Consider the following 59,511-nt stretch of genomic DNA (forward strand, 5'->3'; position numbering starts at 1 on the left):
ATGACTGAGGAAGAGTCAGATAATTCAGGTTAGTTTGTCATTTGCCTATGACAGAATGGAAGGGTTTAATTTTTCATAGTGGGCTTCCATATAATAGAATCAAAAGAGTCACTCTGATTTTAGGGAGTCACTCTGATTTTAGGACAGCCATGGAAATATGTGATGGCTAAAGGCTTTTTCAAATGTACATTTATTCTATTATATTGTTGACAGGACTTCATCTTGAGCAGTTGGTGTATGATATCTGGGCATTGTGTTAGTTGTATTAATATTCATTTGTGTTTTATGAAAAAAGACTAGTAAGACTTAACTCTTAAAATATAAAAATCCCATTCTGTGCAAATTAGATTTTAAAACAATAAAATATTATATTCAAATAAATATAACATAATACATCTGCATGTATTTTCATGGATTTGACATACTTCATTAACATGATTAACTCATTTTCCTGGAAATTTTGTCAACATCAGGTGAAAAATATCATTTCAAACAATATAAAATAATAGCATACTTTTTCCTAACATATTGTTAGTACTTATTTTTGATTAAATAATTCCATCACAAAATTTACAAATTTTTAGATAAGTTACTTTTTGGGTTATATTCTGATTTGGGTAATGTGGTGTTAATAAATTTTATCCAGATCCTTCTTATTTCTTTAGATGATTTAAATTCTAACTCAGCAACTTATCTAAAGGTTTGTAAATTTTGTGGTAAGTAAACTGATAATAATGCTAACTGTTATATTGGAAAAAGCTGTACTGTGTTATATTGTTTGAAATGATGACCTGCCTGACAGTTAATCGTGATGTCAAATCGCTCAGACATGCAGATGTCTATCAGTATGTTGTTATAATATTTCGGCCATTTAAATCTAATTTACTGAAATAAGGGCCTATATTTGGTGGAATCTTCTAATCTTTGAATGAACAATTGACCTGACTTGGACAATGGCCAACTGCTCAGGGCGGTCTGGTGGAGATGGGCACGTTTGAGCGGCAATCACGCGTCTGAAATCAGGTGGGCATCGGGTGGAATGTGTGGGCCCTGTGAGATGGGCCAGCCTCAATCATGGGTGGTAATTTGGAACCTTTCTGAGACCATCTGACCTCAGTCGTCACTGCCAAATGATCTGCTGGCGGTGCCTGCGATATCCAGTCGCTTTCTTCAGTTTTTCGATCTTTCAAACATTTGTTCAGCTGTTCACTGGCAGACCAGCCAGGTTAATCTTTCGTTTCATTCTGGTCTTCATCGTGGTCTTCGGCGGTCTCGGCTGGCAAACTGCTGATTTTAAATCAGCACGAGCATCAGCAGGTCCTGTTTGTCCACGGTTGTTTCAAAAGTGAACGATTTCAGCGTTCGTGCTGTCTGCGCGATTATAATTTTTGATCGAGATGCGTATGTATTTCAGCGGTCGGCGTGTTTTCATCATTGCTGCTCGCAGACATCTGGTGTCGTCGCCCGTTCGAAAATTCGATCGGACAATTAAACTTTGGATCTATAGCGGAGATGAAGACCTGGTGTGCGGAGGAGGTCTTCCGGTTGCAATCATCTGTGGCAGGCGACCAGATCGGATGGCTGTGCCTCGTTGCTGGTACAGACCTGTTTGATGACAGTGAGGTGTGGAGTGGAGAGTGTGAAAACAGGTGAGGCCAAATGCTGGAACTCAGTGCAGATTGTCGGGCGATCCTCAGTGTCGGGCGTCATGGTCATGCTGCACTGCGTTTTCAACAAAATCATGGTTTCTGGAAGGGTCAGTGTTTCGTCGGATGGTAGACCATTCAATCGGTTCTTTTCGCACAGTGTGCGACATGTCGTGTTTCAAATCAGGAATCTAATCGAAGCCAGAATCTGTTTCTTCGTGCACGGGGCTGGTCGTCTTCATTGATTGATAGTGGTGCTCGTCTCAGGCTGTGAGACCTGTTGACACAGGACCCAACAAGTGGTTGAGGCAAAACGGTCACGGTTTATCCACCGATGACGACCGTCGGTGTCTGGGTGACATCGGCTGCGTTGAATATAAGCAAACTCTGGCTCTTTAAAGATAACTATGGGCGTCAGGCAGGACGTGATGTGGTTATGGCTGAAATCTTGTCTCTGATGCGTGTCATTCAGGGCTGAGGTGAGATCAGGCTTCATTTTATTTATAATCCAATTATAAATGTTTATCATTCATGTTTGCGTGCTGTTGCGGTGGACGCATCTGGCTACATGTGGGCAGGATAACTGCGGGTCATGCAGAATGGGAATGGGGTGGGAATAAGTGAACAGGAATGAAATGGGCAAATGGGTGCTGATGACCAGAATGATGGTTTGCAATTGTGTGGTGGGCTGCTCGTGCCCGTAGAAAGACGTTCGTCAGGAAGTCGAGATCGCCAGGCCACATGCAGCAATAATGGTCATGGGACTGATAAACAGTCCGTCATGCAGAAACGGTCGGTATAGTCGTGAGACCTGAACGTTGGTGATGACCTGGTGGAGGGTGACAAATGAAGATGACAACTCAGTGCGCACTGTAATTGGTTGTTTGGTGTTCTTCGAAAAAGCTGTTCTTGTATCCTGATTCTGGTGTACGGTGCTGTTGTTCTCGCTCGGTGCTTTCGCTCTGATTCTGGGTTAACTCACTCATCGTGATTGATCGTGGCTCAATGATCATGCTGGGCTGTTGGTGCATGAACGTGATGAAACTGTCTTCTGAACAGACAGAGCATGAAACTAAATGGCTGGCTGAAAGTGTGAAATGAACCATATGTGCTAGATGGATGTGAGAAGGTTTTCTTAATCATGTTGGCACTGCTCTGAGACAGATGGAGGCTCTCTGGGTTCATTGCCACAATGTTCAATCACGGCAGACGAACGGTCAGTGTCTGGTGCGCTCATCAAATGCGGTTCGTGGGTGGCTGTCTGAAATGATCTGGGCTGGCAAATATTTTGCAACTGTTTTTCCGTGGCTGGGGCTGCTGTCGCTGCTGTTCACTCGGTGAGACCGTCGCTCTGTTCATACCGCGGTGAAGACCGTATACTGACCCGCTCTGCCAAGATGAGATGGACTGGGTTGTTATGGATGATGCTGCGTACTGTCTGCGTGTAATGTGCTGGGGCCTGTTTTACTTTCAGAAGTCAAAAAGTAACGACAGTGGACTGTCACAATCTGTATTGCTGCAATTTCAGCCAGACTGCCAACTGGCACAGACTAAGGTGGTTCTTTGAGAAGTGATACGTCAGTGAGTTGAACAGTCCTCTCAGGTGCTGAGGCTGAGACGATTTTACATGTTTTCAGTGAGGAAGATAATCATGAGGGAACAGTGAGATCGCTGGGTTATGACCATGGGTGAACGGTGATCGTAATCATGGTGAAATCAGGTCATCACTGGCTATCGTCAGACAGCTTTTTGTGACCGTGAGCAAATATCGCAGTCGTTAGTGCCAGGGGTCCAATGTTGGCGTTGTTCTCTGATATTTATGAGAAACCAGTGTGGTTGCAATGTGATTGGTGGGCCATATTTCTGAACCTGAGCCACAAATCAGACAGTCATGCTGATGTAGATAATTCGTGAGATGTGGATGTGGACAGTCTGGATCACAAATCACAGGATCCGTCATGTTTGGGGTGGTGCTGGTGATCTGATGAGGCAGTGGGGGAGGTCAGCGGTTTGGACTCTGTTCAGGCCGGATATTCATTGTGGACTGGAACAGTTAGTCGGCTTTCAGCTGCTCCTGGAACCGTCCGTTCGTTGCCTGGCCTCCTCGTTAACCGGCTATAAGCAACTGCAGATTGACAACCGCTGTCGCTGTTTAAGGCAGGGATTCGAGATCGCTGTTCAATAAGATCTTGTTGCATCCGCGTTGTTTCTGCTGGCGGCAGGCAATCAAACAGCTGGTCATGGGTGCGGGCCGCGGCGCCATCGAGCGCTGGGCGGCCAGGCATCAGTGGCCGGGCGGCCGCCGGCATGTTCCTGGGCGGCGGTCAAACGGGCGTGGGTTGGTCATGCAGACCTGGCCGGAATATCGTTGAGCAGTGGCGTATCGGGCGTTGTACGCCGACTCCCGGGGCGGCGGTCAGCGTGCCGGGTGCGGCCTGGCCACGATTGACTTGGGGCAGTGGTCTCAGAGGCTGAGAACAGAAACACGAGAAATGGGCGTTGTCCAAATACGACGGCCTCGTCGTCATGAACTCAATGACATCCATTCAAGCCGGATGAAATTGAAATAACGTATCTGATCTTGGTCATTCTTCGGTCGTTGTGCAACCGGCACTTCATTCCGCGTGGTCGCTGAACCCGTCTGTGGATCACGGAGGTGCTGTCCGGATGGGCAATTCAGCGTCAGGCAATTGTGACCTGTGGGGACCGGGAACTGTGTCCTCAGATGTCACCTCAAGGGCGATCGGCAGGTTGACGCGGGCCTGACGGTCGACTGGGTGGACTGAGCAAACCTGCATCACTCGGAGGATTGATCGGCGAGGATCGGCGCGGTGGGCAATCCGCCGCTCGTGTAACGGCCACGGGTGGGGAACCAGACGGGGCTGACGGTGCAGCTGCCTGGGTCTCACTGGGAGGCTGTTGCGGCATTGCCTGAGAACCACGCTCATCAGAATCTGCGGAGACGTGCCTGGGTTCTCTGCGGACTCAGGCAGTACTAAGTGTCACGCCTGTGCTGTGGGCCAGTGAATCACTGTGTGGGGGTGGGCTGCTGTGGGCGGTTGACACGAGATCGGCACGCTCTCAGCTCTTAGTCTGGCCAGCCGTGAGACCAGCTCAGTGACACCTGAGGGACTGTCAAGGTATCCAGTGGTCGCTGATTGTTGCAAAGGCTTTCAAGTGCCACCCTCTGGTGTTGGTTAGCGACGGCCTCCCAGCTCGGAGACTTGGGTGCTGACACAGAATGACTGAGGTCCGTGCTGTCTTGGCTCATGACTCACTGTTCGCGACTGTCGGGCGTATTCGGCGAGACCGTAACGACGCACCATCTCGTGCGGATGACGGTCGACTGAGCCGTTAAGCCAAACGACTGGACAAGTATTAAACGAGATCGTTGAGCGACGGGCGCCGCCAGAATAAGGAGATAGCAATGGCACTAAGGACGGCATCTGGTGTTGGTTTAACAATCGGCGCTTTCTGTTAGCGCCCTGGCGCCGCAGGCTCATTCAGCATTGCTGTTTCTGGCGGCGTTGCCAAGTGGACATGTCTGGCGTGGTTGTTGATAATCAAACAACCCGGTTAGCGATATGTTGAGGCTGCTGGCGTCTGTCTGCTTGTTTCGTTTCAATCATCAAGCGCTCGCCAGAGACCTCTAGACAACCCTGCTTCAACAGGCGACTGATGGGCCGGACAGTTAACCTCTTCCGGAAATCGAGCAGTGAACAGGTCAGGCATGACATAATTAAAGCAGAGATAGTTTCTGAACTGGGCTGTCACCCTGAGAATCAGATGAAACATCATGATTTACCATGTGCTAAACCGAGGAGCTACAGCCTTTGGGATTATTGAAGACTTTTATAGTCATTCCTGCCTCCTGAAGGCATCAGTGAGCCTTTACACAGGCTCTGGATCATCACCTTGGCACTGGGGACACAAGGAGAACATTTGCAGCGCAGTCGTCACTGCTCACATCAGGCGGTCCTTCGTGTTGAGCACACCTCCAGTAGTTTTAGCGGATACATCCTTTGGGATTGGGCCATTAAGCCATGAACTGGCGGCTCCCGAGGGCACTGTCGCTTTCTTTTGGGCAGCTCTCAGCAACAGGCGTGGCTTATAATCAATCGACAGGAGCTGTATGATGGCGAAATTTCATGAATTCATTTTGGCCTGACTATGACTGTCCGCAGGATCACAACTCTCCTGGGTCTTCTATCTGGAACGGCAGACTCTGATATTGTCTCAGAAATGACGGAGTGGACCTGTGTACCTAGCGGCTTACTAAGTAAAGCTCATCACCTTGCAGGAAAAGCGTTAAGCCTCGCCGGCAGCCCTCAACCCTTGCCTGTACCGGCCAGCTGAGGATCGGCCGGTCGCCTACCATCGCCGATGTCACGCAGGACTCGACTTCACCTGTCACGCCCTCAAACGCCATCACCGAATCCGGAGCGGACAAAACAATGGCCAGGTGGGCTGGACAGGCGAGAGGGGTGGCCGGACTCCTAACACAAGCTGAATTACCTTTAAGACCACGTCAGCGGAACATATTAGCTGTATAGAGGCTGCGCCTGTTGTGGAGGCACCGGTTGTCATTCGGCCTGGACAGCACAGTCATGGGCACCGAGGCCCCACCGGGCCTCGTCGGATGAAGAGGCGTTGGCTGAATTCGTCGGTGGCCTGCTGGGGCGTACTGGGGGGCGGCTCCGCCCTGTCGATGACCTCCCTCCCGGCCACAGTGGGCGCCAGCAGCCTTGGTCAGGCATACACGTGGACTGAAGCGGGACAAGCCAGCAGCAAAACCTACAGTGGTGAGCGAGATTATCCCTACGTGGATGCGATGTGGTATCCTTGACCATGTGCGAAACGGTTAAGGCCCTGACCTATTCCTTTGGGCTGCCACGAAGATACCATGGTTTGGATGTGCTTTGATTTGCTCAACAGGGGTTAGCCGTTTGCCGCCAATCTTGGCATCGACGCATCTTCATTGCTAATCCCTGCCAGCAACGGACTTGGCAGAGAAACCATTAGATCCACAAAGGAGCGTTGGTGAATTCAGCAAGAGATTGGCATCAGGGCTATCCGCTTGCTTTAAAGCCAACATCAGCCCACGCTGTGGTCGAACAAAGTACAGCATGAACTTTCGGATGGGTAAGATACTGAGAACTATATGTGGATGAACTCCACCTCATGTGCCCTGACCTCCTCAACTGAATGGAGAGGTCAGAATTTTGTATCTTGCAAGGAACATATCTTCTGCGGAGCACTTGAGACCGCTTTGGATTCCAGGGTGATATTATGCATCTGGTCGGTAAAGCCGAATCCAGCAGGGAAAGCGCGTCGACACCTGACCCCTAGCGGAGGCGGGTGCCTTGGCCGATGTGCGCGGATGATGGGCTCGGGTCCGGTCCGGGTGCCTCGCGCAAACTCTCTCCGAAGACCGTGCCAGGGGCTCACCCCACCGTCACCCAGGCCAAGGAGCCGGGCGGTAGGCAGGATGCCCCGATGGGTCCCTCACCTGGAACAAGCAGATGGGGCCTGCCAGCAGCCGCCATGCGCAGTACCAGCCCAGGACCCTCAGGCGGCGCACCCATCCGTCAACCAGGTTTCTCGAGACTCTAGAGACCTTGGTAACTCACTGAGATTCTGGCGCTTTCCGGGCGCCAGCACGACCCAGCCGCCTATTGAATGACTGTAACGTGTTCGCGTCCTGGGAAGGGTGTTATGTCCTGGAACGCAAGTCCCAGGTCCGTTCCTCTCGCGGGGCGTTTGCTGCCCCTCATTGGCTGGCCTCCTGGGCAGCGGCTGAAAACCAGCGCAAAGTTCGACCCGGCGTGGCCTAATGAACACTCCAGGCAGGCTAGCTGCAGTTCAGTCTTTATTGTTTCAATGGAAGTCTTGTTGCATCCATGCCCTGATCTAGCCTCTCATTGTCAACCACAACTTTGCCCTCCAGGAATCTCACACAGCCCATTTGGATGGTGGTCGGGGTTTGCGGCTCTGGGAGGACAAAAAATGGGCCTTCAGGAAGTCTGGAAGCAGACCTGTTTCAGCTTCAGAGGGGCTCAGGAGTTTCACTCTCCCAGAGGCCTTGTTGAAAGGCTGCTTAAAATGCCTTTCTTCTGAGGATTCATTTTCTTGCTGGGAGAGCTCTGGTGCAAGGATACAGACAACTGCTTGAAAGCTGGTTCTTTTTATTTTTAGGAAGGCGAGAGATAGCAAGAAGTCTGCGTTCCTGGGGCTAGCCAGCTTTGTATAATAAACCCCTGATTTTTATACTTTTTCTCCTTTTGTGTGTGAGTGCTTGTGTTTGTATTTCTTAATGTTTTAAATCCTGTCAGGGTTGTCTTCATTTCCACCGGAGGGTAAGCTCTTTCAGGTGGTGGATGTCCTCTCTACGAGTTCTGAGGTTTCGTCCAGATTGAAGCAACACACATCCCTTGGAATGTTTCACAGCCATAATTATGCTTCAAGAGAAGGAAGTCTATTGCTGCCCTATTCTCCAAGGTGGCTTCTCTGACCTCCCTCAGTTCTCTGTTAAGGGCATCCAGGGCATGGGAGGTGGAATTCAAGCTTTTTGCCAGAGTACATGCTAGTCTATTCAAATTTTTAGAATTTAGTACCCCTACCAAGGATATTGCCAATGAGATGTATTCTGTTTTTGTGGGAAGGGAGACTTTGGAATCACATTCTGAGTTTAGGGTTTGGAAGGCTCTCCTGTGTTGTCTCTGTAAGGATGGCATAAGCATGGTTAACCTTCCCAAGGTGCAGGGGCCATTTGTGGCATTTGCAGGAAGGTATGAGTAAGCTTTTAAGCCACAAAGGAAAAACCATCCTGGTGGGAGCTTCAGGTAACTATATGAAAATGATATGGCCTCTGTATAGTTGCATTTTAGTTCTGTGTTGCTAAGACTGGTGCATTCTGTGACCCTCGGTGAGCTGCACCCAGTGACATTATGATTTCCCTCTTGCTAAGCAAAAGTTAGTGATGTTGAGTATTTCTCTTGCTAAATATTCCCATATGTTTCCTTTCTCTGGGATAAGCTTTGGATCCAGGAAGGCAGTTGTTTGTGTTGCAAATGTTACAATTGTTACAGATAATAATACATAGTATATATATTGCATTTCATGTTCCCCATTGCTAGATTCCTTTTCTTCCCTTCCTCCCACCTCCTTTTTTAAAATAGCAATATAAAAAAATGTAAAAGGTCAAGTATCAAAAAATTATGAGTGAGGTATGGTTAAAGTCCTTCTGTTAAAAAAAAAATACAATGAAAAAAGGTTTAAAAAATGGAGAAGGTGAGACAAAAAATTAAAAAAAATAGTTTATAACTCAGCACCTGGGAGTCCAGTTTTGTGTAATGCAAGTTTGCACTTGGTTCCTCACAGTGGTGTGGTTCAACAGTGTTGAAGAATGCTGCAAGCATACATTGATCTGTGTCCCGATCTTTCTTGAGTTTGATGGGTGGGATTGATTGTGGTAGAGTTTGGCTATGGTCTATGACTTCTGGCTTTGCATGTTTCCAATGTAGCCAAGAGTCTCGTTCTGCAACCTTTATGGTGGTGTGTGTAGTCAGTAAAACGTGATAGGATCCCTTCCACCTGGGTTGTAGAGGGGAGGTTCTGGTGAAGAACTTGATCCACACCCAATCTCCTGGCTCATATATGGATGCAGGGCTTCTTCCAGGGATAAGGTCTGTGTCAGCGCGCTCTGGGTCCAGAGGGTCTGTAGTCTCTTTTGCAGGGCTGTACGATAAGAAGAGAGAACCCTATCCCCCCCCATCTAACCAAAGGAAATGAGGATCTAGGTCTTGTAGGGTATGGGTGTGTGCGTGACCAAAAAAGATCTCAAAGGGGGAAATACCTATATCTTGTCTTGGTCTGGTTCTGATATAAAAGAGGGCAATTGGGAGCACTTGTGGCCAGGAGAGGTGTGTCCCCTTTAAGTAGTCACACTTCTGATGTATCCCAGCCCCATAAGGAGGGTGGCAGGCTTTTTAAATCTTCTGAAGCCCTCTGATGCTGGTTATCAGCATGATTGTCTTGTGTGTGCCTTTTCCTGGGATTTCCAATTGCAGTCCCTGTATGTCACATGCTATGGTAGCTCCCATTTTACATAGGAGATCCCTTCCTAATAGGGATAGTGGGGACTGGGGGCAAATAGTAAATGCATGGTCTACTGTGAAAGGTCCTAGTTCGACTGGTATGTTGTGGGTAAATTTCACAGGGATTATTCCCCCCCCCCCCCATTATGCTATCCCAAGCCCCTTCAGCCACTGAAGCTTTATATGGAAGTTCAGTAATGAGGAGGTGGCTCCAGTATCAACTAAGCAATTGTATTTCTTTCCTCCTATAAGAATGGTGACAATGGGTTCCCCTTCTGGGCCATTTCCTTGGGGGATAGCCAGCACATTAAAGGTAGCCATGAATTCAGTGCTTTCATTGTCATGTTCTAATCAGGAAAGGGGTAAATCATGTTCTCTTCTTTGCTCCCATTGATGTCTATTGTTATTATTTATTGGAGGAAAGGGAGCGCTGGGTGGTGCCTGGTGACTGAAACTTTGTTGCTCAGTGTAATGGACTGGATTATTGGCTGGCCTCATGTTCCTAGGTGGTGGGTGATACCGGTTGCAGGAGGGGTGTTGCCTACATTGCCTGCTGAAATGACCTTCCTGTCTGCACCTATAACAATGCTGACATTTGCCTTGCGACCATCCTTCTTTATCGCAATGCCAGCATTTCTAGGGGTTTTTACCTGGCATTTGTCTGGCATCATGTTTCATTACAGCAAACATTTTTAAGTCTTCCTGTCTTTCTATTCGTCTCCTTCTATCTTTCTCTTCCTCTTTCAGCTTGTCTCTTTGATCATAGACCAAGTTAGCAATGCTGCGCAACTCTGCTATGTCTAAGGTTGGCCAGTTAGAGATGAAGCGGTGGAAATGTTCTTAATATCTAAGGTGGACTGATCCACGATGGCTGAAGCTAAAATCCTTTGGTCCTTCAGGCAGCTAAGGTCTAGGTGGGCATATGCAGTAGCTGCTTCTGACAGGCGGACCCAAAAGGCATCAGGGTTTTCCTTTTCCCTTTGTGTTGGTTTTTTTTGTTTTTGAAATTCAGACTAGTTTAAAGGGATTTTTTTTCTTATTTCCTCTAGAGCTTCTAGTAAATTATCTTTTGCTCTAGTGTTCGTCCGATTGATTGGTATCATTATAGTCCCAGTCAGGGCGATGTACTGGCCATGCGATGCGGGCTGGGGCTGCCTGACCAGGGATAGTTGGTGGTTTGGCTATTTGGTCTGTTTTTTTTTTTTTTCAAACAGTTTTAATAGTTCGTATTTAGTTAGAAAGACTTGTAACAGCTGAGTCATGTCACCCCAGGATGGATTATAGCTGTCTATGATAGATTTCAGGGTTTTAATAACTGTTTGAGGATCAGCCCTGAAAGCTGGGGTATCTTTTTTCCAGATGACTAGGTCAGAGGCAGAGAAGGGTGTGTGGGTAAAAACATATTCTAGTTGTCCCCTATTTCTGCCTGGCACTGGCTTGCTTAAAAGGGGAGCCAGAATCCGTGCCTCAGTATTCCCTTCCCTGAAATGGATTTCAGGCTTTTCCTTATTTATTTTTTTATTTTTCTCAGTCAGGTCTTTGGTCCTAACAATTTCAGCCCAGCAGTACCAATAGGGTATTTGGCTGGGCTTAATGCATGTTCTAAGTGCTTTCGGGGTTTTATAATCTAAAGTACCTCTATCAGGCCAAATTTGTCTACCCGTGTCATCTCACAATAAAGCCCACTTTTTGCAAATTCTTTTCGCTTCCTTTTTATTCATTCCAGTTAGGATAGGCACTTGCCTTTCATCCCAAGCCTCAAGTAATTTATCCAAGGGGGTCTCTTCCATTGCCCTCGAGCTACAACGTCCCATATTCCCTACCTGATGTGGGGATTACTTTGGTTTAACTGGGCTACTGCCATCAGTTTTCAGACAAAAAAGGTCTGGAAAGGACTCCGGTTTTCCTACACACGGAGTATGGGCCCCTTTCTCGTAGGAAAACTCTGCCATCAGTTTTAAGACCTCCACTAAAAATCGGGGATCTTGGAGGACCGTCTGCCCCCTAGCAGCCCGGTATGGGCCCCTTCCTACGCTCCACCATCATTTTTCAGATCTCCCTTAAAGGTGGGGATCTGGAAGGACCTGCTCTGCTTTGTAAGGCAAACTATTTCCAATTTTGTTTGCCAGCAGCCGGTATGGGCCCCTTCTAAATGCACAGGGCTTTACTTGCGGGGTGCACAGGGACTATTTATTCTGCTGTCTATTTATTTCCCAACACCAGTTCCTTTCGCAGGCCACTCAGTTTTTCTTACGTCCTTCAGAAGGACTCACACTCCATGATCAACCCTTGCGTTCCCAAATCCAGCTGGTCACGGCTTGTTGGAGCTAGCAGCTGGCTGGGGTGCGGCTGGCAATCACGGAGGAGGTGAGGTCCCAGTGTTTCCACAGAGAAAACCCACAATCACACACCTGGTACACTCATGCTTCCATTCCTCTCCCTAGTAAGATTATAAATTTGAAGTGGTACTCACCTGCTTTCAAGCAGCAGTTGAGCAGAAAAGCCCAAGGACTCCCTTTACTACCCTTTTGCCTTCCAGGCTGGGTCCGTGGATGTTTTCCCTGGACAAAGAAGGTCCATGCCGGCTGGATTTGGATCCACAGGCCCGGTCCGGTGGCAGGGTTGGCTGGAAAACCTTCATGGTCACCAATTGTTGAAAGGCTGCTTAAAATGCCTTCCTTCTGAGGATTCATTTTCCTGCTGGGAGAGCTCCGGTGCAAGCATACAGACAACTGCTTGAAAGCTGGTTCTTTTTATTTTTCAGGAAGGCGAGAGATAGCAAGAAGTCTGCGTTCCTGGGGCTAGCCAGCTTTGTATAATAAGCCCCTGATTTTTTTATACCTTTTCTCCTTTTGTGTGTGAGTGCTTGTGTTTGTATTTCTTAATGTTTTAAATCCTGTCAGGGGTTGTCTTCATTTCCGCTGGAGGGTAAACTCCGCGGGCTGGTTTGATTGGATTATCAGTTTCGTCCTAATGTTTTCTTATATTTGTTTTGCGGCAATCTCCTGTCTGCTATGGAATTTATTTCGTGTCTTTTGTCTATTTGTTTTGTTGATTTGGCATGACCTGTTGTTTGTAAGGGATTTCTTTTTTTTGTTTCCCTAGCTTTCTTAATTACTTGGCTTTTGTCTAGGGGGCTTTTTTCAATACCTTTTATTAAATCTCTTTTCCTATGCAAGTTTGTTTTATGGCTGGCCTGATGTTCCGTTTGGGCTTTTCCTGCTTGGGTGTCACCCCTGTCCTCATGAAGTTCCCTTTACGCAGTAACAAATGTGGTGTTAGGATTAGATATTTCTTTGTTTTTGGACTGTTAGAAAGAGGCCCTGCTCAAGGGTATAAGGTCTCACTGGAACAACTTGGTAAGGATTACTCCAGGCTGGTAACTAACATGGCAATTCCAGTGGGTCCCAAGAGAAAAGAGGGTTAGGTAGGGTGTGAGAATCTGAGACTTGTGTGGGAGTGTATGGAGACGACCCTAGCAGTTCTTTTGCTGTATTGAAGATCGAGTCTATAGATCTTGATCTTTAAAATAAGCCAGCGTTTGCTGGGAGATTCAGGATTTGTAGGTAAGAGTTTGGATCTTTAAAAAGCTAGCATCTGCTGGGAGATTCAGGCTCTCCAGGCAGAGACAGATCTTTAGTGGCAGTAAGGGGTGTATTTTGCTCTGGCCAGATGCCAACTGTGTATGTGTATGAAGGCCTCACTGGAACATGTTAGTAAGGATTGCTCCAGTCTGGTAACCAACCATGGGCAATTCCCATGGATCACAAGGGAAATGTGTGAAGAAGATTGTTTAAAATCCAAAATTAAAAATTGATTCTTCAAGTCCCCTAGGGCAATTGCTTGAAGAATGGGAAAAACCACCCTATAGAAAATTAATTACTAAATTGGGTATAAATAGAGAAGATATGGTAAATTTGTGTTGTTTTGTTTGGTGGGAGGATGCAGATTTAAGTTGGCCCCGATTAGGAACAAAGGATTATTTTGTTTGTAATAATTTGTATGAATATGTAAAGGATAAAGAGTGTAAGACACTAGAAATGAAACAGATTATGCCCTGATTTGGAACCCAGACAAATGAGCTTGAGAAGAGGGATCTTATAAAGCCAAATTATTTATGGTGAATGAGAAGGAGGAAGACACAGGAAGTAGGAGGCATTTACCGCTTCCTTATAACCCAAACACTGTCCCACTAATGCCTTCTCCTTCCCATTTACCAAGTCCTAAACAAAGTTTTAAAACTTCCCCTACTTTAAGCAGTGGTAAGTATAAAGCACTGAAAAGAGAATTGGAGCAATGTTAAAAAGATATTAGGAGATACTCTGGCATGGATCCGGACAAATCTACAAATACACAACTAGTTCAAGTTCAGTTTGTAACAAAGGCATGGGCCAATCTTCTCAAAGAAGCCCAAAATATTGATGTCCATTGAGATAATGAGAAAAATAGAAAGGGAACGTGCCCAGGGCAAAGACACATAGTAACAATTTATTTATTTAAAATTTTTATTTTTAATCCTTTTTAATTATTTAGTGCTTAAGAGGATGAAATTAAGTGGACAAAGTATTAGAGTATCTGGAGTAAAAGGGAAGGATTTGAAGTACCCAAATTAACCCTGTCGTGATTTGAAGTCTTCTGTCAGGTCCGAGGAACAAGCGGGAAGCAGCGCGACAGCTGATTAGCTATCGCGTCTGGCAGCTTGCTATATAAAGAGCGCTGTCAGATGCGATCAGCTGTCGCCCGTCAGCCACTGTTAGCATGCGGTTTAGACATTTTAACCCTGTTAATTTTTAAATAAAAGGGTTTGTCTTGGTTAATTCCCACTAATTTAACACTGGCAATGAAGGTAGGATAAGAGAAGGGAGACAATCAGCTGAAAGAGTCAGAGGCTGTGAGCTGAAATCATTTTGGCTAGCTTAAGTGTTCAGAGCTGAAGTCACTCAGAGTGACAAAGAAGTCACTCTCCTTTGCCCCATATCAGTTGGGAACTGATACATGGGAGTCCTATCTTGATAGATTCGAGTGTTTTATATCAAGGCAAATGATTTGAGAGACATCTCCACTGAGAGGAAAAAAGGATTCTTTTTGAGTTTGTGTGGTGCTGAAGTGTTTGACATGGAGGCAGCGCTTTTGTCTCCTCAGACAGTGCATGGGGTAACTTGGAAAACCATTTTGACAGTCCTGGGAAGCCATTATACCCCCAAGTTTTCCAGAGTAGCTAGAAGACATGCTTTGCATAGGCGTTATCAGGCTGAGGGCGAAAATATAAGCAGGTACATGGCTGTTCTGAGGAAAGCTGCTCAGCATTGCAGTTTCAGAGAATTGGACGATATTATTTTGGACCAGTTTGTTAGTGGGGTTAAAGATCTTTGACGTCAGCATCGCTTGTTAGCTAAGCCAGATTTGACACTGCAGCAAGCGATTGATGAGGCTCAGGCATACGAGCTGTCCAATCAATCGGCTGCTGAAATACAGGGTTCTAGCGAAACTATTCCAGCAAGAGGGAATCAATCTGTACATATGGAACAGACTGAGGTTGAAGATAACATAAATCCTGACCAAGATATTAATCGCCTTAGAGCACCTATGGCTAGAAAGTGGTCTAGAGAAGCCAAACCTTGCCAGGCAGAAATCTCTGTGTTTAGGCTGTGGAGGGAATTACCCCAGATAGGCCTGTAAATTCAAAAATACAATTTGCCTCAGGTGCCAAAAGAAAGGGCACTTAGCCAAGGTTTGCAGGGCTTTCCTACCACCCCTTCAGATCCCTAATTTCCAGAATACTAGGGAGTAGTCTGTTACAAGACACGGTATATCTCATCTACTCCGTCCATCATCTGTTCCTCTGTTATCTCCAAAGCTCCAGCCAGAATTTCTATCATTACAGCTGCCAAATCTTGTCCTTTTTCTTCCTCTATATTTTGAAATCTGAGATAAAATTCTGACCTATCCATCTCCCACTTCAACATCCCAGTTATATTTTGTTGCACCGTTGTTAATTTGCTAACAATATTTCCAATTGTCTCATCTCTTTGTTTGTCTTTCTCCTCAATTTTTTGGAGTCTCTCCTCCTGTTTCGCCATCATTTGTTGAAAATTTTCAATTTTTTCGTCAGTCTTCGCAATTCTTTGTTCAATACTCTCTGTTCTTTGGTCAATACTCGTTTTGAGTTCTTGTATTCCTTGTATAATCGTCGCTAGGTCCATTTGTACTTTATCTTGCTTCGCCATTATTGATAGTCGTCCTCCAGTTGATGGAGAAGCAGGAGCAGAAGTTGAACTGCCAGAAGGTAAAGTTTTCTTACTCATTTGAATAACTCAGGATCTTTAAGCTCCTTTAATCCAATTAATAAGGTAGCCAATTATAATCCAATTGGGAAGAAGAAAAACATTAAAAAAACCCAGTAAAAAATAAAGAGTCCAGGATTAAAAAGAGAAGGAGAAAAAGAAGATTAAAAAGAAAAAGGAGATTTTTTTCAGGTTCTTCTATACCTTAATCCTATTGTGGAATAGTCAATTATAATTCAAAAATAAAATTAAGAATAGTAAAAAAAAAAAAGAAAAAGAGAGTAAGACCCAATAATATTAAAAAGCAATGATAAAAAAAGAAGAAAAAGAAAGAATTCTTCAGGTTCTTCACACCTTAATCCAATTATAAGGTAAAAAAAAATAACCATAAAAATAAATAGGAAATGAAAATAGAAAAGGCAAAAATCCCAATAAGGAAAAAGAAAAAAGAAAAATATTTTGAGGCTTTCCCTTTAAGAAGAAAAGTAAAATTAAAAACAAAGTCAAACAAGAGAAAAAAAAATAGATATACAAATATTACAAAATACTGTGGGATTGAAGAGGAGGGATGGAACAGCTAACAGAAGGTAAAAAAGAAAGCACACTGCATCTTATTTAGATATCCAAGGCTCTTAATATGGCTTCTCCACAAATTCCAAAGCCAAGCTTCAAGTACTCAATTAATAATAGAAGTTCCAAAGAACACCTGTTAAAACATTCTCCAGTGTTCTTCCCTCTATCTTATCAAGTTCCAGTGTCCTTGAGAAAGGATTTCTTCACAGCCCTCTCAACGTCCAATAAAGTATTTTCAAGCCTCTAGTTGGCAGTGTTACAAAATTTCTTTAATCCACCCCCCCTTCTTTCCCAAAAAAGCCTAATAAAAAAAGTAAATATACATGTATATATACAAGAAAAAAAATTACTAAAGGGAGCCTCTGTTCTAAAAAAAAACTATTAACAGTCAAAAGGGGGGAAAAAAGAAAGAAAAAAGTAAGTGAATATAAGAGAAAAAACCAGTCTAGTTATAGTTACTAGATCACAATGGAAGTTCAATGAAAACAAAAGTAAAAGTAAAAAGCCAAGCCTCAGTTTGACGTTCTCTTTAAAAAATCGCTGCTAAATCAGTTTCATCAGTTTTTGTCCAAAGTCTTACAGGATTCTTCTCATTTTAGAGTGTCCTTAAATCCCGCCCCCCCAAAAAAGATTCTCACCAGCTGATGCGCTTTCTCTTTCTGCCTCTTCCTTCCAGAGCTGTCACAGCTTCAGCAGCTTAAAGGCTGCCTCTCCGCCGATGATAAGAGGGCTTCTCTGGATCAACCAGGGACTTTGCAATGTCCCTGGGGTCAGCAGAACGCACCCCTTACTGTCACCATCTCTATGGGATGGTTTAGGTCCATTAGGACCAACCAGGGGTGAAGATATCAGCTGCAATCTCAGAACCCCGAGATTGCAGCTGTATCGCAGCGACGTGGCTCCGCCTTGCAGCATCCCCAGGGCAGAGTTCTTAGGCTACTCTATTGATGCCCTGGGTCTCCATCCTATTGAATCTAAAATTACTGCCAAATTTAAAAGGTACCAGTACCCCAAAACAAAACAGAACTGCAAGCATTTTTGGGGTTATTACATTTCTACGCAATCTTCCTTCCACACAAGGCTACCTTAGCAGAGCCTTTACACAGATTGCTGGACAAAGGAACACCTTGGATCTGGGGCAAGAGGCAGGCTGCTGCATTTCAGGCTGTGAAATCTCTTTTGACATCAGACAGTGTATTGATACAATTCGATGAGAATTTACCTTTAGTGCTAGCATGTGATGCTTCACAATATGGCATTGGGGCTATTTGAGTCATAGATTTCCCAATGGAAGGGAAACCCCAATAGCCTTTTTCTCCAGGATTTTTTTTACAGCACAGCAAAATTATAGTCAATCAGACAAAGAGGCTTTGGTGGCAGGAGTTAAAGAATTTCATGAATATTTATATGTCAGGCAATTCGATCTAGTTACAAATCATAAACCATTATTAGGATTATTGGCTGGGACAGACAGACACCCCAGGTGTTATCCCCACGTATGATTAGATGGACAGTTTTCCTGCTGTGTATAATTATACACTGTTGTATCAAGCTGGAAAAAATTATGCCACGCTGATGCATTGAGCCGCTATCCCTTACCTATAACTCAGAGGTGGGCAACTATGGCCCCTTTATGACTTATGGACTTCAACTCCCAGAATTCCTGAGCAAGCTATGCTAGCTCAGGAATTTTGGGAGTTGAAGTCCACAAGTCATAAAGGGGCCATAGTTGCCCACCTCTGCTATAACTGATGCATTGAGCCGCTACCCCTTACCTATAACCGTCAGCGATCCAGCTCCTGTTACCTCCATTTTGATGCAAACACCTGTAACAGCTTCTAATGTGGCAAAGGCATCAACACAAGACAAGTACCACACATATTTTAAGAGTACTTGCACACATAATAAGAAGTTATTCTTATACTACAGTGGTTTTCACTGTGTATTTTGATCCTAAGGTAAAGGGCCAAACTAACTATAGGTATCAGTTATTCCATTACACCCAAACATTGACTATAACAGCCAGTATAGTAAATGACTGGGAACCAATAAATCTTATATTTGATGCATGCCAAGCTATAAATTTAAATATATAGGCAAAAAGAACCTGTGGAGGATTGGAATGGGAAAATAAGATGGGAGTTTGATAAATATAAAAGTACTGTTTTATTTTATGAAGTGTATGAAAAATAGAAAGGGTGGTTAGAAATAAGTAAAATCAAAAATGTTATATAAGATGCTTAAAGATTTCAGAAATGGCGGTTGGAGTGGATGACCTTGCGGGGTCCCTTCCAATTCTATTAATCTGTTATGAAATGAAATCGATCTCCCTGTATATACATGCTTTGCTTTTTATACTTTTGACATGCTCCATTGTTAAGCCTTTTTATATTTTTTATCTTAGGTATATGCTTTTATATTATTATTATGTTCGGGGGGAGTTGTTGTTATAATCTCTTTGGGAAAATGGTAGTATATGATGAGCTTAGAAAGAGGCCCTGATGAGGGGATGCTACATTCCTTAATGCTAAGGAAAGGTGCCACATGGGCAGCCAAAGCAAGAGGTACAGAGGGGTATGGATGAGAATGTAACGAAGGAGATGATTCTCCCTGGAGACATCCTGGGATTAGCTGCAACACCTGAGGGCAAATCCAATTAACTTGAACTTGGGAGGGAATGAGTCTCAAGTAAGAGGGAACTTGAGTGACGAGATACAATTGTATATAAAGTATGTTTTGAGGTTCTATAGGTGTAGCTTTTGATTTTGAACCTGCTTGTTAAGATTCTAAAGACCACCGATGGTTTGGAAGCCATCTTGTTATTTCTTTTTAATAAAGCATCTTTGTTTTCAATGATCCAAGTTCTTTTTGTTGGCTTTGAGTTATTTCCAACAGTGTCAAAATTCTAAAGCAGGAATTAAGTTAATAAATCCCTCTAGAGACAATGGTCCATCATCATCTTGTGCAGGAAACGTTGGATATACCATTGTTCTATAAATCCTTCTCCTTTAAAGACCAGTTATCATCTTTACACAAGAGATATTGCAGATTCTTGTAGTTCTTCCAATCCATAAAAAGCTCCTTTCCCCGGGGGGGGAAAGGTATATTTGGGTCCACTTACCCTTTAAAAGCAACTGTTCTACCAATCCAGTTTTCTTAAAACCATATCATTTCATCTGAAATCTGTTTTAATTCTGTTTTTCTTTGTTTTCAGGTTTCAATTACTTTACCCTTGTGCTATAAGCCACTTTCCCCACACTCTGATTGGCATCTGTAAGAACTTTACATAAATACACATGTCGCTTTTGCTTGAGTAGTATGGACATGGGAATCATACAGGGAAATGGTGTTCGCACATTGCTTACTATAAGTAATCTAAAAGGGCTTTTAGTCTAGATCAGTAACTGCTTTTACAGAAAGGAATGTACAAATAATTTATACCAATTTGGTCTCCTGGGAAAAAAAAGAGGCACTTCCAAGTAACCGAGTGTTGGTAAGACTCCTAAGTGTGTATTTGTTAGGACTACTTGAGGACTTCCGGTTGAGGCGCTATATTGAAGCTATGCAGAGGAACAGTCCCCCATTCTGTATGCCCGAAAGTTTGCGCCTGGCAGCCCATATGGGTGAAGTCGAATCCTGGAGGAGCCAACGATAGAGAGGAGAAGACCCTGGGGTATTGGGGGAGATCTGCGACTCTTAGATCCTGCAGGGGAAAGTCCTGAAAACTAGCTCAAAATAGATAGGTCTTTATGATCTGATCTGTAGAAGTGGCAGCCAAGCCGGTTAAAGGTGGAAGCAAAGATTGAGAGCAGTATGGAATAGCAGTGAAAAGTGGATTAAAAGGGATACCAACGAAAGAAAACTTTGACATCAGAGTGAGAGTGAGGCTCCAAACCGAGGATTGAAGCAAGCGGCGGATGCAGTGGTAGGAGCTGGCGTGTTGGACAGATTAAATGGTAACAGAGCAGAGAATCTGATAGATGGTAGACCGGGGCAGAGAGAAGAAAAGACACCTTTTGGGTTTCTGCTCCTAAGTTACTGAGATCCAGAGAGAAAGACTATTGGGTTTTTTTTATCTTGTTTGGTGATAGAGACTGAAGTAGATTGAACTTAAATAAGAAGTGAAAATGGTGACCTATAACTGGAATGATTGTGCATTTTGAGAGAAGGGAAGATATCTTGAAGAAGAAAGAAGCAAGCTGAGTAAAGGAAACTGGGACTTTATAACTAATCTACAAGTAATTACACATATTGACATATATTTTATTTAAGAAGTATATAGATAGTATTAAAACTGTGCATTTATAAAATAGCTATTTACAAACAACTGACTAACTTATAAGAATTAAGTGTTCCAAAAAACAGATGGTTTATTTAATTAATTGAGGAATTTTTGATTATTGCTTATGAACTGTTGATTATTAGAACTGATTTGAAGATAGAATTTATACTGGAGAACTGAAAGTTAATTGTAAAAGCATGGTAGAAAGTCAATAATTAATCTTGAATATTTCAAATACATATAGTGCAATTTAAGAGATATATTAGAAAAAGAGTGAAATAAGAGGTAGAATATAGAGTACAACAGAAACTGAGAGGTAGCTTTCAACTATATTTGTGAATAGTAGATTGAAAAGATTTGTTAAGAGCATTGAGAATGACAACAATTACGAAAGTTGGAAAAAAAGATGATGAGTATACCCTCCCCCGCTGGACAAAGATCATTGGATACACTGTTGGGGGCAGAGAAACTAGCACCCACACCAACATTGCAAGCAGTTCAGTCTTTTCTTGCAATGATGCAAGAAATGATGGTAGGAACACAGAAACTTATAGCAAGAAACCATGAAGACTTGAAAAGTGAAATGAAGAATGATATAGCAGAAGTGAAAGCAGAGATCCGGAAACTGGACGATAAATTTGGAACAATTCAAGAAGCAGTAGCAAGAAATTAGCAGAAACTGACGACCATGGAACTTAGAACTGAGAACATAGAAAAGAAACTTGAAAAGACTGAACAAAATTGGAAAATATTTTATTGTGAACTCCAAGAGGCAGTGGTTCAGCTTGAGCTGGAAAAAGCGGCGTTCTTCCTTAGATTCCAGAACATCGTTGAGGATAGGAAAGAAGACCTACACCCTCTCATGGCGGACTTAATAGTGGAGGCCTTTCAGAAAGACAAGATGGAGATTCTGAATGATGAGGTCTACTGTGTGCAAACGCACTATGCACGTAGACACAAGCTCCTAAGGGAGATCCAGGTATGCTTCACAAAGAAAACCACTAGGGATCTCCTGTATGGACGAATGAGGGATGAGCCATTGATATACAAAGGCCATGAAGTTGTTAAAACAGATTAAAACAGATACCGAGGAGGATGAGAGAACAGAGGAGGAACTACAATTCCTCTCATCACAAGTGATTAAAAGCAACATAGCATTTAGATGGCTAACTCCAGAAGGACTTTTGATATCATGGCAGGAGAAGAAGTTTAAAAACAATTCCCTCGATAAGGTATGTGAATTCTACGGACGTTAACTGAGAATGGAGGAAGAACAAGAAAGTAAAGAAGAAGCGGAGAGCAGAAGCCAAGAAGAGATAACATCAGAGGATAAGGAAACAGAAAAGGAAAGAAGAGAACAGAAGAAGAAAACAACTGACTGTGGAGAGAACTGAGAACAAGAGTCATAGAGTACCAACAATAAAACGAACAGAGGGATCGCCCTACTATCCCTTAATATAAATAGACTAAACATATTACCCAAAAGGAAGCAAATTCTCATGAAACTCTTAAATCAAGATGCAGACATTACATGCTTACAAGAGGTGCATATCCCGAAACCAGATGGACATTTACTAGAATTCTCTAAATTGGGTAAATTACATCTGACCCTGACAAATGAAAAGAAGTATTTCATGTTAAAAATTGGCTAAATTCAAAATTAATATATAACAATGATGATGAAAGGATACTCCTTATAGAGATAATAATAGAACAAAAAAAAAAAACACTATTGGTAGCAATTTATGGCCCAAACACCAATCAAAAGGAATTTTATCATAAACTTTACAAGAAAATTATAGAGACCAAATTAACAAATATATGTGTGGTAGGGGACTACAATGCAGTGTCAAATATAGAAAAGGACTATAAAAGTAGCAAAAACAATAAAAAAGAGGAGAAAACTTCCAACAACATTTGATAAATTAGCCAAAGAAGTGAACCTAAAAGATGCCTGGAAGGAACTAAATCCAACTAAAAGTCAATTTACCTTCTTTTCCAACCAACACAAATCGTGGTCCAGGATTGACATGATCTGGGTGGACTCAGAATTACTGAAGAAAGTAGAAACAGTGGAAATATTGCCAAACACCCAGGCTGACTGACCACAATCCAATTAAAATGATTTGGAGAGGCAGGAAAAAGACAGGCAGATGGACTTTTAATAAGAGAGTTAAAGGATATACCCAAATGACAAAGAAGGAACTGAAGTTATTTCTTGAAATTAACATGAATGAGCAGATAACAATCCAGAACTTATGGGACATAACAAAGGCCTATTTGAGGGGCTTAACAATAGCCTATGCAGCAAAAAAATAAAAATAAAATAAAGATAGGAAAAAGCAACAGAGTGTAAGATAGGAGGAATTGGAAAATCTGGAAGTTGAACTGCAAAAAGACCCGTACAATGAATTAATCAAAAAAGAATTACAGTTGACAAAACATGAAATAAGTTTAAATTTCCAAGAAGAAATGGCCAGGAAATTGAAATTAGTTAAACAAAACTACTTTGAACGCGAATAAGCCTGGGAGATGGCTCTCACACAAATTAAAGAAGAGCAGGAGAAAAAAAATTATAATATTACTACAGGATAACAATGGATCATTGTGCACACAAATAGACCAAAAGAAAACAATAGCCCATTTTTTTTGCTAATTTATATAAAAATGAAGAAATCTCAGATGAGGACATTATAGAATAACCCCAAAAGAAGTAAGAGGCAATTGGAAGACAAAAAACCAATAAAACTCCAGGACCAGATGGTATACCAGTGGAATTCTATAAGGAATTCCAATATATAATATTGATGGAGTTATACGATGCTGCCTTAAATTGAGCAAAAATACCCCAAACATGGACAGAAGCTCTGATAACCCTTATTCCCAGAGAACAAATGGACCCCCACCAAATTAAAAACTACAGACCTATCTCACTCCCGAATGTTGATTATAAGATTTTAGCAGCAATAATGTCTGAAAGACTGAAAAAAATATTAAATGATATCATCCATCCAGATCAGAATAGGTTTCTCCCAAATAGATACATAAAAAATGCAATAATAATAATGGATGTCCTAGAGTATTACAAGACTAACTCTAATAAGCAGATGGCAATAATGTTTTTGGACGCCCCAAAAGTGTTCAATAATTTAAATTGGAAATTCCTCATTGAGTAATTAAATAGGATGAAATTTGGTAAAAAATTTATAGGACTGATTAAAACAATATATTCCACACAAAATGCAAAAGTAGTGATTAATGGAGAAACCACAATTTAAAAATAAATAAAGGAGTGAGAGAGGGATGTCCTCTTTCCCCATTACTATATATATTATCAGCGGAGGTATTATTGACTCAGATAAGGAAAAATCAAGATATTCAAGGATTGACCATAAAACAAGAGACATACAAATTGCAAGCGTTCGCTGATGATATGGTCTTCATAATGGAAGACCCAAAAGAGTCAAGTAAAAATCTAATGCAAGAGATAGAGGCATTTGGAAAAGTAGCAGGGCTTTAAATCAACAAAGACCAAAATAATAATTAAAAACTGTACTAAAAGGCAGAATGGGGAATTGACAAAAGAATTAGGGATTCAGATAACGAAAAGAATAAAATATTTGGGGAGTTGGCTCACAGAGAAATGTTCTACAATAAAGGTGGATAACTATGATAAACTGATAGATCAGATACAGAAAGACCTAGACAGATGGGCAAGTATACAAGTCTCGTGGATGGGAAGGATAGCGACCATCAAAACAAATGTGTTACCAAAATTATTATATCTTTTCCAAACTGTGCTAGTCAAACTAGGGGGAAAATTCTTCGAAGAGCTGTATAAAAGAATTGCCAAGTTCATTTGGCAAAAGAAAAAAGCCAGAATAAAATATAAATTAATGCAGGATAGTAGAAGTAAGGGAGGATTGGCCCTACCAGATTTTGAGTCATACTACCAGGCTGCAATTAGTACCTGGATTGGGTTAATCTGGCAGATAAAAGAATACTGATGTTAGAAGGCTTTGACTACAGCTTGGCTGGCACACGTTTCTTTGGAATGGAAAAAACAGATGTCATAATTATTTTCAAAGGCACTGGGTGAGAAACACCTTGCTACATGTATGGGAAAAAATCAAAAGAAACCACTATGTGAAAATACCTCTCTGGCTATCCCCAATGGATGCACTAATATACCCCAATGCTATGGATTGGAATAAAACAATAAAATATAAACAACTGATTACAGATGAAAGTGAACTAAAAACACAAGAATTGAAATAGGGTGGTGGCCATATATCCATATCCAAGATATTAAATAGATAAGGAACAATTTGGCTTTTATAATATAGTTCAGGAATTAGACAAAATATTACAAGGAGGTGAAAAAGATGATTACTAAAATGTATAATTACTTATTGGAATTTAAAATGGAAGAGGAGACAGTTAAAAAGAACACGATAATATGGGCCAAAAACTTTGGCCACAATATTGATTTAGACCAATGGGAACGAATATGGCAAACTAATTATAAACTAATGTTGTTGGTCTCCTATAAGAAAAATATTTATAAAATATTTTATCGGCGGTACCTTCCACCAGCGAGACTAGTTAGAATGTTCCCCAACCTGTCAGCTAAGTGTTGGAAGTGTAACCCTAGCCAGGGAACGTATTTTCACAAGTGGTAGACATGTCCTCAAGCACAAAAGTATTGGCTCAAAATCCGAGCATGGCTAGAAAAATTAACAAAAAGAAAGACTGAGTTTAAATCAGAGATTTTTCTATTGGGAATGTTAGAACCAATATGAGACAAGAAGTACCAACATCTAATACCGTACATTATAACAGCTGCAAGAATTGCTTTTGGCCAAAAATGGAAATAGACCATTGTACCCACAGACCTGGCAGTAATTAACAAAATTTATCAATGCGCAGAAATGATCAGATTAACTATGGTATTAAAAAACAAGGAAGGAGTTTTTTTTTTATAATATGGAATATATGGTATAATTGGCTAAAAAAAGGAACTAAAGATGTTTAGTGAAAATGAGCAAGGCTACCTCTTAACATTCAGATCTTTTGAAATGTCTGTAGGCGTTTCCTTTTGAAACTCCAATTCATGAGTTTTCTCTTTCTTTCCTCTTATTTTTTCTTTGAGAGTCAGCTTCGGCCACCTATGTTAAACACTTGCAACCCAGTCCTAATTCTATGTACTCAGAAGTAAGCCTCATTGAGTTTAATATGCTCCCAAGTGATTCTAAGAGATTCCAGGGAGCTTGCAAAATTTTTAAAAACTCAGCATCCTGGCATATTTAATTTGTATTATTATTATTATTATTAAGACTCAGTAATTTAGGCTTTCCTAAGCCACATCTGTAATACTTTTGGAAATGAGGGGCCTTGCTTTTCATATCCAATAGGAGAACTAAGTAGCAGATTACCAGTGGTTGCTTCTGCATTTTGCATTTTCAAGTGTACTTCTCTCCATCCTATCCAGAAGTGTCCTTAAACAAACAATTAAAAAGAAAAATAGTGAGATGTTAGCCTGGATAAAACCCTTTGGCAATGTGCAAACAAAATATGGCACACATTTCTTTGGAGTACATAAACTCTTACCATTTAAATGAAAGATGTATTTATTTCCATTTCTCAAAATGGACTTAAAACATCTTTTCAGTCACCAGACTCTTCTGTGCAGGTACAAGTAGTGTGCAGGCAGTAGAAGGCTTAATTGCCTCTTATGCTGAAACACACACCTGCAATTGTCTCCAAAGATTAAGACTGCATATTGCAGGCAATCCTGTATTTCTTTGGGCCTTTACTTATTTTTGGCTTGGTTAGCATACACGCCCACCTGGCAATCTGAAATGTAGTGTTTGTTCAGCACTGAAAATAGCTTAAAGTTGCCAAGATGAGAGGGAAACACCACCAGCTGGGGAATGTAACAGGAACTCAATGCTATACATACAAATTCATCCAGCAAAAAGCAGATTATTCAGCAATGTTTTTGGTGTTTTCAACTTTTACTTGCAGCATCCTGTGCTTTTTAAAAGTGAAACTCACAGGTGCATTTCCCAACAATCTTGAGATTGGTCCTCATAAAGAGGATTTTCAGAGCAGAGTGTTGCAAATAATTAAGCATCTCCAGGCAAGAGTTACCGTTTTTCCAGAGGGGTCCCTTCCATTCCTTTGGCAGTTTGATGAGAATAGATCTGTTTAATCCAAAAAGAGAGGCATAATTGTGAGGCATAAATGTAAAGATTTTACATAGTGAGGAAAAAGAATCAATGACTGTCTAGAGAACAATGGCTTTTTCTCTGTTTCTCAATACAAACTCTTCCTTTTCTCCATCTTCTGTGTGTAAAAAGATCTGTGGTCTCCAACATGGTTCGATAAGCCTCGTCAGATGGTCTTACGGACCAAATCAAGCCTATGAGCCAGATGTTCCCTATTGGACTTAGGAGTAGAATGACTCCAAATCTATACACCCGTTTAGTTATCTCTATTTGACCCCCTCACCAATACTTTTACAAAAACAGTCCCATCCTTTCTTGTGATTTTGCTATATCATTGTCGCATCTGCTCTGGCTCTTTAAGACTGAATATATTATATTAAATCCCACTGCACTAATGTGGTCTCCCTTAAATACTAAGGAAATGTTAGCTCTTCACCAAAGCAATATATTAAGAGTTGGAAAAGTTTACTTTTTCATTACTGGTCTTTGAGATATAGTGGGTTAATAAATATACGGTTCTTTAGTAAAATATTTTAGCTTACCTTAATTATAAAGGGTACTGCAATAATAATCATTATAAATATTGTCACTGAAAGAGCCAATAGGATGTAAATAAATTTGCCATAGTTATCTGTGGTTCGGCTAGGAAATGCTGGGCATGATCCATTGCTGTTTACAAATACTGAGCCAAAAATGTGTTAAAGATGTTGGCTTTAATGGTGTCGTCGTTGCAGTCTTTACCATTAGGTCCTATCAGGGGTGGGATGGACCTTGAATCTTTTAGTTTGTTGTTTACAAAATTGTAAAAAGCATTGGTGGAATTGGTGCTTAGAAGGTTTTCCTCTTGTTTAATGTGATAATTGGTACATTCGGTCTTTATTTGGTGGCATAAATTTTTGTATCGGCTTTTGAAATTGGCAACGTGACCAGATTTGTTTTTCCACCAGAGTGATCTCTTTTTGGATTGAAGTTTCCTTATTGTTATGGGCAATCTGTTTTTTTGTTTTGTTTTGGGAGTTGTTGTTGGTACATATAGTTTGATGACTCTTTTGACTTCAAGTAAAAATATGTTGTAATGGTCTTCAACAGTATTGCATCCAGTGAATAGAGATTGCCAATCAAGGGATGAGAGATCGTTGTTTATAAGATCATAGCTGCCTTTTTTGAAATTATAATTGGGGATCACATCATTGTGGTGGTTTTTGTGTGAACGTATGTTGAGACAAAAGTCAATCATATTGTGGTCACTGCTGGAAAAGGGTTCTTTAGTTTGTATTCCGTAAATTAAATTCAAACTATTGCAGAAGATGAGATCGAGGCAGTTGTTTAGTCTAGTGTTGTTGGATACTAGTTGTTCCAGTCCCAGATTTGTAACAGCATTGTAAAAGGTTGCATGTATGGTTTCAGTTGTACATTCATTTAGGGTCCAGTCAATATGAGGCAGATTGAAATCACCAAGAAAGATAAAGGGTATGGGCAGGATGCTGCCCATGTTAGTAGTGTATTTAGCTTGTTTACATGTTCGATGTCATAATCAGGTGCTCTGTAACATAGTAAGAATCGAATTGTGATATTTAAGGATAGTTCACAGATAATGGTCTCAGGAAGAGCAAGCTCCTGGGTAACTTGGATATTTTTAGATGTAAGGACTTTTTGTAGAAGATAGCAATACCACCTCCTCTACGAATTTCACGATCTGATCGGTAAACATGATAGTCTCTTACTGTGGTAATGGAGTCGGGGAGAGATGCATTGAGCCATGTTTCACAGACAAATATAATGTCGAATTTAGCCATATTTAGTAGGAGGAAAAATTCAGGTATTTTATTTACAAGGCTTCTTGCATTGAGTAGCTTGCATTTAAGGCCAGCAGTAGTTGGAATTGAGGTAGTTAGGGGCGTGCGTGCCTAGTCTTGGGTGATGGTGGATTGGTTGAGGTAGGGTTGTGGTTGAAGGTTAAAGCTGAGTTGCGGGATGTGTGACTTACTTTTGATACAGTCAGCATGGTAGTCAATGTACAGGTCCTTCTCTCCATTGTCGAGACGTTTTTTGAGTTCAGTGCGGAGTACACGGGAGCGGGCTCGTTGCTGTATGGTTAGGTCAGGGCGACAACGGAGGTTCTTATGGTTGGTGCTGCTTTTGGCGAGTGAATTTATAGTGTAAATGAATTTGCGTTTGCTTGATTCATTTTTGCAAATGACCCTGCAGAAGCGTGGGGTCACAGAGCCGTCACTGTTTTTGAGCTCTCGGCCAATGCGGGAAATGTCAAGTATTTCATCAGGGGAGATGGTTGATGCTTGATAATCACTGATGATGTTTCGGACAGTTGTGATGTCATCATTATCATTGATGCCCTCTAGACCAAATAAGATGGCGTTTGGACGTTTCCGTTCACGCTCAACAGCCTCTCTGATGAGGATTGGGATATCAATATTTGTCTGGGTTATGTTTTTTTGTGGATTGGGTTGTGGATTGGGTTGTGGTTGTTGAGTAGAGATGTGGTTTGTAGCTATTGGATGTTCAGGTTTTTGCATTGTGTCTTTTTTTTCGAGGTTGGATAATCTTTCTTTTAAGGCGTCCAGGGATGCTACTTTGGTGTCAAGGGATGTTAATCGTGTTTCAATGGTATCGACTCTTTCCAACAGATCCAGTTTGGGTCTGCATGAATTGCAGAGAAATGGAAACTCATTGGATGATTCTAGGTATTGAATCAATTGCTTGGGTAATCCCAAGCAGTCATGATGAGCGTATTTGTTACACAGAGAACATTTGATGGAGTTTTCATTATCCTTTAGAGTTTTGTAGCATTTAAGGCATGTGCAGGAGTCTTGTGGTTCATTGTTGGGGATTAAATTCTCTTTAGGTTGTGGTTTGGCATTGGATTTTTTTCTTGGCATGGTAGGTTTGTTAAGATAGTACGTTGATTGAATTAATTAATGGAACAATTTTGGGTAATCAATATAGCCAATATCACACCAATCAATCAATTGCAGTAATCTCTCTAGTCAGATAATTTCCTAAGCAACAATCAACCTAATCAATTAATTACACTAACTACTAATCAATTAATTACACTAATCATTAGTCACACTGTTCAATTAAATTCACTAAATCACTGATTTTACTAATCAATTAAATTACATGAATCTTGATCTTTTAAACTAGTCAATAATCACACTCTTCCAAAATCTTCCAACTCAGCTGCCTCCTTTGACTTCTGTTGCAGTGCATGATGGTGGTGAGGAACACTCTGGTAAAGTGGTCTTTGTTCTTAAATCTGGCAAGACATCAGCAAGGCCCAGCCATGTAAAGAACACTGGAATCAGCGAACAGGCAAAAGAGACAAATATTCAGAATGAACAAATTGTGGCGAAACGTTTGGCGAAGCAACTTAAGTCTCAGGAATCAAGAAAGAAAAAGCTTCTCAGACACTTAATAATGAAAGGAAGCAACTCTAAAATTACTACTGAAGAGTCTGCAATTTTGAAAAAACGGTTGCCTGATGAGCCATATTGGAAGCATCATGGACATTACTACACCTCTGCTCCCCCTTCATTTGATTTTTTGACAACCAATAATAATTTTCTTCTTCAGAATTATGCCTTTGAACCTGAGTGGAAAAAAACACTGGCAGGTATCTTTCCAAACAAGATTCTCAGGGATATAATTGCCAGGTTTATGCGTGTCCTTAAAATAGACTGCAAAAAGCCCATTACCAAAAAGTCTTGTCCTGAAGTCATCCATAAAATGCGTCGTTTCCTGATAAAATATACTACATCAGCAGACATGGCGAGATTACCTGCTCAGAAGACTTTGCCGGCTAGAAATGAAAACAATATTCCTTCAGTAAGCTCCAGAAAAATAGAGAAGCCCCCTCATAAGGTAAAAGCAACCTAGATAAGTAGTCCTAACAAGTACACTCTTAGGAGTCTTACCAAGACTTGGTTACCTAGAAGTACCTCTTTTTTTCCCAGGAGACCAAATTGGTGTAAATTATTTGCACATTCATTTCTGTAAAAGCAGCTACTGATCTAGAATAAAAGCCCTTTTAGATTGCTAATAGTAAGCAATGTGTGAACACCATTTCCCTGTATGATTCCCATGTCCATACTACTCAAGCAAAAGCGACATGTGTATTTATGTAAAGTTCTTACAGATGCCAATAAGAGTCTGGGGAAAGTGGCTTATAGCACAAGGGTTAAGTAATTGAAACCTGAAAACAAAGAAAAACAGAATTAAAACAGATATCAGATGAAATGATATGGTTTTAAGAAAACTGGATTAGTAGAATGGTTGTTGCTTTTAGAGGGTAAGTGGACCCAAATATACTTTATCCCCACTGGGGAATGGAGCATTTTATGGATTGGAAGAACTGCAAGAGTCTACAATATCTCTTGTGTAAAGATGATAACTGGTTTTTAAAGGAAAAGGGTTTACAGAACAATGAGTAGAGCCCAATGTTTCCTGCACAAGATGATGATGGACCATTGTCTCTGGAGGGATTTATCAACTTAATTCCTCCTTTTGAATGGTTTTTTTCCAAAAATTTTTATTTCGATCTACATATAACAACAATACATTAACAGTGTGGCATCAATATATATCATACATCTCTCATTGCATATATTCATATTAATTCATACATTCTGCAATATTTATTTTCAACCTTACTCTCTCTAAATGCCTACCACCATATCAATTAAACATACCTAGTAATTTCATTATTCAATTTTCTCTGTTTCCATTTTGTTTTTTTAAATAAAAAAATCTCATTTGGCAAGCAGTACGGTTCCAGGTTTCACATCTCAGTACAAACATGACCATAGCTACCTATTCATTTTATTTGTTTAATTTCATAAATGCGTCATCATTGTCATTATTAAACATTAAACTTATCTCATCCAATCCCAATTCGTGTTCTCATATCTTATTTTACAATATTATCTAAAATTTTCTTCTCAATTCTATGTTCATTTATTCATTTCCAAATCCTGATATCTCTCCTTCCACTTTTCTTAGTATATTCTCATATCTTATTTTACAATGTTATCTAAAATTCTCATCTCCTTTCTATTGTCATTTCTCATATTTTTTCTGTCACATCATTTTATCAATCCTTATCTGTAAATATATTTGTCCCCTCTAGTTAGTAATTCGAGCTAACCACCTTCATTCTTAATATCAATCTTCCTATCTAGTATAAAACACAAATATATACATATTTTCCTCAGATTCCGCAATATATTTTCTCTATTAATTATCTATACATTACAAAATACTATTTTACTATATTCTTATACATCCCAACATATTGCCTTGCAAAATCCCCTTCCTTATCCCTTTTTTTCACCCATTATCTCTTACTCTGTGAACAATGTACCTTCTTTTCATCCTTGTTTGTTTCCTGTTCTTCTTTATTTTCTGGTCCTTTCTCTTAATTTCCTTTTTCCCCATTCTTATTCCCCTCCCTTTCTCATTCCAGTTATTAAACTTTTCTCTCTCCCTCTTTTGATATTTCTTTTGCACTTCGTTTTTCTCCTTTTTCCTTCTGTCTTTAACCTTTTTCGGGAACCATTCTCCCTTTTATCATCCCACCAGACCAAAGTTTTTCATTCTAATTCCTCTCCCCCCTCCGCTTAAATAATTGTTGTTTGTTTTGTCCTTCTAAATTGGCTTCTTCTTTATAGAACTCCTCCACCTCTGGGTTCATTGTGTTCTTGTGTATTGGTCACCCTTTCTAATTTCTGTAGTACATAATTACACATTTCAAGTTTGATTTTTATCATGACCCTTACATCTTGCATAGCTGATCTTATGTCTTGTGAGTCCAGTCTTGTATCAACAAGTAGGTCTTCTATTATATCTTCTCCTTTTTTCTTTTTCTTTCTTCTTCCTTAATAGCTGAAATCCTCTTAGATAAATTCAATCCCAGAGTCCAGTATATTATTTCAACCAATATCTTCTGAGTTTATTTTCAACAATTTATACTCTTGAGTCTTTATTCCAAATCTTCTAATTGGCCTCCCAATTGTTTCCCAAATTACTGGGTGGTTCTATGACAATAATAAAGTACCTTTTATTTTCTTTCAAGTTCCAAGATCCAAACTCTCAAAAAGACCAGACACTTATTTTAAAACGTACTAAAGTTTTCCTGTACCATCAGATGGCGCTCTTTAGTCTTTTTCTTTTTAGCTTTTTTTGTTGAATATAATATTTTTATTAAGTTCGCTAATTTCAGTCATTAGCTATTCTTTTCAACACACTAAATTCCAGCATTTAGCTATGCCCTTTAAGTGCCCACAGTTCAGTATATGTCCAGTTTAATTGTTAAATCTTTGTGTGTTAACGTATTTTCCTTTAAATTTCTCCTCCAGATTAGTCCAATAAAATAATCAAATCCAAATTTAAAAACCAATTTCTTTCTCACTTTCTCTGGTCGCTGCTTCCACACACTTTCCTCCAAAATAGCCCTTTAATTTGATACCGGGATAACTCAAAAGCGATGTCTTTGTCTGGTTCACACTCTGCTCACTACTTCACTCTGCAGCACAAAACTTAGTTTCCCGGAGTGTTCTTCGTCTTTGTGGTAGCCATTTTAGGACCACCACTGCAGCTTGCCTTTGGGAGGGATTTTCCTGTCAGAGAGGGGAGTCGCAGCTTCCCTTGACCCTCCAGGCGATTTCCTCCTTCTTCACCACCTCCCCAGGGTGGCTCCAGCAAGTGATTTCCGGTGAAACTGCACATGATGGTGGATTCCGCACTGACACCGACAAGGAACAAACCGGAAGTCGCTGCTTTTTAATGTTGACACGCTATTTTAAAGGGACAGAATGGATACTGTAATAAATATCTATAAAGATTTTGTTAATAGTAAATTTGGTAAAAGTTTCCTAAACAATAGGTGAAAATGAAACTTTGACAATAATATACAGTACATATCTATATTCAAACAATAATAAATAAGATCTACTTTAATTGAGATTTTTTGCAATAATCCACACACAGCATTGCACATAAAGAAATAATCATCACTTGTTTACCTAATTCCTGGCTACTTTTTAAAAACATTTTTTACCTAGACACATGTGGTTTCTCCCATGTCCTAACAGCAATAATACTTTTCCCATCTATATTTATAGAAGTATGTTTGGTCAGTGGTTGATGAAGATTTTGTTAATGTTTTGTAAACTTATTTTTTTATAAAACATATTATTTGCTTTCTTTAATAATTTCAAAGTGGGTTTATTATGGGCTTGCATTTATAAGATTCTGCTGATATAATCTAATGTCAGGTTTTGTGGGGATAATAGATGCTTTGACATTCAGACTTCAGACTCTTCCATCTGTCTGGTATTCAGCAAACAAAATAGATAGGGAAAAGTGGCCAAGGAAAATTACAAGATTGCCAGGATTCTAAGTTCAAGGTAATAAAACATGCTTAAACCATATTATGGATTAGTAAACTAACTTCAAGAAATGGGTTTAGATTATAGGTGTTGCTAAATTTTTATAGGTGTGGTGATTGGGCTAAGACATTCAAACTAAGCAAATTCTATATTAACATTATCTGAGATCTAAGCTGTTACAGAACGGTCCAATATATACTGATGAGTACAAGTTGCCTTCTATATCACTAATCAGGATGAAGAAAAGTTGCAATACATGAAAATCTATCTTCCATTTTGCTTCTCTTTGTTTAACCTTACAGATAGCAAAGCAGAGAATGCTACAAAAAATTGGCAGGAATGGCAAATTTATTTACATCCTATTGGCTCTTACAGTGACAATATTTATAATCATTATTATTGCAGTACCCTTTATAATTAAGGTAAGCTAAAATATTTTACTAAAGAACCTTATATTCATTTATTAACCCACTGTACCTCAAAGCCCAGTAATGAAAAAGTAAACTTTTCCAACTCTTAATATATTGCTTTGGTGAAGAGCTAACATTTCCTTAGTATTTAAGGGAGACCACATTAGTGCAGTGGGATTTAATATAATATATTCAACCTTAAAGAGCCAGAGCAGATGCGACAATGATATAGCAAAATCACAAGAAAGGATGGGACTGTTTTTGTAAAAGTATTGGTGAGGGGGTCAAATAGAGATAACTAAATGGGTGTATAGATTTGGAGTCACTCTACTCCCAAGTCCAATAGGGAACATCTGGCTCATAGGCTTGATTTGGTCCGTAAGACCATCTGACGAGGCTTATCAAACCAGGTTGGAGACCACAGATCTTTTTACACACAGAAGATGGAGAAAAGGAAGAGTTTCTTATTGAGAAACAGAGAAAAAGCCATTGTTCTCTAGACAGTCATTGATTCTTTTTCCTCACTATGTAAAATCTTTACATTTATGCCTCACAGTTATGCCTCTCTTTTTGGATTAAACAGATCTATTTTCATCAAACTGCCAAAGGAATGGAAGGGACCCCTCTGGAAAAACGGTAACTCTTGCCTAGAGATGCTTAATTATTTGCAACACTCTGCTCTGAAAATCCTCTTTATGAGGACCAATCCCAAGATTGTTGGGAAATGCACCTGTGAGTTTCACTTTTAAAAAGCAGAGGATGCTGCAAGTAAAAGTTGAAAACACCGAGAACGTTGCTGAATCATCTGCTTTTTCCTGGCTGAATTTGTATGTATAGCATTGAGTTCCTGTTACATTCCCCAGCTGGTGGTGTTTCCCTCTCATCTTGGCAACTTTAAGCTATTTTCAGTGCTGAACAAACACTACATTTGAGATTGGCAGGTGGGCATGTATGCTAATGTTGAAAGGCTGGCAAATGCCTTTCTTCTGAGGATTCGATTTTCCTGCTGGGAGAGCTCTAGTGCAAGGATAAAGACAACTGCTTGAAAGCTGGTTCTTTTTATTTTTCAGGAAGGCAAGAGATAGCAAGAAGTCTGTGTTCCTGGGGCTAGCTCGCTTTGTATAATAAACCCCTGATTTTTATACTTTTTTTCTCCTTTTGTGTGTGAGTGCTTGTGTTTGTATTTCTTAATGTTTTAAATCCTGTCAGGGGTTGTCTTCATTTCTGGCCGAGGGTAAACTCCGTGGGGTGGTTTGATTGGATTATCAGTTTTCTTATTGGATTGGATTATCCTAATGTTTTCTTATATTTGTTTTGAAAAAGCCATTGTTCTCTAGACAGTCATTGATTCTTTTTCCTCACTATGTAAAATCCTTACATTTATGCCTCACAGTTATGCCTCTCTTTTTGGATTAAACAGATCTATTTTCACCAAACTGCCAAAGGAATGGAAGGGACCCCTCTGGAAAAACGGTAACTCTTGCCTAGAGATGCTTAATTATTTGCAACACTCTGCTCTGAAAATCCTCTTTATGAGGACCAATCCCAAGATTGTTGGGAAATGCACCTGTGAGTTTCACTTTTAAAAAGCAGAGGATGCTGCAAGTAAAAGTTGAAAACACCAAGAACGTTGCTGAATCATCTGCTTTTTCCTGGCTGAATTTGTATGTATAGCATTGAGTTCCTGTTACATTCCCCAGCTGGTGGTGTTTCCCTCTCATCTTGGCAACTTTAAACTATTTTCAGTGCTGAACAAACACTACATTTGAGATTGGCAGGTGGGCATGTATGCTAATGTTGAAAGGCTGGCAAATGCCTTTCTTCTGAGGATTCATTTTCTTGCTGGGAGAGCTCTGGTGCAAGGATACAGACAACTGCTTGAAAGCTGGTTCTTTTTAATTTTCAGGAAGGCGAGGGATAACAAGAAGTCTGCGTTCCTGGGGCTAGCTGGCTTTGTATAATAAACCCCTGATTTTTATACTTTTTTTCTCCTTTTGTGTGTGAGTGCTTGTGTTTGTATTTCTTAATGTTTTAAATCCTGTCAGGGGTTGTCTTCATTTCTGGCGGAGGGTAAACTCCATGGGGTGGTTTGATTGGATTATCAGTTTTCTTATTGGATTGGATTATCCTAATGTTTTCTTATATTTGTTTTGTGGCAATCTCCTGTCTGTCTCCTTTGCAATATATTTTGTGTCTATTTGTTTTGCTGATTTGGCATGACCTGTTGTTTGTAAGGGATTTCTTTTTCTTGTTTCCCTAGCTTTCTTAATTACTTGGCTTTTGTCTAGGGGGCTTCTTTCAATACCTTTTATTAAATCTCTTTTCCTATGCAAGTTTGTTTTATGGCTGGCCTGATGTTCCCTTTGGGCTTTTCCTGCTTGGGTGTCACCACTGTCCTCATGAAATTCCCTTTCCACAATCCTTCATTTTTTTATTTTTTTTAATAGAGGGTGGTCTCTGATTGAATGTCTGGGTATACTTGGTATTTGTGACCAATCTGGATCATTATCATGGCCGCCTGTCTCCCCTTTAATTTTCTCTTCTGAGAGGGGATACAGGCCTTTAGGCAGCTAAGGCAGGGTGGTATGCATCGACAGAGGCAACACATGAGGGCTCCAAAGACACAAATGGTGACTGTGGTTGTTATAAGGATTTTTTGAGCCAATGGAAATCTGGTATCCATGAGAAGAGTCATGAAAAGTCCAGGAATGATTACTCCTGACCAATATTCTGAGATAGCTCTTTCAGGTGGTGGATGTCCCTCCCTACGAGTTCTGAGGTTTCGTCCAGATTGAAGCAACACATCCCTTGGAATGTTTCACAGCCATAGTTACGCTTCAAGAGAAGGAAGTCTATTGCTGCCCTATTCTCCAAGGTGGCTTCTCTGTTAAGGGCATCCAGGGCATGGGAGGTGGAATTCAAGCTTTTTGCCAGGGTACATGCTAGTCTATTCAAATTTTTAGAATTTCGCACTGCCAATCCAGGTACCCCTACCAAGGATATTGCCAATGAGATGTATTCTGTTTTTGTGGGAAGGGAGACTTTGGAATCACATTCTGAGTTTAGGGTTTGGAAGGCTCTCCTGTGTTGTCTCTGTAAGGATGGCATAAGCATGGTTAACCTTCCCAAGGTGCAGGGGCCATTTGTGGCATTTGCAGGAAGGTATGAGTAGGCTTTTAAGCCACAAAGGAAAAACCATCCTGGTGGGAGCTTCAGGTAACTATATGAAAATGATATGGTCTCTGTATAGTTGCATTTTAGTTCTGTGTTGCTAAGACTGGTGCATTCTGTGACCCTCGGTGAGCTGCACCCAGTGACATTATGATTTCCCTCTTGCTAAGCAAAAGTTAGTGATGAAAGAAATACAGGATTGACTGCAATGTGCAGTCTTAATCTTTGGAGACAATTGCAGGTGTGTGTTTCAGCATAAGAGGCAATTAAGCCTCCTACTGCCTGCACACTACTTGTACCTGCACAGATGAGTCTGGTGACTGAAAAAGCCTTTTGAGTCCGTTTTGAGAAATGGAAATAAATACATCTTTCATTTTTATGATAAGAGTTTGTGTATCCTCCAAAGAAATGTATGACTATTTTGTTTGCACTTTGCCAAAGGGTTTTATCTAGGCTAAGATCTCACTATTTTTCTTTTTAATTGTTTGTTTAAGGACACTTCTGGATAGGATGGAGAGAGGTACACTTGAAAAACAGGTGTGTAAATGCAGAAGCAACCACTGGTAATCCGCTACTTAGTTCTCTTATTGGATCTGAAAAGCATGGCCCCACATTTCTAAAAGTATTACAGATGTGACTTAGGAAAGCCTGAATTACTGAGTTTTAGTAATAATAATTAATTAAATGTACCAGGATGCTGAGTTTTTAAAATTTTTGCAAGCTCCCTGGAGTCACTTAGAATCACTTGGGAGCATATTAAACTCAATGAGGTTTACTTTTGAGTACGTAGGATTAGGATTGGTTGCAAGTGTTTAACATAGGTTAGCTCTTACTGGAAAACTGATGTCTAGAGCCATCTGTTGTGCTCTCTTTAAATATAACTGTTCCTGTTAAAATTACCCGTTTTAAATTCATCTGAAGCATCACTCCATGTCGATAGTAGTGTGGATAAAGATGGCAGCTTCCCAGCTGTTCCTCCTGAATATTCCAGTTTCCCCACTTCTTACCATTTCTTCTGGATCCTGTAAGACAATCAGTTACCTTCAGGAACAGGAGGCACCCTTATTTTCTGCTCACGTAGAAGTATTTATTTTTATTAATTAATTTATTTGATTTGTCAATTGCTTACAAGATAATAGGTATAAGGATAAACATGGTTATGAATACAAGAAATGAGTACATATAAGAAAAATAAAAGAAACAATAGGACAAGGATGGTAGGCACTTTGGTGCGCCTATGCATGCCCCCTACAGACCTCTTAGGAAAGGAAGTCTAAGGTTAAAGTTTGTGGGGTTTGGGGAAGTAATTCAGAACCACTGTAGCTTCTCTGTGTAGAATGAGAAGAAGGCCATTGTAACAGCCAGTGGTCTTGAACCCAGCCTGTCCTACACCTGGATGACTGATAATTTCAAATATCCAAATATATGCTGTAGTATTTAGAAAAAAAAATATTTTGAATCATTTTGTTAGACATTTTCAGGGGTGGGATTCAACATTTTTAACAACTGGTTCTGTGGGCATGGCTTAGGTAGTGGACATGGCTTGGTGGTCATGTGACTGGGTGGACATGGCTTGGTGGTCATGTTATTGGCTGGGTGTGGCCAACTCAACAACACTCACATCGAGGTATGCATCTCCTTGCCTGGCCTCTCATGACTGTGGGGATGCTGCAACAGTCATAAGTGTGAAAAATGGTCATAAATCACTTTTTTCAGTGTCATTGTAACTTTGAATGGTCACTCCACACAAGCAAAGTACCAGCAAAGGAGGAAAAGAAACTCCAGAGATGTTCCTGAGACAAGAAGTCTAGTCCTGCCAAGAATGTAATAAGGATTAATGGAGAGGCAGTTTCTGTAAGCAACACCAGAATGTTTCCTTCCTGCCTTCCTTACAGGATTATGCCAGTAATGTCTTCTAACAACTGGTTCTTCGAACTGCTTAGAATGTTAACAACTGGTTCTAGCGAATAGGTGTGAACTGGTAGAATCCCACCCCTGGACATTTTATGACATACTGCAGTTCCCACAGTGCCAAACAGTGGATGAACAGAATATTATTTCTGAAATTTATCACAATAGCTGGATTCACAAAACCTGAAAGGAAAATACGACTTGTTTGTAACTTAATGTGTGAAGTGTCAAGTGAACAAACCATGTTGTACACTGTTGTGTATTTTGTGTATTTTTCTATTATTCCTGTGGGATTTTTCCAGAAGAAAAGTTTTGCTACCACCAATTGTGACTTATTAAATATACTAAGATTAACAAACATGGTTTGTGGAGGTTCTGTATACTTTTCCAGCTCTTTCAAACCCATTAACTTAAGAAATTGCATGCATGAAGGAAAGCTGGTCTTTTGAAAAGATCCCATAGGAATAAAAGTGATCCACACAACTCACTTAAACCAGAGTTGTATCAATCAAGTGAATTGATAAAAGCCTCATTCCCAAACAACACTAAGGCATACATCTATTTCATAGATCATAATTAAACCAAATTAAATAACATATATTAAGCCCAAAACTACTTGCAAAGTTTGGGAATGCTAGGACTTGGGGAATATTTTTAACTACAGCTACTAACTACTAAGGTTACTGGCAGAAATACAAAATATGTTCCAGGATTATCTAACATAAAGATAAAACTGGTGTTTGTGTAATTGGACACCTAATTAGGAGTTATCAATTGCTCTAATTTGCTAGCCATGTATTCCTTCAGCTAGATCTTCCATTCTAGTAACTGGAATTTGAATTTGAGATACAAAGAAAATGATAATGCAATATGAAAATTACAATCTCAGGCTGAAATCCTATGTCCATTTTTAATATCCTTTCCTCAGACAGCATCAGAATTTGAAAAGCCTCTTTGGTTTAAAGATATGTATCAACCTATAGATGAAGTAAAGAAAAAAGGCATGATTGACAAATTACATGATGAGTCTTCTTCAGAAGAGGAAAACATATACACTTGGGCTAGCGTAAGGTATTGTTTCTTCTCTTTTCTCTTCTTTATTTTTCCTTCCCTTTCTTTTTTTCCTTGGCACATATTTAAAAAAAAAAACACCTAAAAAAATATGATTATCATGATGCGTTCAGTCATGTCCAGCTCTTGTTGATTCTATGGGCCAGGCTTTTCCACATGTTTCGATCTTTTCTACTCTGGCTAATGTCAGATTTGATGCTGTCCAACCACCATGTTCTTTGATCGCCTGGCATCCTTTTACCGCTAACACTTCCAACTTATGTTTGCTGTCTCCAGTAAATTTCCCTGCATGACATGGCTGAAGTAAAATTACAGAGGGAATAGTCCATTTTGTGAGATAGAAGACCTTTTATTTTTTTTCATTATAAAATTATTTGGGCATATTTGGATTTATCCAAATGCATATTACATTTTGCATGGAGTTGTCCTTGAAGATCACTTCAAGTGCCCTTGAAGGCAACTCAGATGTTACAACTGGTCCAAAAGGCAGTGGCACATGCACTTTTTGTTGTTCCTATGTTTTCCTCTGATACACCTCTGTTGTATGAGCTGTGTTGTCTTCCAGCTTCCTTCTGGATATAATTCAAGGTGCTGGTTGTCACTTTTAAATTCTTACATGGCAGGAACCAGGATCTTTGTGGGGTCCTTTCTTTCTGCCCATCCTAATAATCAAATAGGATAGGTATGTTCCAGGTCCCTTCCCTGAAGTCTTGCCTTCTAGTGGAAGTTTGGAAGTATGCCTTTTCCTGTGGCTATCCCTACCTGTTGGAATAATCTCTCTGAAATGATTCAGCAAGCCCTCACTCTTTTAGCCTTTTGGGAGGCTGTCAGTACCTGTGCTTTTACCCAGGTTCAAGGATGGAAAAAGAATATCTGAAAGTGATGGTAGTACATCCCAAGGGGATGAGTAAGAAGACTGGTTTTTGTTTTCATTTTATGGTCTTATTTTACTGTCTTATTTTACTATGAGCCACCCAGAATTAAGGGCAGCCAGACAAATATTCTAAATAAATAAATTGAATGGAGGTAAAAGTGTGGTATTTTACAGAAATGTTTGCATTCTTCTTCCTTAACAACAACTCTGCAAAAATGAATAATATGTGAAACTGTAGAGGTTGCCCTTGCAGACTGCAAAATTTGGATGTTCTATTCATATACTGCTTCTGTAGTTTGCTGGGGATACTAATTTGCTTTTTTGGCTATGGCTGTTTTCTCTGAAAATGGGCAGAGGAAATGTATGTAATATTGTTTAGAAAATAAGTTTGTTTAAAACCTTCAAGTATAAGAGTTGTACATGAAGAACAAATCATTAAAGATGCAAAAAACACCCTACCTCAATACAACAAACTCTTATTTCTGTTTTTATTTATCAGACCTCCACAAATTGCTGAGTTTCTACCTGTGGAAAATATGTAAGTATTTACATGTGCTACAAAAGGGTTACTAATATTGTTTTCCTGTTTAATCTTTCTTTTCTTTTTGAAAATTTTATTTGGGTTTTCACAAAAAAAATACAAATAAAACATCTTTTTTTGAAAATAGCATAGTCCCGGGTTACACTTCTTCGTACGAACACAAACTCAATTTCATGCTCAGTTTTTATGTTCTATTCCATATCTTATTACTGTTTTATATTTTCTACATAGTTTTTCTCCTCTCCTAATTTTCTCAATTTTATTTTAATTATCTCATATCAATTCAAATCATTATATTTATACTTTTGTCTGTCCTGTTTCAATTTCATATTTTCTTTTCTCACTAAACAAAATTTCTCCTGTTGTTACTACTTGGAGTATGACACCTTTATATCTTTTAATTTTATCCATTCAACTCTTATTTAAGCTTCAATATATACCTTGAGGTTATAACATTCAATATAATACATAACTTCCAATCAAATTCTGCTTGGTACATTCTTAAAATACACAGTATATTCTTAAAAAGTGATTATAAATATATGTAATTAAAACACTCATTCCATTCCAATTCAATTCTATCATTAATATTCATTAAAGTCTTAACTTCTTTAACATTACTTTTCAATTAAATATCATCCTTCCTTGGGAACACTTATGAGCTTTCCGTAATTAATTTGTTTTCGCCCCTATTTCTCTTCCCTTATATTTTATAAAATATTAAATAATTAAAATGTTCCCATTCTTTCCTAATTCAGTTGTCTCATTCATTTTATTTCATTTATTTATTAACAAACATTTCACTAGATTACAATAACTATTTTATCCATCATTTTAATCATACATTGTTTCATATTTTCTAAAATTATTTCTAATATAACAATACTATCTTACGTACCTTTGCAGAATCCCTTTTTCAATTAAATTTTCACCCATTATCTCTAAATTGGCCCTGTTTTGCCATATCTTGTTTCTGTCCTTCATAACTTCTTTTCCTTTCCTTCCTCCCTCTCTTCTTCTCCCTCCCCTTTTTACCCCGTTGTCTTTCTAGTTCTAATTCTCTTTTCTGTATTCCTCTCTTCTGTTGCTTTCTAATATTATACTTATTTTTCAAGTTATTATTCCTTTTCTTGGTGATTTTTTCAAATCTTAAACTTTTCATTCTCTTTCCCCCCTTTTCTATTTTCCCCCCCCACATAAAATTACTTGTTTATTAAAGACGGCTTCTTCTTTGTCCCAGTCTCCTTGTTCTGCAGGCATTTCTTGTTGTCTCTCATAGTTCGAGATCTCCATTTCTAAGAATGGAAATATGAAGCCAATAGAACCTCTCCCTTCTTGTGCATCTTCTTTGTACTTTTTAAGTTCAATTCATCTAAAAGTAGTACCATTTTAAAACACTTTTAAACAACCACCCAATTGATTTTAGTCATTCAAATGTAATAATCCAGAGATCATCAAGTAATCCAAATACTCCCAAGCTGTTTCTTCATGCTTCTTTTTTCCACTTTCCCTTCCTGGGGTTCTACTATTTTGTAGCCAAGATTCAGTTAAAATGTATCTTTTAGAAGTCTTCTTGTAGTTTTACTGTAAAATCCTTTTAATTCCAGGCAGTCTCCTCCCTTTTTTCCAGATCCTGCCCTTTTATTCTCTTTCTCTCCTTTCCTACTTTTAAAAGGTTTTAAGTATCCAGAAATTTTTACTACCCCTTTGGCATTTTATTTTCAGCTTAAATGCCTATTGATGTCAAAGTTTTTTTTCCAATTTCTTATTCAGATCTCTTAGTTGTCAGTATAGGGAAAGGGAGAGAAGAAATAAAGCCAAATCCTTTCCCTTTTCTCTCTCCTTCGCTGCTTCAGAATCTTCTTTGGGAACAGTTACTTTTTAGTTTAAATTCTAGGGTACCTTAGTTGTTGCTTTTCCAGTTCAACCCGGTCAGCCAAAACTTTCACTTCTTATCTTCCTCCTGCACATTCTTTTCCAGTCGAGTTCTTCTTTGTGGTGGCCATTTCTGACCACCGCTGCAACCACCTTCGGGAAAGGGAGTAATGGCCAGCTGAAGAGGAGAGATGAGGCTCTCCTCAACCCTACTGGCAGTTTCCCCCCTCACCACCTCTACGGTGTGGCTTATCCCCGAAACCAGCTGGCTCAGGGTGCTCCAGCGGTGAGCACGGATTGAAAACGTGCATGATCGCGATTTCGGTCTGTCCGTGAAGACAGTCAAACCGGAAGCCGTCCCTGTTTAATCTTTCAAGTACGACAGCAAGCCTTCTGCATTTTTGTTGAGATGAAGTTATTAGAAGTTCTTAGAGTGTTGTTTCCAACCTAATTGAGTAACTGAGCAGAGTTAAAGATATTGTAAGAATAAATTATGGTACTGTTGGAAGAATTATCCTTCTGGGTTCAGTTCCAAGTGGGGAAAAAGACACTGGAAACATGGAGGCTGTTTGGAAAAATGGTTTAATGATGGACAGGACCACATGGCTCTGAGCTCCAAAGTGAAAAAGATGTTTCAAGATTTGGGTGAAGGAAAAGAAGGAAGGACATGCTGCGAGTCCATAGGTTTTATACCGTCTGTTGGAATTTGAATTTGAGCTTGTATTCTGATTGGTTGTCAAACTCCCGTGGGGCCATGCAGAGACAACTCTGTAGGCTTTCCTGAGTCCCAGGCTTGGATGAACCTTGCTGGATGATGATGTAATGAAAGGGCTTTGGACAATTCCTATTATAGCTCTACCTGGAGTAGACCTTTGTTATGTAAAATAGGCTGGCCCAGGCCAGAGTAATGGTCCATTAGCAAAGATGGGGAGGGGCTGAGTTTCTGCTTCTTTGACTTTCTATTTTTTGAGGGGAAATATTCTGCATTTTTAATATTTCCTAAGATATTTCATGTTTCTAGGAGAGGGGTGGGTACTAACTTCCTACAATATTTCATTGAATTTCATAATTTTGAATATATTAGGTATTTTATACTATGTATACAAGGGCTTACCCCAGGCAATAAAGTATTTTATTTTCAAACGTAGCTACATTGTCCTCATATTTTAGCAAGTGTAAAACTAAAAACAGCCACAATTGATAGAGATCCAGTTTGGTGCCGTGATTTAGGCACCAGAAGAGAAACCAAGAGATGGTGATTTCTCATCTCACGTTGGACATTATGCCAGCTGAGTGACCTTTTATCAGTCACCCTGGGAAGGAGGGAATGGCAAACTACTAAGAAAACTGCAGGGACAAGTCCAGGCCAATATGAAGACAAACAGGTTATTAAATCAATAAATCCACCCCAAATATTTATTTAAATCCCCCCAAACCTGTTAATCTAGAGCAGCAAGGGTGCAGAACCAATTAAACAAGCAGCTGGGCGAACAGATGTGCCTTTAACTAGTAAAAGCTTTCAGGCTCAGCATCAGTCCTAAAGGAACTACAATAGAAAGCCTTTGTGTTTGGATCAGCAACAAAACCAAAACCAAAAAAGACCCTATTCTGTTCAGTGACAAATAACTTTTTCATATTGGCTAAAATGGGCTTGTTATTTTATTGCATCCTCTCCTGGAGGATTGTTAAGAGTCTCTTGCGATATAGAAGAGACAGGAACATTTCCAGCTAATCCGCTTCTTTACCAATGCCAGGGAAATATTTGCTTATGTTTTTATTTGTTGGATATATCCGTTTTACCTCTCAAGATGGCATATAGGAGAGTCCCCCCTCATTTTATCCCAGCAGCAACAGTCCTGTGAAGTAGGTTTGTCACAGGAAGTGAATGGCGCCAAATCACTCAGAGGACTCCATGACATTTGTGGAGATTTGAATTTGGGTCTCCCCACAGCTGGTCCAACAGTAACCCAGTTATCCTTTCATTCCCACTCTCAACTATGAATTAAGCAGAATGAGGTAAAGCAGAATGAGAATACATAAAATAAACCAATGTATATAAGAATCAAAGGCTTGGGGTGGGGGAGGGAGAAGAGTCTGCTTAGGCATGTTGGAAAAACTGGACTTGAGGTGCAATGAAGGTGAGTCCCTGGGTGCACACATGCATTCCCTAACATGCAGGAGACCCCTGGCTTTTGCAGCAAAGCGATCTTTGGATGCTCATGAGCAATTACACAATTGTTTCTCCCTTCAAAGAAAATGTGAAATGCTGGGTTGACACAAGGAAACAAAAGAGCACAACTTTGATTTTTATCAACCCATTATTAATAAGTATTAATCTAAGCCCATGGATTAATCTCTGTTCCCGTTTTGTCTTCTAGAGACCTAATGCCACCACCAGCACCACTCCCAACTCAAGCTCCAACCCCGGCTCCAGCTCCAGCTGAAGTTCCAACTCCTGCTCCCACTCCAGCTCCAGCTCCAGAGCCTGCTGCAGCTCCTGCTCCGGAGCCTGTTAAAAAGGCCAGTTCAAAGAATCTGTGAGTACCTGTAGCCTTATGTGTGTGTGGCATTATTTATTTACTTGAAGAGACATCTACCTATAGATTGTAATTCATTGAATTTATGAAAGAGCCGTGGTGGCGCAGTGGTTAGAATGCAGTATTTCAGGCTAACTCTCTGCTCACTGCCAGGAGTTCGAGCCTGACTGGCTCAAGATTGACTTTGTCTTCCGTCCTACTGATGTCATTAAAATGAGGGCTCGGGTTGTTGGCAGCAATATACTGACTCTATAAACTGCTTAGAGAAAACTGTAAAACACTATGAAGCTGTATATAAGTCTTAGAACTATTGAATTTATAAATCATATTTATATTAAATGGTTGTGCTTTGTAATTGCTATACTAAGAAATTCCTAGTCCTAATCTATAGGCAAGCAAAATGGATAAAATGATATTTTGTTTAATTTGTCAAGAAGAATAAAATTCTCCAATAGATTTATCTACAGCAGAGTTTCTCAATCACAGAAGCCTTTAAGACACATGGATCAGTGGTGGGACTCAATTTCTTTTACTACCAGTTCCGTGGGTGTGGCTTGGGGGGCGTGGCAGGGGAAGGATACTGTAAAATCTCCAGTTAGAGATGGTATTTGCCGGTTCTCTGAACGACTCAAAATTTCTGCTACCAGTTCTCCAGAACTGGTCAGAACCTGCTGAATACCCATCTCTGGTGGGATGTCAACTCCCAGAATTCCCTAATAATGCTTAATATTAACATCTTAAAGTTCCTGAGGCTGAGAAAAACCAGTCTAAAACTTCCTTCCATTTTAAGAAGTTTGAAAACAAACGAGCCATCACCCTTTCCATCCTGAGAGGGGGACAATCTTAGCCACATAAGATTTCTTTTCTGTTCTGCTAAAAGTTCATTCTGTTCTTTGTCAGGAATGAAACAGAGACTCCCATCAGTGAAACTTCTCCAGTCACTGAGTGAGTAGTACAGTCTGTCAAGAGCTGTTCTTTAACTTAGAACTTTCTTTTTCTCTAAGATATTTTCTTTTTAACTTCTATCCTGCTAAAACATTTGTCTCTTCTTTGTCAGGTCTGAAAAAGAAACTAGTGAAACCTCTCCAAACCCTGAGTGAGTACTACAGTCTGTCAAGGATTGTTCTTTAATTTAGAACTTTTTCTCCAAGATACTTCTACATGAGACATTTGTTTAAAACATCACCTAACTTATAGTGTAACTGTTACAGTTTCATTGTTATTAAAATTAACAATTCTACACACCCAAAACCTTTGCGTATACAAACTAAATATAAAATGCACTGCCTACAGGATTTTAATATCCTAATTTCTCCTGTAACGTAAGCATAAAATCATTCCAAAAAATAAAGGGTCCATTTTTAGTAGCTGAAATATTTCGGACTCCAAGAGCATTTTAAGTTAAAAATTCAGATCAGGAGAAGCAGAACTAGGACACAGAGGATGCCTCCTAATTCTAGCACTCACTAACTAAGTATGTTCCAACTTGTCTTGGGACTTGGGTAAGAAGGCTTAAATATGAAGTTGGCTTTCCTGCCAACCCAACAGAAGAGACCACACTGTGAGATTAAAGACATCTTTCTGCAAGTCTAAAGGCAGTAGTATTTGAAAAGAAAGGACTAAAATGATAGATCCAGTGCATGGAGGACCCATACAAAAAGCAAGCTTACATACAAGTGTCTGCTGGTACAAGTGCTGCTGTAATATACACACACTACACCACTGCTCTATGAACTGCCCTGGTCGCTGGTTTGCTTGGGGATGCCGTTCAGAGTATTATTTATTACACTTAAAGACCTACATGGCATAGATCCAGGTTACTTGAGGATCAGTCTCACTTCAATGAGGCTGGTCCACCCCACCCATGCCAGCAGAAGAGGCAAGCTGCAGGCCCCATCAGCCAAGGAATTTTGGCTGGTAGAGTCCAGGAGAAGAACCACCTCTGTGTGGCTCCTCCCCCTTGGAACATCTTAGCTCCTGAGGTGAGATCAGCTGCCGCATTTCTGACCTTCCATAAGGACCTGGAGAGCTGGCTCTGGCAGGTCGCTAGGGGCCCCCAAGAGGAGAGCATCTCACTGGAGGTGGTTGATGGATTAAGAGACAATCCCACATCTCTCCCGCTGTACATCCGCCTCCCGCCCTCCCCATCTTTTATCTTTTAGTTATCATTTATTTAAATTTGTCTTTGATTAGGAGCACTTTTATCGTCTCAGAAATATTTATCTTTCAATGCTGTAATCTTCCCAGGATCACTTTGAAACAAGATGGGTGGCAATTAAATTGAACAAATCAATGATTAGGCCAAGCTGGCCAGGGAATAAGAAAATATTCAACTGCTGCCAGAACAAAATTAATTTCTGCTTTTAATTTCTTTATCAGCACTTCAGAAATAGACGAAGGCACTTCAAAGAAAACGTAAGTAGCTGCAGTGTGCAAATCATATTTATTTCTCTTTTAAGAATTTCTAAAGTGGTTCAGAATGCATCTTCTGATCCACATTTATAGGATATTTCATGTCTAAAACATCTCATAACTTGATTATTTCATTCTGCAATAGTAGAAAGAAGTTCTTGTAGGAAATAGGAAAAGGAAGGGAGAAAAACTAGAAAAGAGCAAAAGCAACCTTCATATTAAAAGATGGGCAATTTTGGAAAGAGCAGTGAACATTTTTGATCACATTAAATGGAAGTTTTAAAGTTTGTAGCAAAGATTAAAGAACTGAGACAATATTTGTGTTTTCTTTAAGTTAGACCATAGCACTTATTAAGTTAGACCATACCAAGCAAAGGAACATTAGACAAACTTCTCAGACAAAATATAAGCCCTTTCTGAAAAATCTAGTCTAGCAGCACGGCAATTCATGGAGAGAATATAAGATTTTTTTATTTTTTTATTTTATTTGATGTGTCAATTGTTTACAAGATAATAGATATAAGTTTTAACATCATTTATGGTAGAGTATGAAGAGAGTTGGTCCTAGAACACTGCCTTGAGGGACACCACTGTTGACAGGTATAGAATTTGATAGGGCACTCCCAATTTTGACCATTTGTTGTCTGTTTGACAGGAATGCTTCTATCCAGTTATGCAAGTGTCCAGAGATATCATAAGATTTTAGTTTTAATAGTAGTTTGTCATTCCAGATTTTCTTAATATATCCAGTTCAGGATATATATGTTAAATTACATAATGATGTTTTCATATTAGCTTGGCTTAATAGAATCTGGAAATGTAGATTTAGAAGTCAATTGCTGCTTTCTAGTGAAGAAGCTAGTATCTTGCAACAGATTTAGCAAAAGCAATACTGCTTAGATTTCTATATCACCCGCTTTCGAGCACTCTGAACTGTTTATAGTGTCAGAATAACACCTCCAACAATATGAGGGCAATATTGTTGGGAGCAAGACTGACCTTGGAAGGATGGAAAGATGAGTCAACCTTCAGCTGCTCAGGATGTAACTCCTGGCTGTGATCAGAATTCGCGTGCAATATTGCTTCCTACTAATTAGCCATCTTACTCAGGAAAGAAAGGAACTGCAAGGTGCGGAATGAGGCTGAGTTGGCAAACTAGAGAAAAAGATACCAAGGCTGTTGAGAAAAGATAAGAAGTGAAAAACAAACAAACAAACAGAAACTCAAAGGACTTATTAGAATATCTCAGTATGTAATAATATAGTATTATGTTCTGCCTGTTACACTTCTGGGTTTGACACAAAAATACACATCCTGATCTTTATAAATTGTTCACAAATAAACCACCGGGAATATAATGTGTTTTATTCCTAAGTAACTTTACAATTGGATGCCCGAGCAAGAATCCTTCCAAACACAGGTTTATTAGGAATAAACAGTACTCTGTTCTTATTTGCATCCATTTATTCTTTAGACAGATACTTGTTTGCTGGGACATAGAAATAGTCATGCATTTCATGGATTTATTATTTATTAAATTTTTACAGCCGCCCACTAAAATATAGATAATTCCAGGCGGCTTATAACATTTATTAATGTTGTAAGCAATCAATTTCATTCAAGTTGGTCGAGAAAGAGAAGCTGGAGCGTAGTAGTTCTTTCCCCAGACTTGTTGGAAGGCCAAAGTGAAGCCTCTAGAAGCCTGTTTTACTGCTCACTTTAGGGCTTCACTTATCTCTTATCCTATCCCGATCATAGATAGAAAGTGATGCTGCCAGACTAAAATTAGTTGTTGTGAGAAGATTCTATGGGTGGTTATTGAGTCCTCTTCCCTTAGCAAGGTGGGCTACCAGAGTGTTGTTGAAATTACTTCTCATCCTGTGTTCTGTGTGTCAGAATCCTCTTAGAACAGCTCCTAGAATCATTAATATTCTCAGGATCTCTTAGCAACCATATTTCAACTGGGTTCACTTGAGTTACTAGGTCAAAATGTGGTTGGCTAGTTTATGGATCCATGTTGTTCCCACCAAGGAAACTGGGCTAATTCAGTAAATAAGTTCACTTCCCATGAGGCAGTGTGTTGCACCAATAAAGCTCTTGGCAAGATACACACCAGTAGGAAAAGCAAAGGGGGGGGGGGGAGGGGGGGGGGGGGGGGGGGGGGGGGGGGGGGGGGGGGGGGGGGGGGAAAAAAAAAAAAAAAGGGGGGGGGGGGGAAAAAAAAAGGATAAAAGAAAAGAGCAGGGGGGGGGGGGGGGGGGGGGGGGGGGGGGGGGGGGGGGGGGGAGAAAAAAAAAGCAAGGGGGGGGGGGGGGGGGGGGGGGGGGGGGGCGTGCTTTTTTAAAATTCCCGCCCCGGGGCCCCCCCCTCCCCGAACTTAACAACAACAGAGCAGATTCTCTGCTTCTTAGCAGCAACATGTCTGTTCTACTTTCTAGAATAGGTAGTTTTATAAACACATTGTAATACCATCTTTTATTCCTTTTATATCTACAGAAGTTCAGAAGAGGGAAGCGAAGAGGAAGAAGACTAATCATACTTTGCATATAAGTTGTACATTAATTAAAGCACTGTTTATTATTAAATATATTATTTGACTTGAACCTTTTTATTGTTATCCTTATGCCGAGGCTTAAAAATATTTCAGAATAGCTATTCTCCCATCTGCAGCAATAGTGCTGGGCTAAAATTCTTATTACTCATGGCCCCAGTGGCTACCAATGATAAAATCTATAGGTTTCCTGGTGCCAGAATAATGTTTTAGAAATGTGTAGAACATTCATATGACATTTATGTAGCAGTAGGATAACCCTTGTATGTAAGTATTCATTTATTTATTTATTGCATCTCTATAAAATCTTCAAGAATAATTTCAGATTCCCAAATACCGTATCAGATCTTTTAATATCTATAATTAAAACTATGACTGTAAACTGTTACATAAAAAAGTAGCAGGAAGTGAAGTAAGACTCAGAGAGTGACTGAGATGTCACATTTGCAGTTCAAAATAAAAATGTTACATATTAAAAATACTGGGGAATAAACAATACTCATTTGATAGCAAAATAACAAAATTAGCTGTATGAGACTATTCTCCTTTTTCAGTGAAAACTCCCTATTTTCCTCACTTCGTGTGTCAGAATCATTTGAAACCTTTGATAAAGCTTTTGTAGTAAGATCATCCCTCCCCACATATCTCCCCTTCATTCCCCTCCCCAATCACAAAAAATTATTTGAAGTCAAAAGAAGAAACACAGAAGCTGCTGGTCTCCTTCACTATAGCTGTTATTTGCTGCTTTATTATTTCCAGTGTTTCCTGGGTCTTCCTTGTTTCTAAACGGCATTTCTTGATTTAAGTCTTCCTTGGTCTTGTTCTTCGGCTTCTTTTCTTTCTTCTATTGTAGCTTGCTTGCATCCGATCTCAACTTTCTGGTCTTATTTTCCAGTCTAATCTTCCACATATATTTTTTTTGAAAACAATTTTATTAGTTTTAAAAACAAACAAACAAACAAAACTTAAAACTTTTACAAGATGCCAGAATTAGAGGAGGTTTTGGTTTGCCTGATTAGGAGTTGTACTATCAAGCTGCAAATTTGATGTGGGCCTCTGTTTAACCACAGAGATTTCTAGAAAATAATAAATATATAAAGATGGTTTTTTTCTTATTATTATAACTACAAAATGATTTTAGGATAGATTTGGGATGATAATATGAACTGTTATACAATAAATTAAGTAAATTATGGTTATCTTGTAAAATATGAATGAATAAAAGTATAGTCAAATGATTAATAATGATACTAAGGTATTTAGTTTTCAATTGATAATATGAGATTATATGTAATGTAATTGTAATTGAAGACTACGAAATGGAAGCACAAAACAATTTGTAAACCAACCGGCCCACTGTATGTACACCTATGGAAGACAGCTTGATGTTTTTATGTTTCGTTTGTTTATGTTTATTTTTAAAAACCAGTAAAAGAATTTTTTTTTAAAAAAAGAAAATATGCAGGACTAGCTCAATCCTCGCACTTTGCTAGGAAACTATGTAGTTGAGCTTAGTTTTTGGAGAGGAAAACTAAGGAAAAAAATTCTGCCTCTGCCTACCAACATCCATCAGTATTCATCTCGCTAGAATCCTGTCAGTGTGTGAGATAGTTGAGGCTGTTTGGAAACTGAAACAGTATTTGCTATGTGAGCAAGAAGGAGACAGCCTGGGCATAGCTTAGCTCAACTGTTCTGTACTAAATCTGCTTGGTGCTCTGAAACAAACTCCTCTCCTCTGCTTGTGTTTTGCATTTGGAACAGATTTCTTTTCAGGTGGGGAGGGGGAATAGAACTCCTTAGCATCAGAGCATGTTAATAATAATATACAAAATACTAATGTTGTGATGGTCATTTTGAAAAACCCTTTCTTAATAAGCATCTAGAAGCCAAGAAGAACATCCTTGCCAAATCTCAAGTTTGTAGGCTTTATGGTTCTGGAGATTTTGTGATGACATGCGAGTGGTATTTTGCTTTTATTTACTGTATATAGATTGAGTTGTTGATGAGCATAACAATAAAAAATACAGTATAGATAAATCTAAATCTCACCAGCGATACTATGTGTATGGGATGTGGATTTTTGTCATCACATGAACATGTGCCACAGATTAGGCTGGATTCTTTCTGGTACTTAGGTTTCCTTCCAAATGCTAAAGAAAATGCAGTCTTGCTTCCCAATGTAGGAAGCCCTCCCCCTCCCCAGATTAAAATATTATTTATTCTTAATATTGAAAGAGGCAGGATAGAATATTTCCCCAAAGGAGAAACGTGGTTAAATGCATCTTTTCCAGACTCAATTACCACAGTCAGCAAATATCAAGTTTATCAGTCAGATTGTGAAATCCGTAGAGGAGTTGGAGTTGCTATCTTCTACAAAAGATCCCTAAATCTAAAAAAGATTCAAATTACACAGGAACTTGCTCTTTCAGAGACCATCATCTATGAACTGTCCTCAAATACCACAATCGGCTACTTACTATGCTACAGAGCCCTGATTATGGCATAGTTCATGCAAACAAGCTAACTTCACTGCTAATGTGGACAGCCTTTTGCCCATGCCCTCTTTTTTTCCTTGGTGACCTCAATCTACCTCTTATAAATTGGACCCTAAATGAATGTACATCCGGGCCTATAAATGCAACCCTATCACATCTAACTGTAATGACCTACTACAGAAGATAACATAGAAAAGGCACTACATAACCTAAAACCATCCCTATCTATTGGCCCTGGTGGATTATGTGCATACTTCTTTAAAAAGCTCTCCTCTGCCATAGCAGAACCCCTAAGCATTATATATGAGATATCATTCAGAACCAGCTCCCTACCAAACCTATGGTCCTTAGCTACGGTCATCCCTATCTTCAGAAAGGTGACCCCAGCCTGATTGAAAACTACAGGCCAATCTCACTATGTTATGTCATGTGCAAAGTCATGGAATCAATCATTAGCCAGTTCATCACCCTCCACTTAGAGTCAAACAACCTACTTTCCAAAAAACAATTTGGTTTCAGTAAAAAATTGTCCTGCAATCTTCAACTCCTACACTGCAAAAACATGGACTACTCTACCTGACCAGGGTAAAGCTATGGGTGCAATTTACATAGACTTCTGCAAAGCCTTTGATTCAGTGATACATGACAAACTACTGTTAAAACTAAACTCTTACGGTATTTCCAGATCCCTTCATAAGTGGATTACTGTGTTTCTGTCAAACAAGCAACAAATAGTAAAAAATAGGGAGCGCTATATCAAACCCTGCTCCAGTTAAGAGTGGTGTCCTCCAAGGCAGCATTCTAGGACCCACACCCTTTATACTCTATATAAATGATCTTTGTGATCACTTTATAAGCAACTGCATCCTCTTTGCAGATGACATAAAAGTATTCAACACCACCGACAATGTAACTGTCCTTCAAAGACCTTGATTATGTGTCTGAATGGTCAAACAATTGGCAACTCCAAATCTCAACCAACAAATGTTCTGTCCTACACATTGGTAAAAGAAAATCAGTACACCAAAAGCATACTAGGCGGATATGACCTGGTTGATGATCCTCACTCTGTCAAGGACCTTGGAGTTCTCATATCAAATGACCTAAGTGCCAGAGCTCACTGTAACAGCATTGCCAAAAAGGCATTAAGAGTTGTAAATCTAATCTTTCGAAGCTTCTCCTCTGGAAATATCAAATTGCTAACTAGAGCATACAAAACTTTTTCCAGACCAATACTCAAATACAGTTCATTAGTCTGGAATCCACACTGCATATTGGACATTAATACAATCAAGTGAGTCCAGAAGTATTTCATGAGAAGAGTACTATGCTCCTCTGCTCTCAATAGAATACCCTATATCACCAAGCTTGAGATTTTGGCCTTGGACAACCTTGAACATCGCCACCTACAGTTAGACTTAAGCGTAGCACACAAAATTATCTGCTACAATGTCCTACCAGTCAATGACTACTTCAGCTTTAACTACAACAATATAAGAGCACAACAGATACAAACTCAATTGCGGAAAGTACAACTTCAGCAACAGAGTGGTCAATGCCTGGAATGCACTACCTGACTCTGTTGTTACATCCTCTAACCCCCACTCCTTTAACCTCAAACTATCCACTATTGACCTCACCCTATTCCTAAGAGGTCTGTAAGGGGCGTGCATAAGTGCACCATCGTGTCTACCATCCCTGTCCTATTGTCCCCATTTGTTCGTCCCTATTCTTATTCATTACTCATTACTTATTATCTTGTAAGTGATTGACATATAAAATAAATAAAATAAAATGGAGAAACATGCTTTTAAAGGTAGAATGCAGCCCCAGTCTTCCTGCTATAGGAAACAACCTCCAGAAGATGTCTGAAGTTTTTAGAGGTAGATATTTTGTGGCCATTAAGAAATTCTGGCCAGCCTATTCACAAAAAGCCCAACTCCTCCAGAAGAGATTAAAAAGAAGAAAAACAAAGACTCCTAAAATATACATTCCCCACCTAGCTCTAAGGGCAGGACATGACATGACATGATATAATATTTTATTTATTTGATTTGATTTATCAATCATTTACAAGATAATAGGTATAAGTATAAACATGAGTAAGAATACAGGAAATAGGTACAACAAATGGGGACAATAGATTTTGTGGTAATGACAGTGGCCATGTAAGAGAAATTTGTGGTACAATTAGAGGTATTTTATGTATGGTGGGAAGGCGGGGCCAGGCACGGTGAGTGATGTTGAGGTGGCCATACCCACCTAGTCACATGATCACCTAGCCATGCCCACCCAGTCACATGATCACTTAGTCATGCCAACCCAGTCATGTAATCGCCTAGCCACGCCCACTAAGGCATTCTACAGAACCGGTAGTAAAAAAGTTTGAATCTCACCATTGGTTTTGTATCTACCTTTCCTTCAATGTCCTTCAAGTATTGCCTGCGCATAGATTTCTTTTTTGAGTTAGAATTGCTGCTTTTCCTGTTCCAAACAGTACCTGTAAAAATTGAAAAGAAATTATTTGATGATTTGAACAAATTGACTCTGAAATTTATTTGGCAAGAAAAAAAAGTGAGAATACAATTGAAAATGTTACAAGAATCTAAAGAAAATGCAGGACTACCAGTTGGTTTTTATATTACCAAGCATGCGTGATAACATGGTTAAAAGAATTGATGAAAAGCACAAGAGACTGTTATACTTAGAAGGACATGATTTACATCTAGGATGGCATGCCTTCTTATGGTATGAAAAGAATAAAATCTATACTTTCAAAATCACTATATAAGAAACTCACTAATATCTGTATGAAAAAAATCTAAAATATACTTGAAAATCTCAGAATGGCGCTCAATGATGGAAGCCTTCACCTATCCAAATCTGATGAAGTTTGAAAAAATTGTGTCCTATAAAGTACATTTGGGACACTGTAGGGAAATTAAAATCAAAGCAAGACCTTGTAGACCACCACATTACACTGTCACGGTGGCCTCAATTGCAAATACAAACTAGATATGATATAGATATAAAAAAGTATGGCTTTTATAAAGGACAAACATCTTTTAATAAGACTGTTGTACTCTGATGAAAAACTAATGAAGAGGGTATATAACTTCTTACTAAATTTAAAAACAGTGAATGAACAAATAAAAGATGTAATGGTACAATGTGGAAAAAAACTTTAGCTATAATATAGAACTAGAGAAATGGCAAAATGTATGGGAAAGGAACTATAGATTAACATTGGCAATTTATGAAGAAAATTTATATGGTAATAGTTAAAAAAAAAAAGATGCCCAGGATGAGATAGATCTTTAAGAACGTTTTGAACTTTCTTAAGGCAGTGGCAGCTATAAAGCTCTTCCAAAGAGGGGAGGGGGCAACCAATGATCCTCTGGCCAATGACCCTCTGGAGTGGCTAGGGACTCTGCCTTCAAGGGAGCTTTCGTCTGCCAATAGAAGTGGCCTCGTGGCAAGGGGATTGTGTGTGTGTGTGTGTGTGTGTGTGTGTGTGCGCTCACCCCGAGGCCACTTCTACTGGCCAATCAAAGTGGCTGGTGACTGCATTTGGGGAGCTTCCATCACCTGAAAGAGACTGACTAAAGGTGAGGGGACACAGGTAGCCACACCACACCCTGAAGCAGCTGGGGACTCTGGCTTCGGGAAGCTTTCGTCGGCCAATAGAAGCGGCCTCGCGGAGAGGTACATGCGTATGGGCCGCTCTAGATGGGGGAGGAAATTAAGTCACCCCCGAAAAGACAGCCTACCCGTTTTTTCAGGGGTCAAAAAAAAATAAGGCCCGGCCTTATTTTGTGAGAAACATGGTAAGAAAACATTTCAAATTTTGTTACTATACATGTTGACAACAACAAGTCTGTTGTATATGCAAAAATGGAAGGACACTTTGATACCTATCATGGAAGAAAGATTGCAGAAGTTGATGGAGTTGGCTAAAATGGCAAAACTGACTACTCTAATTAAAGAAAATAACATAAGTATTTTTGTTTCCACATGGAAACGGCTTCTGAATTTTGTGCTTGATGTGAGAAAAAATATAATTTGGACTCTGGGTTTTATAGATTAGATTGATACTCTTTCTAGTAACGACTTATTCATATTATTATAGAAAAACAAAAGGCTGTAATTTGATGCAAATGCTTTATTTTACTGCCACAGAGGGAGTTGGAATTCAATGTTTCTTTTTCTTTTCTTTTCCCTTACCTTTCCTCACTTCTATTTCCCCTTTCCTTTCCTTCATCCTTGCTCTTTTATTTATATTTGTATTTTATAATACTTAATAATAAAAAATGATTGCAAAAAATAATTAAAAAAGAAAAAAAATTGAGCCCAACATTTTTGTCGCAAAGCGAGACCGCTGTTTAAGTGAGTTTGCCCCACTTTACAACCTTTCATGCCATGCCAAGTGCCATGCCAAGTGAATCACTGCAGTTATTAAGTTAATAAAACAGTTGTTAAATGAATCTGGCTTGGCCACTAACTTTGCTTGTCAGTTCACAAAAGATAATCACATGACCTCTGGACCCTGCAACCTTCATAAATGTGAGCCAAGCATCCAAATGTTGATCACATGAATATGGGGATGCTGAACGGTCATATGTGTCATAAAAACGGTCATAAATCACTTTTTTCAGTAGTGTAATTACAAACAGACACTAAACAAATGGTTATAAGGCAAATTGTCAACTATGGATCACTAAGCCATCTGTTAGTTGAATGAAGTCATCGCAGTTATAAGTCATAGATCTTTTACTCAAGCCAGTTCTAATTTATATAGAATAGAATAGAATAGAATAGAATAGAATAGAATAGAATAGAATAACAGAGTTGGAAGGGAACTTGGAAGTCTTCTAGTCCAACCCCATGCTTAGGCAGGATTTTGTTCAGCAGCACAGTTCAAGGTAATGTAAACATGATTAATTTAAAAGACTAGAGGACTTTTATATTACTTCTGAATTTACACAGTATGGCAAACCATGGTTAACTTCTTCTGGAATAAGCCATGATTGACTGGGTTCATTAGTCCTATGGATTACAAATGACATGACTGAGTTCATGAAACATACAGTCTTAAGCTATCTAGTTGTGACTTATTCAAGAAATAAAGTGTGCATTTGACAGAATT

The 59,511-nt window shown here is 39.6% G+C and overlaps 1 protein-coding gene across 2 annotated transcripts; it reads left to right on the forward strand.

The window, feature by feature from the left end:
- Nucleotides 1–29,340: 29,340 nt before the first annotated feature.
- LOC113453568 (leucine-rich repeat-containing protein 37A2-like) lies at nt 29,341–51,908 on the forward strand. 2 transcript variants are annotated; one of them, XM_087918828.1, is made up of 11 exons: nt 29,341–30,993; nt 34,820–34,939; nt 35,511–35,563; nt 38,593–38,635; nt 40,938–41,080; nt 42,454–42,492; nt 46,749–46,907; nt 47,808–47,852; nt 47,965–48,003; nt 49,287–49,322; nt 51,816–51,908. In XM_087918828.1, exons 1-11 carry the CDS (start codon nt 30,550–30,552, stop codon nt 51,850–51,852), a joined length of 1,158 nt encoding a protein of 385 aa, XP_087774954.1. In that variant the 5' UTR covers nt 29,341–30,549; the 3' UTR covers nt 51,853–51,908. The 2 variants fall into 2 exon arrangements, with proteins under 2 accessions (XP_087774954.1, XP_087774955.1); XM_087918829.1 differs by lacking the exons at nt 29,341–30,993; nt 34,820–34,939; nt 35,511–35,563 and adding an exon at nt 36,356–36,400.
- Nucleotides 51,909–59,511: the final 7,603 nt, after the last annotated feature.

Source organism: Pseudonaja textilis, unplaced genomic scaffold (genome assembly GCF_049901715.1).
Source record: "Pseudonaja textilis isolate UNSWEBS1 unplaced genomic scaffold, rPseTex1.2 PTEXCTG73, whole genome shotgun sequence".
NCBI classification, from domain to species: domain Eukaryota; kingdom Metazoa; phylum Chordata; class Lepidosauria; order Squamata; family Elapidae; genus Pseudonaja; species Pseudonaja textilis.

What these genes read in the sequence shown, in the direction of transcription:
- LOC113453568 (XM_087918828.1), top strand. Translation starts at nt 30,550, where the DNA reads ATGAAAGGAAGCAACTCTAAAATTACTACTGAAGAGTCTGCAATTTTG. An exon ending in TACACTTGGGCTAGCGTAAG is followed by an intron (nt 41,081 to 42,453) that starts GTATTGTTTCTT and finishes TTTATTTATCAG; the next exon opens with ACCTCCACAAATTGCTGAGT. An exon ending in AAGGCCAGTTCAAAGAATCT is followed by an intron (nt 46,908 to 47,807) that starts GTGAGTACCTGT and finishes GTTCTTTGTCAG; the next exon opens with GAATGAAACAGAGACTCCCA.